Source organism: Notechis scutatus, chromosome 1, assembly GCF_049901735.1.
Source record: "Notechis scutatus isolate UNSWTSFEM ecotype Mainland chromosome 1, rNotScu1.2, whole genome shotgun sequence".
Classification (NCBI taxonomy): Eukaryota; Metazoa; Chordata; class Lepidosauria; order Squamata; family Elapidae; genus Notechis; species Notechis scutatus.
The window spans coordinates 34,510,918-34,583,006 of record NC_142009.1 but is presented as its reverse complement, the minus strand read 5'-3'; positions in this window follow the sequence as shown (position 1 = coordinate 34,583,006).

The following is a 72,089-nucleotide window of genomic DNA, read 5'->3' as shown; positions in this document are numbered from 1 at the left end:
GGTCTATCCATTGTGTTGTAAGGAATCCAACACAATCTGATACATGAGTTCTCAGAAGTAAAACTGAGCTAAATTGAGCTTATTCCAAGGAAAACTGTCGCAAGACTATTGCTGAAAAGACCAGCCTTATATTCATTGTAAAAAGGCAGCAAAGCTAGACCTGACTGACTTTGTTATAATGTCCTTTCAAGGCAATGCTTACTTTAAATGACACAGACAGCACTTCTCCAATTATCTGTCTTTCACATTCTCCCCTTCCCCCCCATCTGGACTTCACAAGAGAAATGATCTTCCCACAATATGTATTTTCACATCAACATTCAACAATGTCAATACTCTTTCTAGGTTTAATTTTTTCTTCCATAGAATGTTGCAGGGAAACCCATTCCATGAAATTTTTTTATCTTTATATATTCATTATAGAGTCTGAAAGTTCTTCCAAGGCCTTCATTGTTACCTAACAAGTGTTAGTTTGTGACCAGGGGTGGAATTCAGCCAGTTCGGTCCAGCTCAAGTGAACCGGATATTAAATTTATATCCTGTTTGCCGAACTGGTAGTTGAACTGATCGGCTGGTCCCACCCACCCCACCCAGCCCCTCCCAGGAGTCTCTACATGGCCCATTTTGGATGCAGGTAAATGCAGGGTCCATGCGGAGGCTCTGATAGGGTGAAAAATGGGCCAAACTGGAAATTCAGGAAGTCTGGAAACAGGCCAGTTTCCTGCTTCCAGAGGCCCTCTGGAGCCCAGGGGAGGCCATTTTCGCCCTTCCAGAGGCCAGAGGGAAACCTCTGGAAGGCAAAAAACGGGCCTCCCGGAAGTTCCAGTAGGCCACGCCCACCACAGCCACACCCACCCCATTTTGAATTCCACCCCTGTTTGTAATATATCTCTTGGCAACTGGTTCCTTTGTTGACAGCTGACCCAAGAGGCAGATGTTATTCATTACTTCCATGTCTTCTTTGTCAGTTTTAAGGCTGGTTATTTTACTCATTGTCATTAATTTGGTCTTTTATATATTTCGTTGTCATCCCATTTTTTTAACTGTGCTCCTTGATGTTCATTACTAGAACTAGCCAACCAAACCAAAAGATACAATGGACAAATTTATGCTTGCTAAAAGTTCTTCAGTTTCAAGTGAACCAAACTGGCAATATGTAGTGCTTTAATTATTAACACAAAAGTGCATGTATTTGGAACTGGCAATCTTAGGTTTCTCACTTCATTCTCTTTACTAGTATTTTCACTCCTGATTAATGAGTTTCTTGACACCTTCTCTTAATAAGTTCATGTTTAGTTTGCCCTTAGAGATCCAATGCTAATTTCAGGTTTTCAGAATTCAAAAAATTGCCATGACTCCTTCTTACAAGCAAACTGACCTGGCAATTACTGATAAAAAGCAATATAGGCCCACTGAATTCATTGTGTTAATTAATTTAATTGCTTCATTAAGAAGACTTGTGCCAGGATACTTGATGTGAAACCATGCTACTTGAGGCAAAATTTCTAAATTATAATACAGGAGTCATGTGATAATGACTTTCCAAATTAAAGAAAATAATTAGACAAATATAAATATTATTATGTTGAGAGCTTTCTGAGTTCTAAGGACATGTAGAAACTATGATAATTGGCTAATTATACTAACCAGAATTCAGTGCAAAAACATACTGTTCAAATGGAACAGTTAATTCGACTGATGTAACTTCTTAGGCTTCAAATAAACATCACCGATGTGGAAACCATAGCCAGAGTTACTTTTAGTGTTTAAAGAATCCTCGGCAAACAAAAAGTGACTTCCAATCTTCTTCTCAGCTTTTACAAATACATTTATATTTTATCCTTTCTCTATAAAGATATATCACAAGTTCCTTTCATAAGGTAACATTTCTAATTTTGAACCTGTACATCACCAGCTCATTTTTCTTTTTCCAGCAAAAAAAAAAAAAAAAAAATCCATAAGGGATTTCCAGTCACTGATAAATATAGTTGCTGATTTTTCTCTAATGAAACAAGTTAATTTTGCTATCTCTGCCAGCTCTGTCATCATCACCAACCTTTCCATTTTTGTGCATATAATAGTCTCACAAAAGCCATCTTGGTGTAATGGCTAGGTTAAAATTCAGGAGACCATAAGGTCTAGTCCTGCCTTAGGCACAAAGCTAGCTGGGTGACCTTGGGCCAGTGGCCCTCTCTAAACTTTTAGAAGGAAGCAATGGCAAACCACTTCTGAAAACTTTGCCAGGAAAATTGCAGAGACTTGTCCAGTCAGTCTCCAAGAATTGGACATGATTATTTTTAATTTTACTTTTTATTATATCGTAAGCCACCTAGAACCACTGTATCAGTGAAATGAGTGACATAGAAATTTAATCAACAAACAACAATCAAAGAAACAAATAGTTGAACAGAAGAAAAAAAAAGTCTTGCAGCAATAAATCATATATAAAAGTAAACTTCCCATTTCTCTCTTTTACTATATTAGCTTGTTCATCTAATTTTGTATCATCAAGAAATCTGAGAAGTGTTTCCTCACTTTCCAAATCATTTACAAAAATATTGAATAATACAGAATCCAGCTTAATCCTCGTGGCAGCCTTATTGATGCCTCTCATTTCAATAAGCAACCATTAATACTGTTATCTTTGAGTCTCATTTCAGCCTGTTACATATGCACTTAATTGTTGCCCATCTAGTCAATAATGAATATCTTGCTAATCATTATATCAAATTCTTTGCTGAAATCCTGAGACAAGTGGTAAAGTTGTATCTTGATATCAAGACCTAAAGTAATATAAGCATGCTCTGGGTTTATTGTACAAAGAAATCACAAGCTATAAAGGAAATAGCAACAATATTAATATTTCTTAAAATATATTACACATCACCAATCAGTAGGTGACATTTGACAGCCAAACTTATATTTTTTCTAAACTATACCCAAAAACATCCATGACACATTGCTGTTTAATAAAACATATGGACCAGATAAGAAATAAACTGTCAGTGTAATTTATACACTAAATTATATCTGCGACTGATCTATTCATCCAAATAGAGAAGAAGACAAGGATATATCCAGGAAATTGTTTTTGATGCCTTGGTGTAAGAGCTAGTTCCCATTAGAATCAAGATTGCAAATTACAAATATTCTTCCGTACTGTGGGAAGTTTTCCTGTAATCCAAACAAGGCTGTTTGATATTTTTTTTAAAAAAATCCACAACTATAGTCTACTATTTATTAATGTGCTTCTTTATTGCTTTATTTTTGCATCCTAAAATATGAATAGGGCTTCTATATTCTTGCCTTTACCATTCTCTGGCATTGTAAATTACAAGTCCTTTCATCATAAAATGATCTTCTCTTGTCATTGGAGATCTGCAATTATTGAAATGATGGCATGTTTCCAAAATGGAAAGGGTTTTTTTAAAAAAGAAATTGAACTTTATTAATGTCTCTGCCAATGAAGGGAAAAAAATCCTCTAGCTGGACTTTTGTGAAGCCATAAGACAAAAAATTATACTCTCCTATTATCCAAAGAATAATAATCAGAAGTATGCACTGTGGGCACTGAAAAGCTCAGGAAATCCATGTAAAATGTTTCAGGAAATTACTGATGAAAGATTTTCTCTAGCAGATCAGCATAATGTGACTTAATCTTAGTTCAGGCAAAATTAGTTCTCTGCCAAAAGCATTTCAAAGCATTTTTTTTTAAATTAATGTAATTTGTAGTTATTGAATATACAACACATTTTTCTGTTTGTGTAAACATCAAGTAACAACAATTAAAAACATGCAAGATATAAATCACGACCATAAAAATCAATACTGTTAAAATGAATTAAAATATTAAAATCATTTTAATAAAGTATGGTTAATATGTCCAAAGATAGATAGATGATAGATAGATAGCAAGAGAAAGAGAGACAGACAGATGGACAGAGAGATAAACTGAAAGACAAACTATTATCTAATACACAGGAAAGGCTCTTATATGGGTTAGGGTTGCAACCTTCTCTCTCTCTCTCTCCCTCCCCCTCTCTCATTTATTAATCATTTCTCGATTGCTACATAGCAGTCACTCAATTTTAAAAATGGAATTCTTGGGCATGAGCCAACGCAGCTGAAGTCCCTGTGAACAGCTCAGAATCTCTAAACCGCCATACCTCTCTAATTCTGAAATGCTGAGTTCTCAAGTGTTATAGCAGGCAGCTGCATAGCCAACCTTAGAAGATCTTGAAAAAACTGAATTATCTGAATTTCTGTAGCTTGGAAGTCAGACAAATCAGCTGTCAATAGACACACAGAAATCAACCACATTTACACACCATTCAAAAGAGATAATAAAAAGCAAAGCAGGAAACAAAAAGATTAGAACACGTTGACAGCAATCAACACCTAGATAAACCAACACTAGATAAACAAACAAGCAAAATACAATGTCCTAATCAATGAACTATCAAGGAGACAACAATATCCCTACACTAACAGGGCAAGGTACTACATGTAAACAGGAGGCCAATAACACACTCACTTGTATTGATGATATTACTTAGTTGGGTAATGAAATGTCTTCAAATAAGAACCTAGCTGAGAGAGCACAAGAACTCAACAGTTCAACCTGGTTTGCTGCTGTTGTTCATGTGCTAAGACATGTTTGACTCTTTGCAACACTATGGACCATAGTATTCTATAGGTCTCTGTCCTCCACTATCCCCCTGAATCTGCCTAAACTCATGTCCACTGTATCAAAGACACTAGTGGGCATATCTAACCAGTCGGCCTGGAGCTACAGATATTCCCTTCTGTTTATCTGATTGATTTGCAGATAGTACCATTCCATTCAGGCCAGTAAGATCATTACCTATCCCAGATGTTTCAGTTACCACTTTCTGGTGTCTTCTGATTTGGATTCATCATAATCCACTAAATAAAGCACAATGTAGATATATAAATATATAAATCAATACTTTTAGTATTCTGCAACAAATGTAAAGCAGCTTAAGGTTATTTCTCTCTCTCTCTGATTATCTGATAGCTTAACAGAGTTGGGAGGGATCTTGTAGGTCATCTAGTTCAACCCCCCACCCAAGCAGATATGATCCTCCTACAAAGGGCTTGTTGAGAAAGAAACAAGAGAACCCCAAAGGAAATATTCCAGGAAATTTAAAACTATCATTCACAAAATCAAATTCCTCTTTCTCCTGTTAACAATGAGTTCTGTGGAGATCTTGCAGGGAGAAATGCAGTAGTTCTTAATATTCAGTGCAACTAATTCTACATTGTACCAATCTCAGAGGTGAGTTGAATTAGATTGTTTTGATGAAGCTATCATCAAAATAAAACTTTAATCTCTAGAACCCTCTTTTGACTCTAGGTTCAGGGTTCATTGGTAGGAAATATACATTCCTTCCTATTTGACTGGTCTGGCATTTCAATCTTTTTTAAACATTAGCAGTAGAATACTAGAAAAGAGTCTGCCTTAAGGAATTGATGAAAGAGTGCCTGGCATAACATCTTTCTTCCAATATTTCATTCCTGCCTCCCATAATTAGTTTCTTGAGGCTGCTTCTTCACTCTGTCTAATAGATGGGGCTGGTGATACCCCTTGGAAAGTATAACTTAACCTTGGAATAGAACAGAAGCACATCAGAAACACTATTGACGGCTGGCAGATGAAGGTAATTTTGTTTTCCCACACCCATTAATCATACCGCTCATCATCACCATGAAATATTATTGACAACGGATGGAGATTAAATAGATGGAGATATCAATACAGATGTAGATATAGAGAATATCTATATCTAAAAATGAATCTATCTAGATATTCATCTCCTTTTTTTAAAAAAAACTTTTTGCTTGCTTAATTGCCTTCCAGCAATGTAACATTTGAAAACTATTTCTAAGGAATAAGATGCAAAATACTATAGAGACACTATGTAAATCTTGTCTGGATGGTGATAAGAAAATTCTCTGAAATTGCAAATTCTATCCATTCACTTGAGAGAAGTTATTTTAAAAACATCACTGTTGTTACTATACAATGCATTAACTAGTTGTATCTATTTCTTTAAAAGGTTTAAATGTTGGATCGTCCCTCTCAAAAAGTTCCTGACAAAAAGCAATATCAAGGCTTAGATTGAATTTAGGACTTTACATTATCATAAATATTGCATTTGTATGATTGAATTAGACAAAATTGAATTAAACAAATACAAATCATTCTTGTATTAAAGGGCAAAGGAGAGAACAAACACAATAAGGTTTTAAATAAGATTTGTTCTTACATATATTTACTTGGAAATAAGGGCACTTTGAGACAATGTTTTATACCATGCCAGAATTGTGTCTGTGCAAGATTGTTTTCACAATATCATCTATTTCAGGAGTGTTATGAGCTAAATGTTCTGAGCTGAAGCATTTTTAAAGTTGAAACTGCTATTTTTACTATTCTAAGCTCAAAACAAACATGCACAGGCCGCAGTTGGAACAAAACTTTCTATTTTGAACAGTTTAACTGTGAGTGTGTATGGCCTCCACTGTATGGTCTAGAAATAAAGTACTGGAGTTAAATAGGAGTTATTTAAGAATATGGTCCAGAGTTGAAAAGCTATTGTGGACTTTGATTTTCTGTTGAACAGGGCAGACAAGACTGTTGCAACTGATATCAGAACCATTTAATTGAAAAATTCTCACTAGTATTATGTTGGCTCGATTCTCCTCCTCTCTCTCTCTCTCTCTCGCTCTCTGCATGCTTCATAATCTACTGATATAGGAATTCACTGTGAATTTTAAACTATGAAGACTTCTATATTAGTTTGGATTGGTTTGTTGGGCTTTGATGTGCATGTTCTTGTATCATCTTGGCATCAAGTGTCAGTACAAAAATAGAATTGAAAAATAAATGATTTGGTTTATATTGGTTTATTGACCTGTGAGATGTACACAGTTGTGCATATTCTTATGCCCTGGTGAAAATAATGAAATATTGGTAAAAACATTTTACTTTTTTGTTTTTCATTCCAGAGCTGCATGAGTAGAATGGTGTGATATGCTCACTGCTACCTAAGCTGCAGAAAATTGGGCCAAATATTGATGCAGCATGAATGATGCAACTAGAAATTGATTTTTTTCCTCCTTTAGCCTATCCGTTTCAATGGTACAACTGAATACAGAATAATTTGTGCATTGCTATTTGTTGGCTTTGTTTATTTTGTGGATGCAAAACAAGTTTTGGCTAATTAATTCTTGCATTAAAATACCATTAAAATTATATATGAAAAAAAAGACCTCAGGCACTACAGATTAGCAAAATGTGCATTTTTAGTTAATAGAGAAGGGCTCAGTTGAAAAAGTTCATCACAAGTCCCTTGTCACATGTGGCACTTTAATATATATTTTTTGCATTAAATATGCTTTTATCAGTCTATCTCAGAAACACCTAGTTAATATTGCCATGATATGGAATATGCTTGTTCTTATACATGCATTGTGGAAGAAATTGAAAATAGCTTTCTTTCCCCTACCTTAAACTTTGATGGGATTCTCCAGTTCCTTGTGGAAAATTGATCTAGCAATTTCCTAGCTGTTGGGAAATATACAATATTGGGAAATTAATAGTTCACATGATTAACTAAGTTTTCCCTAATCAAGTTATAACTCTAATTTATGATATATATCATCACTATATTATCACAGATAATAATGGTTTATTAACACAATTTATTTTTAAACATTTTAAATGATTTTGAAGCAATATTTATAAGAAATATAAACAATAGAGTTGTGATGTCTATATGTACATCAACATGTCAATTGTTCATTTAAAAGAAAAAGAAAAGGCAGGCAAAAGACAGTAAAGATTCCTATTATCAACACTTATTATTTATGAATGTAATTTTGTAAGGCCTATTTCTGTTAAATATACAATACAATTTCAATTATTCTAGTGCTCAAAGAATGGCTTATGAATAGGCTAGATAGACAATATAGTGTATTTGATTTTATCAACAATCCCATTGATTTTATTCTATTCCTTTGTTTTTATCAACAATCAGTATACACTAGAGCTCATATCTTTTCAGTATGATTTAAATCAGTAGCTTCACAAGTCTGTATTTTAAATGCCTTTATTACATTTTGCCTGTCTTTTCGTATGATTCTAATTAAATAAGACATTTTTACCAAGAAACAAAAGTCAATATCTCTCTAATTGCTACACAGATTTGATTCAACACAATTAACCCCAAACTAGTGACCTTTAGACATTTAACAACTTTGTCAATAGAAATTATGGCATCAATACTATACTGTAAAACAGCTTCCTCCAGCCTGGTACTTTCTTGGTGAGTTGTGAATTCCACTTACTGAATTCTCAGCCAGTATAACCATTACACGTTTATTTCATTGCCCATATACTCTCACCCTTCTTTTGTCACTTTGAACTGTATTGGTATTTACTACAACTCATTTCCAACTGCTGCTGTGAATTCCTTAAGTTTATCTAGTGTATCACTGTTATACTTTCTGAACGATCTGCTTGTTTTTAGAGTATCTATTAATGAAAGTTAGAAAATAATTGTTCCTGGGGATGGCTGATGTCTTAATTGGTCCATCACTCATAGCTAAACATTTGCAAGAATTTTGGGTTCTTTATTACTGGTCTGAAGTTGCAGGATAAGAATTACTTTGGCCTTGAGATACATTTGCATTTTGGCATGGTGTTGCATGGTGATGGAGCACCCTATCAGGGGCATTTTTTGAGTTTGTCTGTTTTTCTGTCACTTTAGGTTCCCTGTGTCTTAGAAAATAGGTGTGTCACTTCATTGTGCTGGTGCCAATGATAAATACATTTATTTCATGGTGATTGTGTCATTGTTCTGACTTCCTCATCCTTAGTTGCAAACTACAATTCTCATGGTTAGCATATCCTTTCTATTCTAGATCATGCATTCATTTCTCTGCAACAGTACTGATAAGTCATTTCTGGTTACATTTTTTTCATTGAGCATAAGTCCTCTTTTAGACTGACTATGTGCAAGAGATTTTCAAATGCATTAAGTACTCCATGGTTGGCTAAGGAAAGAAACATAATTCTCATTTTAATGAGGCAGAATTTGCCTTGATGACTTTAGAATAGAATCAGAACTTAGCGGTTATAGTATTGTTAAGTCATCTGATCTAGTGTGTTTCCTGAATATCTTGGCGGTATTATTATTGTTATTATTTGGTTTCCATATAGGAAGAAGTTTAATATAAGTTTTGGAAGCCCTTAATGGGATGCAGAGAATATTTATGATTTAGGAAAAGCAAGTAAATAATTGCATCCAGGAAGGAGGATGTGCTCCTATTTGACTAGAGCAATTCCTTATTTAAATATAAGTTGTAGTATCATTATTCCCTAAGGCATTTTGGCCACATTTTAAAATGAAACAGCATTCTGAATACCCAAGAGGCTATTTGGGATAGGTAAGATTTATGGACAAGTTGGCCATAATGTAAATATACTTGTGATTGATCTCTGTAAGTCCTATGACTTTCATCAGTTTAAAGAGTTATGCAGTCTTTTGGAAGGTAATTTACTTGCCTCTCCAGAGCATGACAAAAGCCTTGCCTAACATTATATATTTTTTAACCCAGAAGAATGAAAGCAGGTAAACATTAAGTGCAATTTTTATTATAAATATGAATAATAAAAATAGTGGTAACTATGCCATTCTGCTTCTCAGGCAATGCTAGGACCACATTGACTCAAATAAGAAATCTATTATCTAGTGTTCAGTTTCCAGAATTGGCCTTTCCCCATTGGAATAAAAGTTTTATTTTATTCTCAAATTGGTTGAAAACTATAGCTGCATAAGGTTTGTTGTCCCAATGGCCAATCTAAAGGGAGGTGCAATGGCTCAACAATAAAAGATGATAAGCTTGTCAGCTGGAAAGCTGTCACCCCTGGTTCAAGACCTCAGTGCTATGCGATGGGATGAGTTGTCATTACTTGCTCCAGGACCTGCTAATTTGGCAGTTCAAAAGCATTCAAATGTGAGTAGATGAATAGGTACCACTTCAGTGGAAAGGAAACAGCATTCCATGTGCCTTAGCATATGGGTATGCTGGTCACATGACCATAGAAATATCTTTGGACAACTCTGGCTCTCTTGGTTAAGAAACAGATGAGCACTGCCCCTTAAAATTGGACATGACTTGCCAGTGAAAATCTTTATCTTTATTGTCAATCTACAGTAGATCTTTCTTCTAGTGCATCTCTTCTGATTCAGTACTGGGTAGCACTGGCCCAGTATTGTGTGTGCAGCAGTGCTGGTATTCTACCTGGCTGGTTAAGGCATACTGGTAGTAAAAAATGCTACATTCAGCCAAACCAGTAGTAAAAAAACAGCTACCGAACCGGTATTTTTTTCCTCCCGTTGTTCTGATGTGCTGGGATCCCCTCACTGTCTTACTGCTTCATTCAGGAGGCTTCCCTGAGGCCCAGGAGGCAAAAAGGAGCATGGGAGGGGTGCTGCACGGCCCCCTTGCTCCATTTTTTGCCTCCTGGGCCTCAGAGAAGCCTTCTGGGAGCAAAAATTCCTCCCAGGAGGCTTCCCTGAGGCCCAGGAGACCAAAAAAAAAAAAAAAAAAAAACAGAGCACGGGGAGGTGCTGTTGCTGCAAAAAAAGAAGTCATGCCCACCCAGTCACATGGCCACACCCACCTAGCCACTCCTACCTCATAAAAAATATTTGCATCCTACCCCTGGTGTGCAGCACAGAATAACCAAACCATTTGTTTTTATGATGACCCGGGGTGTGACACAAAAATAACCAAGTCACAGAAATAGAAGAAGTCCCTTTAATGCCTCCAACTTGGCCCCAATGTCCAATTATCCTCAGCTGGATATCAAACTCTTAAAGAAAACAGTTTACGGAGGAAGTAAATGAAGTCCGCACCCAAAGTTAATTCAAAATAAAAAACCCAACACACCACACTGAAGGAATTACTACGGCAGGCAAGGATGATTAATTGGAGACTTCTACCAGTTAACACAGCAACCACAGTTGGGAGGAAGCCAAAACACAGATAAGCTCTGACAAGAATGCACGCTTTGCTTCAAGCAACTTTGCCACACACAGTTTGTCCTTTTAACCAAGTCTCCCAGCTGCAGTCCATGAAGGGGATCAGGGCCCCTTCTTCCCCTGTAAACCATGCCACTCACGTTTCTCCCTTAACCACTCCTCCTTGTGTGCCCTAGGATGAAGAGGGGATGGGCCTGGGTCTTCCTCTGAATGCCCATCTAGCCTGTGCCCTTCCCCAGTTTCCTTCACAAACACTGAAGCCACACTCCCACTCCCTGTCAGCTGTTCCATCTCTCCCTTGGAGTCAGACTACAACAGGGGCATGACAGTTTTGTCCTCTCACTTTGCTACCCTCTGTCTACAGCGTACCACATGAGACACCTTCCCCCAAACTAAGAATGAAAGAATTGTAAAAAAAAAAAAAAAATCAGGCAAGTCATCTGTCTAGCATCTCTTGGCTCCTTTCTGTGCCTTTTTTCTTTTTTCTTTAATATAAATTTTATTTGGGTTTTCACAAAAAAATAATAATACAAATAAAACATCTGTTTTTGAGAATAGCATGATCATGGGTTGTCACTTCTTCATACAGACACAAACTCAATTTCATGTTCATCTTTGTGTTCTATTCCATGTCTTATTACTATTTAACATTTTCTACATAGTTTTTCCCCTCCTTTGATTTTCTCAACTTTATTTTTAATTATCTCATATCTCAATTCAAATCATTATATTTGTACTTATGTCTGTCCTGTTTCAATTTCATATTATCTTTTCTCATTAAACAAATTTTCCCTTGTAGTTACTAATTGGAGTATGACACCTTTATATCTTTTGATTTTATCCATTCAATTCTTATTTAAACTTCAATTTATACCTTTAAGATTATAGTATTCAATATAATACATAACTTCCAATCGAATTCTGCTTGTTGTGGCCCCGATTCCCGAGCCTATGCTGTCAGAGGAAGAAGACCTGGAAGATGAGGAGGAGGAACTGGGAATTCCTTCCTCCCCAGGACCTTTCTCTCTGGCAACGCCTTCCTCCCTGATAATGCCTCAGGTTTCATCAGACAACTGAGAGGAACAGCCTGAGATTAATCAGGAGGAAGGCATATCGGAGCAGCCCCTGACAGGGAGTAAAGAGGAAGAAAGTTGGCTTGATCCTAAGCAGCGTCGTAGGGAGAAACATGAGCAGCAACATAGGAGGCGTGGGAGGGTCAGAGAGTGAGCTGAGTCATTGAGCCACACCCTACAGAGGATAAAAGTGGGTGTGTTTTCAGCTGGAACTTTGTACGGGACAAAGTTTAATCCTACTTCAGATTTTCTTTGTGAATGATTTTTGTGGACTGCCTTGTAATTTTCTGTGAGTAGATTTTTATTTGTTATCAGTTCGGACTTGGCAGGCAGAGGGTGTTGGAATGCCAAGGAATTAAGTTCCAAAGAATTAACTCTGTGAAGTCCGAGCCAGCTTGCCTGCCTGTGTTTGTGTGAGTTTGTATTCTTTCATCTTATAAAAACATATAAAAGTCTTAACATCTTTTTCTTTTCAATACCATACATATAAATACTCGTGAAAACTTAAGAATATATATATATATATGTTGTGATTCCGGCATCTGCTACAGGTTTTTTGAATGACAGCTCCAGCAAGGAGGACTTATATGAATCAGCAAGTTCTAACGATGAGGAGGAGATGAATGCATTTGATTTGCAAGATCGGCTTGAACCTTCAAACTCCTCCACCCTTCAATTAGGTGGTCAGCCGGGAACGGGTGATAATGAGGAACCAATGATATCTTCAGGTGAAGAAGATGATAATTTGGATGATTGCTGGGTAGATGTCAGGACAAGACGTCTCCTGACAAGGAGGAACCAACGAGGATACAGTAGGAGAGCAGACCAGCAATTAGACTAATTAGTTACTCTATAAAGGGAGAGATATGACTTTGCACTTTGTCCGGAACAAAGTGTCTATTTGCAAGGAGAACTGAAGAGCACAGTTTGGAGGATTTTGATCTGAAATATCTTGTTGGGATTTGGATTTAATTCGTTGGAACTTCTACTTATTGGAATTATTTTGTGAAGGATTTTGATCTGAAGAATCTTGTTGAGTCTTGGATTTAGTTCGTTGGAACTTTTACTTATTGGAGCTATCTGTGAAAATTCCTGTTTGCTGCCTTTCTTTACAAGGACTGTTGCTTTCAGCCTTATCTGTTTACTTTAAAAGGTGGGACATAACATTTTTGTTCCGGACCAAACAGACCATCTTTGCAACGATGGATTCAACTCAAATGCAACAATTGGTGGAGCAGCAACAGATGCAAATAAATCAATTACTTCAGAGCAACGTATCCCTTCAAAATCAGGTAACACAATTATTATCGTTAGTTGCCAATTCTCAAACTGTTTCAGCTGCAGCTGGAGTTCCCCCTGCACCCCTGTGAGAAAAATTCCGATAGCTATGCCAGATAAATTTTCTGGGCAAACGGACATGTTTTCAACATTTTTGGGTCAGTGCCAATTGTATTTTTCTGTGAGGCCGGAGGATTTTCCAACCGATCGAGTTAAAATTGGCTTTATTATTAGTTTGTTAACCGGGCAGGCTGCCAAATGGGCTACTCCTTATTAGTACAAGATAGTCCATTACTGGACGATTTCAGGGTTTATTCAACAGATGAACGTTATGTTTGAGAATCCAATTAAATCTCAAACTGTGGACAGAAAATTGAGGGATATTATTCAAGGTAAACACTCATTGCAAGAATACGTTGCAGAATTTCGCTTGTTGTGTATGGACTCCACCTGGAATGAACCAGCTCACATGGCAGCATTCCAAGAGGGTTTGCCCGACATTATCAAGGATGAACTAATTCATGCAGAGCGTGCTTCAACTTTGGACACATTGATTACTCAATGCTTACGTATTGAAGCTCGCCTACAACATCGTGGGTGTAAACGGACCGTTGCAGAGCCACCTGTGTTTCCTCGTTCACGCACCCCGTCTATGAGGGTTTTCCAATCCAGAATTCCAGCAGAGGAGCCGATGGAGATAGGCGCACTCCGCCCTCGTTTAACAGTTCAGGAACGATCGAGAAGATTTCAGGAAGGTTTGTGCCTTTATTGCGGGGGTTCGGGACATTTTGCAAATTCCTGCACTCGGAAGGGGACTCGTGGACCTGTATCAAAACCCATTGCTGGTCCGTCGGGAAACGGGGTAGGCCCGACCTCAGGAAACCCTAGGTCGGGCACAGTATTCACTTTCATCTCAAATTGCTGAAGTTAATTCTGGCCCTCCTCGACATTTACTTTTGGACACTCGCATATTCTTGCAATCTCGGAAGGAGGGAATCCCTGCCGTGGCACTGGTGGATTCAGGGGCTACGACTAGCTTTATGGATTATGATTTTGTAAAACATTTCAAAGTTCCTTTAGTGCCTGTGAATCCCCCATGCAGGTGGAAACCGTAGATGGGCGCGAACTCAAGTCGGGACCTATTCGCTGCCACCCAACCACTGCGTATGCGTATTGGGGATCACGAGGAGGCGATAAGTTTTTATATCACTTGAACCTCCATCTTCCTTTGGTGCTCAGAGTATCCTGGCTGCGTCTACACGATCCGTTGGTGGCTTGGGCGCAGAACGCTGTTTCTTTTCCAAGCCTGCAATGTGTGGACCACCTGAGACATGTCTGCGCAGGCCAACATATTGTCGCTTCTGCTGCCTCGATTCCTTCAGAGCTGTCGGATTTCCCGATGTTTTCAGTGAACAGGAGGCAGATCAATTACCACCACATCGTGTTTACGACTGTCCCGTGGATTTGATACCGACGCTCCATTACCAAAGGGGAGGTTGTATTCTTTGTCTGAGCCTGAACTAGTTGCACTTCGAGAATTTTTGAATAAAAATCTAGCTCGGGGATTTATTCGACCTTCGTCATCCCCTCTTTCAGCACCCGTTCTCTTTGTCAAGAAGAAGTCGGGAGAACTTCGTCTTTGTTGTGACTATAGACGCTTAAATGCTATCACTGTGAGAAATAGCTATCCTTTACCACTCATCTCCGAATTGTTGGAGCGGTTACGGGAAGCTACAATTTTCACGAAACTTGACTTACGTGGAGCTTACAATTTGGTTCGGATGCGTAAGGGAGACGAGTGGAAGACGGCTTTTGGCACTCGTTATGGTCATTTCGAGTACACCGTTATGCCATTTGGTTTGACCAACGCTCCTGCTGTATTTCAACATTTAATGAACGATATCTTTCGAGACATGTTGGATAAGTTTGTTGTCATATATTTGGACGACATTTTGATTTATTCAATATCTAAAGAGCAACATCTTCAGCAGGTGCGTCAAGTGCTTCAGCGTCTTCGGGAACATAAACTTTATGCTAAATTAGAAAAATGTTTCTTTTTCAGTCGTCTATCGAATTCTTGGGACACATTATTTCTCCTGTGGGCATTGCTATGGACCCCAAAAAGGTTGAGGCGTTGTGTAGTTGGGAAGCTCCTCGTCGGGTTAAAGATGTGCAACGACTTTTAGGATTTGCCAACTATTATCGGACTTTCATTCCAGGTTTTGCGAAGATAATGGATCCCATAACCCAGCTTCTTTGTAAGAAGGTTCCATTTGTGTGGGGGCCTCCACAACAACAGGCTTTTGACACTTTGAAAAAGCATTTATAACTGAACCCATATTGAAGCATCCTGATCCGGATCGCCCATTTGTGGTTGAGACAGATGCTTCTAATGTCGCTATCGAGCAGTGCTGTTACAAGCTTCGGAGGATGGCGCTCTTTTTGTTTCCTTGCGCTTATTATTCTAGGAAGCTTACAGCTTCGGAACGCAACTATACCATTTGGGAAAAAGAGTTGTTAGCTATTAAGGTTGCTTTTGAGACTTGGAGACATCATTTGGAGGGAGCTCGACACAAGGTGGAGGTTCGGACAGATCATAGGAACCTGGAACATTTGACCACGGCTAGGAAATTGAATCAAAGGCAGATTCGTTGGTCGTTATTTTTGCCAGATTTAATTTCTCGGTTACTTACGTTCCAAGTGGTCAGAACCGGAGGGCGGATGCATTATCTCGAAACCGGAGTATACTTGTGCCGAAGATCCTCTTCCTTTACGGACAGTGTTACCACCGGAATCTCTAGCCGTACTGCAGGAACCGGTAGATTTACGGGCCCAACTACGAGAGGCGCAACGTTTGGATGCGTGGACGCAGCAGAGACGGGAGGACATTGGCCCAACTTCTCCATGGTCTTTTGAAGACGATCTGCTTCGATATCGGGGTTTATTATATGTGCCTACCAGACCGTTGAGGGCTCTTATCATGACACAATGTCATGATAACCCAGCCGCTGGTCATTTTGGATTACACAAGACCTTGCATTTGGTCACTCGGACTTTTTGGTGGCCTCGAGTTCGTCATGATGTGTCTTCTTACGTTGCTTCTTGCGTTCAATGTAGGCAAGCGAAAGCAGCATCCGGTGCACCTCCTGGACTTTTGCAACCCTTGCTGACTCCAAGTAGACCATGGGGAGCGATCTCTATGGACTTTCTGACACATTTACCGTCTTCATCGGGGTTCACAACAGTGCTTGTGGTAGTGGATATGTTGACTAAAATGGCCCATTTCATTCCCTGTCGGAAATTACCATTGACCCGCACTACGGCTCAGTTATTTTTGCAACATATCTTCCGTCTACATGGACTGCCTGATAGAGTGATTTCTGATCGTGGGGTCCAGTTTACGGCAGAATTTTGGAAACAGTTAATGGCGGCTTTGCAAGTGAAAGTATGTTTAAGCGTCAGCGCACCATCCGGAAACTGATGGCGGGACGGAGAAGGTGATTGGGATTCTTACTCAATATTTGAGATGTTTTGTTAATTTGCGACAAAACGATTGGGTGAAATACCTCCCGTTAGCAGAATTCGCGTTTAACAACTCGCAGCATACCTCCACCCGTGTCACGCCATTTTTTGCAAATATGGGTTATCATCCGCGTTTCTTCCCATTAACTATGATGGATTCCCCGGTTCCTGAGACCCGAGAGTTTTTGGAAGAACTACACGCAGTTCGCCGTCTACTGATACAACAATTGAACAAGGCAAAAGAAGATTATAAGCGGTTTGCAGATCGGTCCCGTCGAGATACACCTCCGTTAGTTGTGGGTGATAAAGTGTGGCTATCTACAAAACATCTGAAGGTCGATCGCCCTATTAGAAAACTTGATCATCGGTTTATTGGTCCGTTCCCGATTGAGGCAGTTATTAATCCCGTGGCATACCGCCTCACTTTGCCACGATCCATGCGTATTCACCCCGTCTTTCATCGATCTCTTTTGATTCCTGATTCTTCTGTTTGTCGATTACGTGATTCTGCTGAACCGGGTCCGTTATCATTGCCTTCTGAGGAGCCTGCTGTTGATATACGGTGGTCGACGCCCTTGATTCCCGTTGGCTCAAAGGTCGCTTCCAGTATTTGGTCAGGAGGAGGGTAGATGACTCGGAGGTTTGTTCCTGGACGGATGCGTCTACACTTCATGCTTCGGATCTGCTTCGAGACTTTCATGCACGCTTCCCTCGAAACCGCATCCGGATCGCCAGACCCGGGGAAGGGCCCTGCGGTGAGGGATAGTGTTGTGATTCCGCATCTGCTACAGGTTTTTGAATGACAGCTCCAGCGAGGAGGACTTATATGAATCAGCAAGTTCTAACGATGAGGAGGAGATGAATGCATTTGATTTGCAAGATCGGCTTGAACCTTCAAACTCCTCCACCCTTCAATTAGGTGGTCAGCCGGAACGGGTGATAATGAGGAACCAATGATATCTTCAGGTGAAGAAGATGATAATTTGGATGATTGCTGGGTAGATGTCAGGACAAGACGTCTCCTGACAAGGAGGAACCAACGAGGATACAGTAGGAGAGCAGACCAGCAATTAGACTAATTAGTTACTCTATAAAGGGAGAGATATGACTTTGCACTTTGTCCGAACAAAGTGTCTATTTGCAAGGAGAACTGAAGAGCACAGTTTGGAGGATTTTGATCTGAAATATCTTGTTGGGATTTGGATTTAATTCGTTGGAACTTCTACTTATTGGAATTATTTTGTGAAGGATTTTGATCTGAAGAATCTTGTTGAGTCTTGGATTTAGTTCGCTGGAACTTTTACTTATTGGAGCTATCTGTGAAAATTCCTGTTTGCTGCCTTTCTTTACAAGGACTGTTGCTTTCAGCCTTATCTGTTTACTTTAAAAGGTGGGACATAACATATATATATATATATACACACACACACACAAATATATATAACAATAGTAAATAAAACACTCATTCCATTCCAATTCAATTCTATCATTGATATTAGTTAGATGTTAGAAATGATTAGTTAGAGTTAGAAATGTTCTCTTTAACATTTCTTTTCATGCTTTTCATGCTTCCTTGTGAACTTATAAACTTTCCATAATTAATTCTTTTTTTTTCTTCCATATTTCTTCACTTATATTTTTATAAATCATCAATAATAATTAAAATGTTCCCATCCTTTCCTAATTTCATTCTCTCATTCACTTTCTTTCGTTTATTTATTGACAAACATTCCACTATATTACAATAAATATTTTATCCATCATTTTAGTCATCATATTTTCTAAAATTATTTCTATTACTAATATAACAATACTATCTTATGCATCTTTGCAGAATCCCCTTTTCAATTAAATTTTCACCCATTATCTCTGAACAGGCTTATACTTTCAATCCTTAGACTTTTTCCCTGTTTCTCTATATCTTGTATCTGTCTTTTATAACTTCTTTTCCTTTCCTTCTTCCCCCTCTTCTTCTCCTTCCCCTTTTTACCCCCTTGTCTCTCTACTTCTAATTCTCTCTTCTGTAATCCCCTCTTCTGTTGCTTTCTAATATTATAATTATTTTTCAAACTGTACCTTTTTTTTGGTTGTTTTTTCAAATCTTAAACTTTTCACTCTCTTTCCCCCCTTTCCTTCCCCCCACATAAAATTACTTGATCATTAAAGATGGCTCCTTCTTTGTCCAGATTTTCTTGTTCTACAAGCGTTTCTTGTTGTTTCTCATAGTTCCAGATCTCCATTTCTAGAAATTGAAATATGAAGGCAAAATAGCCTCTCCCTTCTTGTGCATCTTCTTTTTGTTTTTTGAGTTCCATTTTCACTTCTTCTAGAAGTGATGCTATTTTAAACACTTTTAAACAACCACCCAATTGATTTTAGTCATTTAAATGCAATAGCCAAAAATCCAAAAATCACCAAATAATCCAAAGCTTCTTGCTTCTTTTTTCACTTTCTCTTCCTGGGGTTCTATTATTTTGTTGCAAAGTTTCAGTTGAAATGTATCTTTTAGGAATCTTGTTAAAGTTTCACTGTAAATTCCTTTTTGTTCCAGGCAATCTCCTCCATTTTTCCAGATCCTGCCCTTTTATTCTTTTCTCTCCTTTCCTGCTTTTAAAAGTTTTTAAATATCCAAAAATCTTTATTATCCCTTTGACATTTTATTTTCAGCTTAAATGCCTATTAATGTCAAAGTGGATTTTTATCAATTTCTTACTTAAGTCTCTTAGCTGTCAATATAATGAAGGAAGGAAAAAACACCAAATCCTTTCCCTTTCCTCTCTCCTTCGCCGCTTCAAGATCTTCTTTGGGAGCAATGTTATTTTTATAGTTTAAATTCCAGGTACCTTATGTTGTTGCTTTTTTGATTTAACCCAGTCAACCAAAACTTTCTCTTTTTATCTTCCTCCTGCACTTTCTTTTCCGGTTGAGTTCTTCTTTGAGGTGGCCATTTCTGACCACCGCTGCAACTGCCTTTGGGAAAGGGAGTAATGGCCAGCTGGGGAGGAGAGATGTGGCTCTCCTCGACCCTGCTGGTGGTCTCCCCCCTCTTCACCACCTCTACAGGGTGGCTTAGCCCCAAAACCAGCTGGCTCGGGGTGCTCCGGCACTGAGCACGGATTGAAACCACGCACGATTATGGATTTCGGTCTGTCTCTGAAGGAGCTCAAACCGGAAGTCCCTTCTGTGCCTTTTTTCTTATACTGTATGCAGAGATGGGTAGTATTTAAAGAAATGGAATCATGCGTTATAAACAAACTTTTATTTAAGATTTCTCCATCTTTCTCCCACTGTTCCTTCTTTTCCTTTCTCAATAACAGCTAATGTTCACTGTGTTTTGTTTGGAAGACAATGTGTAAGGCTGTGGGGAGGGGTAGAATGGTGATCCCATCATTTTTAACATTGCAAAATACCATCCTGTTACTTCATTTCAGTAGTGCACTCTATTCTACTCTAATATAATGTCACTATTTTGTTATTTCTGTTCAGTCTGGTGTAATTGCATAATTTTGAAGGAACACTGGCTGTCAGGTCGAAAACCACAAATGTAGCAATTCTCAGTTATTTATTGTTTCACACTTATAGACCAAATCTTGCCAGATTGAGGACTCTACTATCTGTATCTACAATGTACTCTGTGGACTATTGGAGTGGGGCTGTCTTTACCTCTTTCTTTCACATATGATACCTGGGCTGACTTGCTTCTTAGTCCTCTGGAATGCACCTCTTCCCTCCTGGGTATCTACCTGCTCACTATCTTTCATCATACTGGTCGAGTGCTCTTGTGTTCTCTTCCAAGGAGACCTCAGCACATGCGCTTAAACCGAGACAGAAGAAGAGGAAGAAGGTCTGTCAATCAACTTAGCAATAAGAGCTGCTCAAATCTCATCTACTATTAATCACCTGAAGCATAATAAATATTATATACCTCAAGACAGTCATGGGGAGAGGAGGGACACAATTTTAACACTGTTACAGCTAAGGATGGCTTCAGTCTGCCTCACTTTTAGAATTAAATGAAGGCAATAGGAAGGCTGAAAAAATGATGCTGATAGCCACATAAATATGTGCATGTGGGGAAAGTCTTACAATCCACATAAAAATCAGTTTGAATGATACTGAAATTCAAAATAAAATTAATTTGAATGGAAAATGTTTCATTGCCACTTCATAGAGAAATAATTTAAGTTTAATTTTATTTGTTTATTAAATGTGTATGCTGCCGAGCTCCCTGATAAGGTGACTCTGGGTGGCTACTATAGATGCCAATTGTGAGATAAATATAGTTCTCAACCTACAACCACAATTGAGCCCAAAATTTCTGTTGCTAAGTGAGATATTTGTTAAGTGACTTTTGCCACATTTTATGACTTTTCTTGGCATAGTTCCTAAGTGAATCACAGCAGTTGCTAGGTTAGTAACAGTTGTTAAATGATTTCTGGCTTCCCAAATGATTTTGCTTGGGAGGTGATTACATGACTGTCATAAATATGTCAGTTGCCAAACGTTTGAATTTTGATCACATGACTCTGGGAATGTGCAATCGTTGTAAGTGTGAAAAATGATCATAAGTGACTCTTTTTCAGTGCCCTTGTAACTTCAAATATTCTCTAAATGCACTGTTGTAAGTCAAGGACTGTATATCCACAACTTTCAATAGGGTTAAATCAGGCTAAAATTACATACTTTACATTTGCAGAGCAGTTAGTCTGGGAGGGTTCCAGTCAACCTGTATAGTAAAATGTTTGTGTTTTCATTTCAATAATTGACTTATATAAAGGTATTAGTGTCCAGTAATATTTCAACTGTGAAGTCAATTCTGTGCTTAAAACAAGCATAAATGTTATTTCTGGGTGATATGGTTATTATATTGAGAGAAGAAGGCCTGTTAGCTAGCTAAGTTATCCTTGAAGGGAAATCTAATAAATCACATGTCTTCACAAAGACATAAAATTGAACTGAAAGATTGTTTCCCTCCTCAAAATGTAAAGTGTAGCAATACAAAAATGCCTTACTCTTTTTGGTGATTTTTTTTGAGAGATTGCAATGAAAGAGCCAAAATAACCATTAAGGTTGGCTTTATCCTTCTTTAAGATAACAATGCTTGCTTTTAAAGATAGCAGGAAATCACTAATCGTGGTGGTTCTATGTTGCTGTGCCATTTATGATTGCATCAATCACTATCCCTGTAATTGATACAGGGAATCTAATCCTCCTCCTTCTTTATTAGATAGACTTTACTTACTATTAGTGAGGCTATTACATTGTCAGGCATAATTAACATTATGTCATCATCCAATATACTACTAAGTACTGGATTGGATTGTTGTGGTAGGAAGAATAACAATGGCATGAAAACTCCACCCTGTTTGTGTTGTTTCTCTTTCCACTGCTGAAAAGCAGATTTTTTTTTTTTTTTTTTGGGGGGGCAGATTTAAAAAGAAATGAACATTGCCAAAGGTCTGATTCTGACCAAATGAAATGCAGTTTCTCAGCAAGCTGTTCTAACTGAGGTATCTGATGCATAAAATAGAGCTATTGTTTGGACTGCTATTCAGCAGAGATCAATGCCTCTAAGAATAAGAGAAAGGAAATTATAGGCTCATTTGGTCATTTTCTTTGCTACTTCCAAACCTGTTGCAGATTATAAAAGAAGATCGTGTACCTGGAGCAAAGCAACTTTATTAGCATCAGCCTATAGTAAAGCGTTGCTCAACATTGCCAACTAAAATATGTAGACTAACTCCTAGAATTCCCTAGCCAGCAGTCATGCAGACAAGAGAATTCTGGAAGCTGAAGTCCATACATCTTCATACATCTGGGCCTATTCATCTGCATCTCCCAGAATGAGAAACACTGGTATACTGGATCAGACATTTCAAATGTTCCTTCCCACTTCCCTTTTCTGGTCTAGCCATTAGATAAAATATGTTATGGGAAAGAGCTGAAGAAAACAAGTGTTTCATCTTGGAACAAAAATAGCCTTCTCATCTCCCTCCAATTATTCTTAAAACATATATTTAATAATTAAAAAACTTTTAAAAGAAACTTTGGAACATAGCTAAGATAGCATGCAATGTAAGGACATTTATAAAATGGATATTGGATGCTCTGAATATCAATTTCACAATCATAACCATAAAGAAGGAAGAAATCCTGGTGAAATGATTCCTGCTTTAGGAAGTTTCCATGGTACCAGTGATTCTCACTGAATCTGACAGACAACCCTGAATTTGGGTAATCAGTGAAGTTCTTTTCAACACACAGCAACTGCCAATATTGTAATGTCAAGAAATGCATAAAAACACAATCATTGCACTCAACCAGTTTCATCTATCTCCCTCCTTCTCACTCTTCAAAGTTGTCAACAACCATCTGTTAAGCAAGTGTGTTTATTCTTTCTGCTTGTCTTGTGAAGTTACTTCCATGGTCACTTGGATAAAAATTTTAATTCTGACCTTTGGGAAGCAGAACTCAGAGTTAAGAAAATGTTGTACACTTAGTTGAAGAAGCAGGATTATTGTTATAACCCAGGTTGACACTTATCCAGGTCTTTGACCAAAAGGTTGATATCACTGGAAGAAAGCAAAGACAACTCTGAAATCTAGGATCAGCAAGTCACGCAGCTACATACTATAAACCTCTTAGACCAATCAGCAGAAGATGACAAGTCTACCTGAAAAACATTGAAGAAAATCATATTGATATTCTGAATATGTGTCTATAAAATGCTCACTTGTAATTGTCCATATTTCTATATATGTTTCTGAGATGTTAAGCACCATTCTGTTGTTTTAAAAAACAGAAAGAAAACATACAGAGGTGGAATAAGACATTGAAACTCATATTTTGTAGAAAGAAAGGCTGCAATGAATAAGACAATGATATAATATGTCCCTATTTTGGGGGGGGGGGGAGTGATGAGTAGTATTTTCCTTTTTTATTTTTTTATTGAAGCCTATTTTACAATTTATACTGCAGTTTTCACATTATTACTCACTGTAAAATGGGGAAATCATACCATAACATTTGGGCAATTTTGATCTAAGGATCCAGAAATAGCTCAGAGGAGCTGGATGCAATCCTACATTCAGAAGTGGCCCATTCTTGCTTTATAGCATGAATGTACTAAATTGCAGCATGAAGCTGTATCACTAGATATTAATTGTGAGAGGCCCAAAAGGAGCCATTGTCAATAGCAACTTATTATACTTCAATACCCAACACAACAATGCAAACCATATAATAGGAGGCCTTTACAGCATATGGGAATACAAACAAAGCACATGTTTGAGTCCTGTATTATAGCTATCACTCATAATTGCTAGGACTAGGTACCTCCTCTGAGTTTAAATTCCAAACAGACAGAGATTATAGAGAGATATGTTAATAAAATAATGGTTCTAAGAAGTTCAGGAACCTAGCCTAAGGGATTTCTCCAATATTGAGAATCACTAGGGCAGGAATAGATATTATTGCCTGGAAAGTCAAACCATAGCAGTCTAAAGGTTACCTTCAATAGTGGGATTCAATTTGTTTTACTACTGGTTCTGTGGCCATGGCTTGGTGGGTGTTGCAGGAAAAGGATTTTATAAAATCTCCAGTCAGAAGTCGTATTTGCCAGTTTTCCGAACTACTCAAAATTTCTGCTACCAGTTCTCCAGAACTGGTCAGAACCTGCTGAATACCACCTCTGGTTATCTTGTTGTGAGAAGATACTAAAGAAGCTATTCTAAATGGTAATCTGAAAGAACTTTATTCATAACCTTATACAAGTTATATAAATTAAATAATAAAAGTCAACAAGACTTAAGATGGTTTATACCCTTACTCCATTTACATATAATGCCACTATATAAGAATTATTGACCTAATGGGCAATAATTTCTAAGGGCTAGCTGAATATGTTTTTTGCATTTATTATTTTTAATATTTGATACTTTTGCTGCAACTTAAAGGAAGCATCCATTATTTAGCTACTGTAAGATGCCAGGTTTTGAATCAAACTGATGCTTCTGTCATGCTTTGCTCTAGCTAGTATTTTAGCTGCATGAATCCAGTTTAGAGGAAGCCGAATTAAAATGATCACATGGTATATTCTTTTCATTAAGTCATTGTTTCTGGACGTTGTTCCAGAAAACATAAGTTTTATGTCATCTCATTTTTGGCATAATTGTCTAATTAAATGGAGAAAGCAAATATCTACATTTAGTGACACATAAAACAAAGGATTATTGTCACTAAAATTGTATGTTCTAGTTACAGTTTGGGAATTCAGCATTCAACAAAACACTTTATCTCAAAATGTCATTTTTCAGTTGGAGTTGGTTATTAGATTTAATAGTTTTATGTCTAGCTTGAACTAATTTTTGTCCTTTCTGGTCCTCTTCTCCTAATCCTATTAGAAGGCTTTCAAGAAATTGGGAGATGGTTTTTAAAAGAAAGACTTAAATCTTATGGATTCTTCTTTTCAGTACTCATGGAGTTAAAATTACTGTCAATCAGTGGTGGGATTCAATTTTTTTTATTACTGGTTCTGTGGGTGTGGCTTGGTGGGCGTGGCAGGGGAAGGATACTGTAAAATCTCCAGTCAGAGGTGGTATTTGCCGGTTTTCCAAACTACTCAAAATTTCCACTACCGGTTCTCCAGAACTGGTCAGAACCTGCTGAATACCACCTCTGTTATCAATGTTGTTCCTAATTACCTTAGTCTTGGAGAGATTAGATAAACTATGTGCCTGAAGACTATTTTTAATCTAGTCCTGAAACATCAGAAAGCTTTTACATTGATTCAACATTTACAGAAAAAAATTCAAGGAAGAAACCATAATATCACATTTGTTCAATGTATATTTCCAGGTGGATATATGCAACAAGTCCTGGACTGACAAATTTGTGCCATCATCAGTAGAACATGCCAAGTTAAAGAAGCAATTTAATTAGGCCAAAGCAAGTTGGATTTGTACTAAAGTAATATTAGCAAAGTAAAGATATGAAATAATAATTTAACCACTATAGGTTACATAAAGCTGAAAGCTGCAGGCCAAAGCCACCACTCAGTAATTTGCAAACAGTCTAAAAAAATGGCATAAACATAGGCAGAGAATTGGAGATTTAGAATTATCTGAATTAACACTTTAAATAGTAAATGATCCAACAAGTGATTCCCCACTCACTTTATCTTGCTATTCCCAGTTCTCCCAGAGATTTTCACACTTTGGTTCTGAATTCTTCAGAGCTGTTGTATGAAATTTATATGTTTCACAGCTAACTCTGAAAAGAAATAAGTTTGTAACATTATTTTCTCTGAATCCCATTTCTTTCTGTCCATTGGAAAGATAGTCATTTTCTAAAGAGAACTTAGGTAACCAGCTGGCCATCCAAAATTAAGGGTCCTCTTACTCCTCTTTTTAATATTTCATTCTTTTTTGCTACAGTTCAATAGCTTACCACATGGCACCACTTTGCCCAGAACTACTAGGAATTAGGCCTGTGTTTAACTAAAATTGTAAATGTGCAATTTGAAGAGGCATAATGCAATCTAAACCAGCACTTGAAGCTCCAAGGGCAAAGTGATTTGGTCTGAGATTAAAAAAGAAATAAGCCTATACACTATAATGTGGAAAAATTAAGCTATCTGCAGCTGCTTAATGTTTTTGCAAAACAGAATAAAAATAGCAAGGATGACAGAGTCTTTAGAGTACATTAAATCTTTCAAAATGAATGGATAAATGAATGAAAATATGTTTTAGTATGGTCACAGACCAGCATAAACAAATTCCAAATAGAAATACTATTTCAAATATAAACAGATTAACAAAAATCAGTAAAATGCATATAAACACAGTGAACAAATACAGAGAGTCACCTGAATAAACAAATACAGCTAAAATGGGTGATCAAGAAAATCGAATGAGAACTATCTAAGAGCTATTTAAAGTTTGTGCTGTTGAAATGGACAGATTCAGATCCTTTTGATAGTAATTGTTGGAAGTGAAGGCATCAGATTGACTAGGGTGCTTAATTAAAAAGGGAAATAATGACTCCTGCTGAGGATCAACATAAAACAAGCTATATAATATAATAAAGTCACTTTGGAAAGTGAGTTGGACAGCACATAAATTTAATAAATAATAAATAAATGAATCAATAAATATTGCTCCTCCAATCAAGGGACACAGACTTGTTGGGAAGGAATTGAATTTGGCCAGCTTCTGAATGTGGGGATGGTTATATGGTTAAGGTACATAGTGGGATGGAAGGGATGAGTAAACCATTAGTTGAGCAGCCATATAAATAATAATAACAACAATAATAATATATAAGTAAATCAAGCAAAACTAAAAGATCTGTCTGAAATTAAAAGTCCATAGCCCATTGCTTTAAAAGTGATTGAGGCACATCCATAGCTTGTTTGGGAAATTGTAGCCCGTGAAGAACCATTAAAAAGAAATCATGAAGTGCCTGCCTTCAGGAAGAATTAAAGATGTCAACTAAAATTAGGAGAGACGGACTAACTAGAAGAATAATTTATGCCAATAAGAAAAATCCAGGCAGTTGATTCACTTTCAGGCAAAGCAAGTTCTTGGTGCAACACTTCAGGTGAAACTTGAAAAATTAGAATATCGTGCAAAAGTTCATTTATTTCAGTAATGCAACTTAAAAGGTGAAACTAATATATGAGATAGACTCATTACATGCAAAGCAAGATAGTTCAAGCCGTGATTTATCATAATTGTGATGATTATGGCTTACAGCTCATGAAAACCCCAAATCCACAATCTCAGAAAATTAGAATATTGTGAAAAGGTTCAATATTCTAGGTTCAAAGTATCCCACTCTAATCAGCTAATTAAGCCATAACACCTGCAAAGGGTTCCTGAGCCTTCAAATGGTCTCTCAGTCTGGTTCAGTAGGAATCACAATCATGGGAAAGACTGCTGACTTGACAGTTGTGCAGAAAACCATCATTGACACCCTCCCTAAGGAGGGAAAGCCTTTAAAGGTAATTGCAAAAGAAGTTGGATGTTCCCAAAGTGCTGTATCAAAGCACATTAATAGAAAGTTATGTGGAAGGGAAAAGTGTGGAAGAAAAAGGTGCACAAGCAGCAGGGATGACCGCAGTCTGGAGAGGATTGTCATGAAAAGGCCATTCAAAAGTGTTGGGGACTTTCACAACAAGTGGACTGAGGCTGGAGTCAGTGCATCAAGAGCCACCACACAGACAGATCCTGGACATGGGCTTCAAATGTCGTATTCCTCTTGTCAAGCCGCTCCTGAACAACAAACAATTTCAGAAGTGTCTTACCTGGGCTAAAGAAAAACAGGACTGCTCTGTTGCTCAGTAGTCCAAAGTCCTCTTTTCTGATGAGAGCAACTTTTGCATCTCATTTGGAAACCAAGGACCCAGAGTCTGGAGGAAGAATGGTGAGGCACACACTGCAAGATGCTTGAAGTCCAGTGTGAAGTTTCCACAGTCTGTGTTGATTTGGGGAGCCATGTCATCCGCTGGTGTTGGTCCACTGTGCTTCATTAAGTCCAGGGTCAACGCAGCCATCTACCAAGATTTTGGAGCACTTCATGCTTCCTTCCACAGACGAGCTTTATGGGGATGCTCACTTCATTTTCCAGCAGAACTTGGCACCTTCCCACACTGCCAAAAGCACCAAAACCTGGTTCAATGACCATGGGATTACTGTGCTTGATTGGCCAGCAAACTCGCCTGACCTGAACCCCATAAAGCAGGGGTCCCCAACCACCGGTCCCCGGACCGGGACCGGTCCGTGGATCATTTTTTACCAGGCCGCAAAGCTTGGGTGCCGTGAGGGAGAGAGAGGGAGAAAAGAGCGCTATGGTATGCCCAGCACTAGTCTCACTTTTCCTCTCCTTCTCCTTCTCCCCCATCAACCACGCACACGCACGTGCGCAGATAAAGCTGTTGCTGTTGCTGCTGCTGCTGCACCACGACCCGGAGGAACAGATTGAGCACAGGCGCTGAAGGAGTGCCACGGCGTCTGTCGCCAGAGCGCAAGGAAGCAGCAGCGGCGGCGGCTGCGCCTCCGACTTTCCTGGGGAAGGTCATTCCCTGACCAGTCGTGCTTCCCGGCCCATGCTTGCACCCCTCACCCCCCCCGCCACCCACTTCCTAGCAGGCGGAGGCAGGAAGCTGCGAGGAATTCTGGCATGCTTTCTAGCCAGCTGTGCCAAGTCTTTTTTTTTTTTTGGCCAAGGCTGGAAAGAAGAAGGGCGACGGGTCACTGAGGAAGGTGAGAGAGACTGAGAAGGGAGAGAGAAGCCCGGCTAAAGCAGCTCCGCACTGCTTTAGGGACTAGTAGTAGAAGGCGGCAGTTGGCGGCACTTGCCACCAGGCGATGCTTCCGGGTTTTTGGTTGGAAAGCAGCGTTTGGGTGCTCGCGCCTTAGTTTCATCGAAGAGGGGGGGCGGCTTCGAACGAAGAGCCGTCCCGATGGCGGTGGAGTCTCGCGTTACTCAGGTACCGGTCCGTGGAAGAATAAATAATCGTGAAACAGGTCCCTGGTTCAAAAAAGGTTGGGGGCCACTGCCATAAAGAATCTATGGGGCATTGCCAGGAGAAAGATGAGAGACATGAGACTGACCAATGCAGAAGAGCTGAAGGCTGCTATTGAAGCATCCTGGTCTTCCATAATACGTCACCAGTACCACAGGCTGATAGCTTCCATGCCATGCCGCATTGAGGCAGTAATTGCTGCAAAAGGCCCCCAAACCAAGTACTGAGTACATATGCATGCTTATACTTTTCAGAGGTCCCATATTGCTCTATGTACAATCCTTGTTTTATTGATTGCATGTAATAATCTAATTTTCTGAGATTGTGGATTTGGGGTTTTCATGAGCTGTAAGCCATGATCATCACAATTATGACAAATCACAGCTTGAACTATCTTGCTTTGCATGTAATGAGTCTATCTCATATATTAGTTTCACCTTTTAAGTTGCATTACTGAAATAAATGAACTTTTGCACGATATTCTAATTTTTTGAGTTTCATCTGTTTGTTAGGAATAAAGAAAGGAGCTTGAAATGTAGATTGGCCTTAAAAACTGGGATTATATCTTTACAAGGGGAAGGAATGAGTTGTAAAGGCTTAACAGAACTCCAGACACAAACTGAACATGGACTTTAGATGCAAAAACACTTAAGTATTGCAAGTACAAGCTGAGATCATGATTGAACTAATGAATTTGTTATATATGCCAGATGTTAGGAGGTACAGTGTTACATTTGCAGAAAATATAGCTTGGTGCTCTGGTTATAAGGGGGTTTGGGAAGTGCTAAGAGATTTGGTTTAGTTAGTAGGTCACTTGTCTCCTCTTTAAAAAGATTCTTTTTAACAGGTATCAAAGGAATAGATTAGGCATCTTGGCCTCACATTAGGCCTAGCCTGTGTCAAAAAGCTGTGTTTTCTGGTAATACTCTCTTTATTGGTTAGCTGAAAGAGCAGGTGCATGATTTACAAAGCCACAAATCATAATAGAACAAGTGTTTGTAAATCCCCCCCACTGCGTTTTTTGAAATGCCTTCTTTTACCTGTGTTAGCCCAGCACACATTCATTGCATTCATGCAGAAATTAAAAGGTTTAAACCAAGAGTGTACAAAGAACTCATCAGCAATCACCTCATATTGACAATGAATAAAAGTGTAACTCTTTTTTAACATTTGAGAAAGCCAAGCTAAGGCTTGTGGTTGGCCATATTAAAAAATATATACACAAAACCTAAAATAACAGCCATGCCATAGACAGCCCAATTACTAATGTAATTCATTTGCCTTTTCTCATGTTAGATTTGAGATCTCACAGTTCAATACCTCTGTCTCCTTCATATATGAAAATGAAGTTCCAAGATTGTATACTGCCTGTAACAATTCCAGAAGCAGGAGGAGAAGGGGAATTTAAATCTGCAAAGCACATTGTATTCATCTGATTTGATTCGCAGCATGAAAGCAGGTCTCCACTTTGATTCATGAACTTGCTTTCATAGGGTGAATCAACTGAAGCTCTATCAAATTGATGCATCCCATGATCTGGTAGCTTTTGACACCTTCTTCTAGTTTATTTTTTCTTTTTCAGAAGAAGAACCTAACATTAAACCTGGATTGTAGCACAAACTCTCTTCAGTTACTCGATCAATTTATATAGTTGATCACTTTAAATATTACACTTATATTACATATTACAATCTGTTTCTCTCCTTGGTAGGGAGGTGTGTAGTGTTTGCATTTCATGCTATTTTTGTTCTGTGTTTACTTTGTTAGTTTATCCTAATTTTATCCTGTTTTACATGATACTTTATGTTTTTATAAGTATTATAAAGCACTTTATGATTCATTCATTAATACTGTTATTCTTATTTCCTTCTAATCCTACCTTTAAAAAAAATCTCTGAATTCTGTCTTCATAGTATATTCCCAGCTAATTCAAACTTGATGCAGGGTTAATGTCAGTGGTGGGATTCAAATTTTTTTTACTACCGGTTCTGTAGTATTTTCCTAATCACATTCCCATCTGTAAGTATCTCTTCACTCTTCCAGTTTTGTGCAAATACAATTCTGGTCACAGTCAATATATGAATAACTAATTATGCATTTTCCAGTTCTTTAACTGGCAGTGGTCTTCATATGGATCAATTTCTTCCCAAGAACCTAGGATGTACTGATGTATGATATGTGGGATCCAAGCAGTATGGCCTTCTATAAAGATAGGAATTATGTCAATATACATGTTTTCTAAGTGCCATCCAATATTTTTTGATATGCAACGCAGTGTGCCAGTTTGTTTGAAAATTCTACAGTATTTTAACTTGCTCATTTTCAACTGTTTTTTCAACTCTATGTTCCTCCAATTTTTCATTATTGCAACCTAATGATTTTTACAGATGTTCCAGTGAAACATTTTGGCAACTTTCTTACATTGTTGTTTGTAATCAATTCTTGTGATCTTCTTGTGTAATCTTATAGAGGTAGTTCTCAACTTGCAATGTTTTATTTAATTATTTTTTGAAGTTATAATGATACTAAAAAAAAGTGACTTAAGCTGCCCCAGAGTCAATGAAATAGGTGGTATATAAATTTAACAAATACATTAAAAAATCAGTTCACGGAAACATCTACTAGAAGATTGCCCATGAGGAGAGAATATAAAATAGACATGTTTGATCAGGGGTAAAAAAAACAAGTATTTTTAATTGAAATCCTTTATGGAATTTTTGCTGAAATTGGTTAAAAATGACCTGAATGATTTTTGATTTTGTTAAAGGGTTGAATATGGGGAGAGGGCAAACATGTACAAATTTTAAAAAGGAGATGACTGAATATATGCTGGTTTGTAACTTCTGCAAAGGAGATCAGAACGTGCTTCTTTTTTTCCTAATACCTTCTTTTTTCTTTTCTGCACTTTTTCTTTCAACTTTTTCTTCTTAATTTTGTTTTATATTATATTTCTTTTACTCATTAAAAACAAACAAGTATGTGTGTGCATGTAATGTGCACCTGTATTATGTTGACTTCTATCTTCCAATTATTAATGGGTGATGGACTATGTTTCCATCAATCTCACATTTTATAGCAATAGCACTTAGATTTATATCCCACTTTATAGTGCTTTAAGCATATTGTCAGAGTCAGAGTCAGCTTATTGCCCCAATGATCTGGCTTCTCATTTTACTGACCTCTGAAGAATGGAACGCTGAGTCAACCTTGAGCTGATCGGAATCAAACTCCTGCAGTGAGCAGTGAGTTAGCCTGCAATACTGCATTCTAACCATCATGCCACCACGTGGCATGACTTTTCATGACTATCCCTGACTTTTCATTGTGCTTTTCACAAAGGTCCTTCTTAAACTCTCTACCTTAATTCTCTGACATATCTTCAGTAAAGGAAATATATATTCACACATATCAAAATAAATTCTATGCTTTTTTCCACCTAAAAAAGAAAGACACAATAAAATGCCAGATGTCCTAACCGTGTCCATTTACATGGTGTCATTGACTCTTTGGCCTGCCTTTGGTGATGTTCGCCTCCCTCTTCTGAATATATAGAAAAAAGTGCAGCTTAATTGCTGATAAGTTGCCTGCCTCTGATTCTAACAGTCAAAGAGAATGTTTCAGTGACAATCTCTTCTCCAGACCTAAATGTAGGCAACACAGCCCCTTTTATGATACATCCTATCCTTTCAAACAGGCTCTTGCAAATACCTCATTAATTTTTAATTCTCAACAATGCAGCTTTGTGATAATATTAATAGACTAGTAATGTTTTGATGACCAGAGCGAATTTGATGATATGACCCAGATGTGAATCCTTTAGCTAAATTACCATCTGACAAGTGCATCACTTTTTTCTGTTTTTGCCTACAAGGTCCCCTATCCATCCCACATACATATGAGACCAAAATCAAGGAAAGGAATATGCTTGGCACTTTGCCTATCAAAATTGTAAAATTCAGTACTTTATCTCATGAATAGCAGTCCAGATTGCAAGGCTCAAATGTCCACTTGAACTGACCAAATGGTTTAATTTATAGATAGATTAGTGTAAATTAAACTGATTTCCAAAGTATTTCTCATGCATCATTGTGGCTGACTGTAAGATAAATCGTAATGAGTAACTACTGTTGAATTAATTTTCTTGTTTGGATGATAAAAATCAGGCTAACAGAAAGGAAAATATGGTAGGGACGGTAAATTCATCAATTTAACTAGTATTTCAGTCCAATAGAAAACTCATGCAGAACAAAACTCACACACTCTGTATCAAATAAAACATCACGTTATACATAAGCTGAACTGATGTTTGGGAAAACTGCCAAAAGACTGGGGAATTTTCCACTTGCAATAGCATGGCAGCCTCTTTAAAACCAACTATTAAGCATCAGAAACACATATGCACTTCATCGCCTTTTCTATTACAAGGAGCTGACACATTAAGCTCTTTGGAATAGTATTCATATTTTATCAGCTGTCCCAATACTAGTTTTTTATTTATAACCTACCCTGACTTTTTTTTACTCATTCATAGTGCCAAATTTAGGAAGGAGACAATGCAAAGCCCTTTTAAGAAGAAAAGTCAGCCCATAAATTTCATTGTACTTTTTAGCCTTTACCAGCAGCTTTATAGATCTTGTCACAATCATCAATTATTCTTAACTTTGCAGCAAGGCTCCACAACATGTAAGCCAGAAAGTGATATGCAACCTACTTTTTATTAAAATTTATTAGACAATTTTTTGCCTCAAAAAGAATTCAGAAAGGGGTAAACAAGATTTGAAAGAGCAATAGGAAGTTATACTCAAATGATTTCAACTACCCAATTGCAAAAAAGATTACAATATAGAAGATAAAATATGGGGGTAATGATTATTGGGCGATATGATAGGAGACATGGGGTGGGCTATTCTTGGAGAGTTCAGGAATGTTATATTGGCTTCACATTCTAGCTCCCTAGTCTCAGTCCCTGTTTAGTCCACAGCGACCCACTTTCCAGCTGGAGATTTTAAATGCCCAGTTGGTCTGCACTAAGGTTTTCCTCATCTGTGAGCTAATCATCAATAAGAGAGCCAACCTGGCACATGTTTTACTTGGCTGGGACTGAAAGAGGAATTTCAACCTTTCAGAGATATGCCCAGCTGAGCTTCAGGTATGGTATTGGCATCAGCATTGGACAAGAGGTAGGGATAGTGGTGTAGTGATTGTTACCCAGGAATACTTTATTGTAATGGAAGTGTGAATGACCTTGAGGAATGAGAGAAGAGAAGCTGCTTTGAAAATAATGCAATAAAAAAAGGCAGGAGCCACCAGTGGTTTAATGATCAAAGACTGAAATTTAGGAAGGGCCTGTCCTAATTGATTAAGTAGATAAAAGTGGTGGCAGAAAATTTGTAATTTCAGACTTGCAAGATGCTGTTAATGTAGCCTTACAATAAACTAAATTTAATTCATCTGGTCATGCTTCCTGGATTATCTGGAATCCAGGAAGCATGAGTAGATGAACTAGGACTGATGTTTATGGCTTTTAGGAGTGCTACTCCACAGGTCACTGGTGTGAGACCCTGTTTGCTAAGTTTTTTTGGGATCAATTGGGATTGTTGCTGTGGCATGGGATGGTGCTTCTAGAACAGCAGATATTACATCTCTACTGTGATATAACCAAGATGTATTGGTTTTCAGTCTGTTTTGAAGTCCAATTCAAGATGCTGGGGTGTTTAAAGCCTTTCATGGCTTGGAGTGAGGTCATCTGAGAGATCATCTCTCCCTGATCAGAACCAGCTGTCCTATCAGCTCCATCAAAAGAGGCATACTATGGGTCCGATGTCTCAGGAGCTATACTTGGCAGGCCCAAGTATATCTTCTTTGACATGGCACCTGCCTTATGAAATATTCTTTCTCCCAAAGTATGGTCAACTCAATCCCTAACTTTCCAGAAATTCTTCAAGCTTTGTCTGGCTTTGTCATCAGTCCTGAGGGTCTTGGGGGGCTGGTGAGATTTTGAGGTGACTTTTCCCCCTCTTCTGTGTTACATACTTTTCAATAATCATTAGTTATTTTTAATGATTATATCTGTTATACACTGCCCATTAGTCACTTCTTGTGAGTAATATACATTATATATATAAAGAAATAAACAATAAAATTATCAGTTCATAAGTCATGCAGAGCAGTACAGAAAATACAGATAGTCCTTGACTTATGACCACAATTGATCTCAAAATATCTGTTGCTCAGACATTTGTTAAGTGAGTTTTGGTCCATTTTTTAGCTTTTCTTTTTAACCACAGTTGTTAAGGGAATTGTGGCAATTGTTAAGTTAATTAAGTGTTGAGTGAATCTGGCTTCCCCATTGCTTATCAGAAGGTTGCCAAAGGTGATCACATAACCCCAGGACACTGCAACCATCATAAATATGAGTCTCAGTTGCCAAGTGCCTGAATTTTGATCACTTGACCATGGGGGATTGTGACAGTCATAACACACTTTTTTCAGTGCCATTGTAGCTCTGCATCATCACTAAATGAAATCTTGTAAGTTGAGGACTACCTGTAATACTTTTACCAATCATTAGTAAGGTGGATGACACTGAGCCTCTATCTCATAGATATGATGGTTCATCAGAGTACCCAATTAGGATCTATGCTTTTTGGCCCATGATGAAGGCAAAACAACACACTTTACATATAAATGGGCAAATTGTGCAGATCTAGTTTGGTATATGAGAAAGTAGGCTTGTGTAGCCCCGGCACTTTAGGAAACACAACACAAATATGAAAAGGCCTCTCCTCAATGAGTTACAAAACAAATGATGCACTGAAATTAGGTTATTACCCAAGTTGCTTTGCTTTTCTCAAATTAATTCATTCATCTACTCTCCCCCCTTCCATTTGATAGACTGTCTTTGATAAGAGACTTGGAGGAGACACAGATGTTTGAGGGAGGAAAGCTTCAAATTAATTAAAAATCCTAGGTGTGCCTTCGCTAATGTTAAATATTGTGTATCTCCTGAAAGGTCAAGTTGAATTACATCAGGTTTGTGCTGGTGCAACACAGACTAAGTCTTGGCATTTCTCCCTGGAATATATGAAATGTCAACAAACAGTATGAAAAATGATCAATGCTCTGAAAACATAGGTACTATACGGTAAGCTATTTTACTTGAAGACAAATTTGTTTAAAAAGAAGTTTATTCTAGAATCTGGAGGACTCAAAGATGTACCTCTTTTGAAAAGGAGGAGTGTTTGGAAACAACCTTCACTAATTTTATAATTCTAATTCTAATTTTATAATACTTAGTACAAGTAGTCCTCGAATTATAACAGTTCATTTAGTGACCATTCAAAGTTACAACAGTGCTGAAAAAAGCAATGTGTGACCATTTTTCGGAGTTACAACCTTTGCAGCATCCCCACAATAATGTGATCAAAAGTCAGATGCTTGGCAACTGGTTCATATTTATGACCATTGCCATGTCCCAGGGTCATGTGATCACTTTTTGTGAACTTCAGACAAGCAAAGTCAATGGATCAGCCAGACTCATTGAACAACTGGGTTAGTAACTTATCAACTGCAGTGATTCACTTAACAACTGTGGCAAGAAAGGTCATACAATGTGGCAAAACTCACATAACAAATCACTTAACAACATACCTTCTCACTGATTTCTAAAGAAGTTCTTTTAGTTCATTCATGTTTATCTCCACATCACAATGTATCTATGTGCACATGTATATTCATTATGCTGTTCCATTTTGTGATAAGAACATTCAAAGTGATGTGCAGTAAAAATAGCTAATAAATTAAAGCCATTAAATAAGAAGAAGAAGTATAGTTTAACTTTTTTTGTTTAATTCTAGCAACTGCCAGGACTGGTCTCTACAATTTTTTGGACAAAATATTTTGGAAATGGTTTGCCTTCTTGCCTTCATCCTATGGTTTATAAGAAAGAATGACTAGGCTTCATGCTTCATACCTAAGGTGGAACTTATAGTTTTCTAGTTTTTAGCCTGGTGCTTTAATCACTACACTTTAGTGTAGTGATTTAACTCTATAGTTAAAGCTAGTTTGGCCAAAAACATTCATTTATACCACTCCATACTATTTTTGAATTCAACAGCTTCTTATATTGCTTTTTGTTCTTTAAAGGGATGTCTCAGGTTTTTTCTTCCTGTCAATCCATGTATTCTTCCTTCATATACTTATTTTCTAATTAAATCTTTCTATGTGACCAAACCATGTCAGTCTAGTTGTTTTATATAAGTTAATCACTTTTGCCATCAGTCCAAAGTTATTTACCACTCATTTATCTTTTTTGTTCTCTTGTTTTACCATGCACGTTAAATTACCAATTCCTACCTCATTTCAATTAATTTTATATTTCTACCCAACTCTCATTTCTACCCAACTCTCACACAATTGCCTTTGGGACCAGTGCAGCTATCAGTTAGTCTTTAAGACTAACACCATGCAATCAAGTTGTGAAGTGATGAAGTGATCAGAGTGTGAGTGAATGTCTGCTTAAAGTACCTTCTGATACAAATATGCAACTTCTGTCTAGTGAAAAACCTGTGGGAAAGCCATAGCAACCACCTTCTCTTTGAGTAGGTGCTGTAAGTCCAAGATGATTCCCCAGTTGCATACCACTTATCTAGAATGGGAAATGCCAACACATTAAGAGTTAATGTTGAAATATCTTCAGAACCAGGGACCCAAATAGAGATCGCTATTTGGTTTTGTCAGGATTAAGTCTGGCTCTATTCTTCCATATCAGATCTTCACACCTTTCAGGCACTGGACCACGATACATGAGCATGTACTTCTATTGTTACAAACAACACCAAAATAGAAATGTAAATCATTAAACAAACATCAAAGAAGTGTGTCATAAATAAAAAGCAGTTACTATTAAAATAAATCTTAAAGGCACAAACCCCTTTGCAAGTTTTTATTTAAAAAAATCAATACCAAACAAAATTAGGAAGCACCCTTTTGGGTTCTTCATGATGCCATTCATTGTCACCACATTGCTTATCTTGAATCATTGCATGCTTTTTTCTGAAGAGAGACAGCTTAGTGTAATGATTAAGGCAAGAGGCTAGAAATCAGGAAATTATGAGTTCTAGTCCTTTCTCAGGTACAGCCCAACTGAATGGCCTTGGGCCAGTCATTCTCTCTTAGCCTAGGAAGGAGGAAACGGCAAGCCACTTCCAAAATCATGCCAAGAAAAATGCAGAGACTTTTCCAGGCACTCATTTGGAGTCAAAACTGATTTATTTATTTATTTATTATTTATTTATTTGATTTGTCAATCGCTTACAAGATAATAGGTATAAGTATATACATAGTTATGAATACATGAAATGGGTACATATAAGAAAAATAAAAGAAACAATAGGACAGGGACGGTAGGCACGTTGGTGCGCTTATGCAAGCCCCCTACAGACCTCTTAGGAAAGGGGTGCAGTCAATAGTAGACAGTCTAAGGTTAAAGTTTTTGGGGTTTGGGGAAGAAACTATTTTGGAGCTCCTCCTCACTCTGCTATTTTCCTGATCATTATTGAACTAGTTAATCTGACAATTGATTTAATTTAATGGAAAAGAACAGCATCTACTTCTGCTACAATTGCTGATGATCATAACTGCAACATTCAGGAAGGGACATTATTATTCCTTGTGAATGTTTCCTTTGTGTTGTCTACTTTAATGTTTGCCTATTGCTATCTTCCTAAAATGTGACACATATGTTGCTTAGAAAAGTGGTAATAATAACTGTATATTTCATAGCATTTGGTTCTAAAACAATTATGAAGATTATAAGAACTGTAAAATTATTTTTAAAAATTCAGAGATTAAGTTTAAGGGGCATCATTCAAAAACCTTTCTAGCAACTTCTGTAGAATTCAGCCTGCTTCTCTTGCTTTCCTGAAAATGGCATCCCATTTGGATGAAAAACATACAAAAAGATAAAGTAATTCATGTTTTTCATGTTCTAGTCAATAAGGATTAGTGCTTTTTATTTATGATTTTTCCTTTGAACAGACTGAACTGTTTCATAGCTCTTTATCGGGTGTTTCGGATAAAGCTGAGGCATACTGAGAAGCAACGTTTGTAATATTATTCATTCACTTTGAAGGATAGAATTTTTACTAATCTCTTTTGAAGAAAGTAAATTGGGTGATTGGGTTATGTGTCACATTACCTTACCCCCTGTCCAAATATTTATTCTGTATAGTGATCTCCTGATCTTACAACACTACAAAAATAGATATGAGTAGATATGGATTGGACAGATGCTTGCCTTCACCTAATATTATTTTATTTTATTTTATTTTAATTTTTAAGTTCGTAGAGTCTTAATCATCCTCCTTTTTCCTCTAAATGGGACAAATCTGAAGTGCAACAAAGCTTGTGTACAGCATTAGATCCTATAAACCCTTGGTTGTAAATACCAGTTGCTATGACTTTTGGATAACATACTCTACTCATTGTGAAAGAAAAATAAATTTTGGAAAACCTTTTGCAGAAATGGTCACATTTCACAAGTGTGAAGTTATAGGTAATACTTAGAAGAAAAGCTTAAGTTATATTTTTGTAGACTGCGAACATTTAAACTTTTAAAAGTAAGAGATATGTTTTATATAAGGAAAAATAACAGTTTTTGTAACTGTTCTAAAAGCAGAAATTAATTCCTCAGAAAAATAGTGATAATGAGGGCCTATTCAATTATACAATTACTACTAATAGCAATAATGCCATTAAGTAATACTGGGCTGTTATTTCAGAGATGCATTTCCATTTCTGGAAAAGCCTTTGATCTACTGGACACTTCTGTTAACAATTTGGGCCAATTCTCTTTTCCATTTCTATTCTCCCTTCCATTTTGCACAATATTTTACATCGTATTTTCCCCCTTTGCAACTTGCTGGAACTGTTCTAGGTTCAGGGAGTCTGCCTGGAAAGACCAATTAGTGAAAAATGCCTGCCTAGATCTTTCATTAACAGAAGAATCTACTAGTTCAAAAGTTTTCCTGTGAATGGAAGTGCATAATTTGGATTAAATTCATTTAGTATTCTTGATAGAGCTGTAATGAAATTTGCCAGCAAAATAAAACTATCCCTTTAAAAATACTGAAAGTTTATTGTATTATATTTTGATTTTACTATTGATTGGGGAAAGTGAGCAATGCGTTTTACATTAGAACTGTCAACAAGATAAAAAGGCAAATGGATTAGTTCCAGCTCATAAAAATTAATTTGCATATCAGAGGTTTGTTTGGTACATGCTACATTTCAAAGGTGGAGCTCAGAAAATGTCACTCTTTCCCTTCAGTTAGAGGATAGTATTTCAATCAGCATCAGCAGTTTGCTTCCTACAGGACCTGATTCTGACAATTGACTGCTGCCATACACCCACATGTATGCACATTGATGGAAAAAATTGTAAAGACTGAAAGGAAATGGCTTTAAAATGTATAAATATGATGAACAGAGATTAGATTAACAATGTTGGGAGGAACCTTGTAGGCCATCTAGTCCAATCTCCTCCAAGCAAACCCTATACTATATTTGACAGATGGCAGTTCAGTCTCTTCTTGAAAGCTTCCAGTGATGAAGTTACCACAATCTGAAGGAAAGCTGTTCCATTGGTTGATTGCTCTCACTCTCAGAAAATTTCTTCTTATTTCCAGGTTTAATCTCTCCTTATTCAGTTTCCATCCATTATTCCTTGTCTGGCCTTTAGGTGCTTTGGAAAATAGCTTGACCATTTCCGCTCTGTGGCAGGCCCTCAAATATTGGAACAATGCTATCATGTCTCCCCTGGTCCTTCTCTTCACTAGATTAGCCATGCCCAGTTCCTACAACCATTCATTGTATGTTTTAGCCTCCAGTTGCCTAATAATCTTGGTTGCTCTTCTCTGCTCTGCAAATTCAATTTTTTTTATTCACCTGAGCATTTGCAATCCTCATTCTTAAACAGGAAACCACAGCCAGTGCCCTGTATTACAGCACCACAAAGCTACCCAAAACACACGTAAAAAGCTACTTTGAAAGCATAATGAGAATAACAATTGAATTCTTTATTGTCATTGTACGTATATACACAATATACATACAACAAAATTCACAATAGTGAATAGTGAGGTAAGGGACACTGAAATCTCATTTGAAAAACAACAAGAATCATAGCTTTAAAAAAGTTAAATGATAAAAGGAGAAGAAAAAAACATGAAAACATGAAAAATGTCAAGATAGCATGTGCAATTGTCTAATTGAAGCCCACCAACTTTAATTTGAATAAAAAATCAAGTTGAAATTAAGCAACCATGGCCCTCAACTAGTTTTTTTTGATCCCCCATTGCAGGTGCCCCAGAGTATGTGCTACATTTCAAAGGTGGGGCTTGGGAAACATGGAATCATAAAAATAAGACAGCAAAAATGGAATGTAACCAATCTGGCCTTCTGGTCCCTTAATAAGGATGTTTAATGATCATAACCAAAACATAGAATGGGGTTCAATTATTATATATTGGTCTCTTCAGTTAAAATATGCAAATTTTTTTCAAATATTTACAATACAGAGTTCAAGAAATTCCAAATAAGAAAGAGAGATAGGAAGGCAGGCAACAAAGAACACAGCAGTGTGTTTGCTTTGGTTTCCCGTGGTTAGCATTAATTTCTAAAGGACACAAAGACTTTGGGGCTAAAAGTTAAACAGAAAAAGTACAAAGGGTGGGTAAAAATTATTTTCTTTCCAGACTGGAAACCAAAACCATTTTGGGTATTAATTCTACTTTCATGATGAGGATACAGCAATAGAATCTTGCATGCCAGAAAGTATTTCCCCCCTCACTTGCTTTACTTTCCAGAGAAGTAAGGGGGATCCTATTTGAGAAGCTTTCTCTATCCCAGCCCTCCTTTGGACTCAGGTTTCTCTTGTCAGAGCATTGCCTAGGCTGTGACTGTTTCTCATGTCTCTCAAGGCTATTCTCACAGCCATGATTCATCCAAAAGATAAACAAATAGTCTACTAACAATGTCCGTTGTCATTTTAAAATTCAAATTTAGAAAATTAAACATATCCTATACTACCACCTCTTACAATACTAAACAACACAGTATCAATGGTAGAGACCTCTAAGTTTCTAGGTTCTATCATATCTCAAGACTTAAAATGGACACCTAACAACAAAAACATAATCAAAAAAGCACAACAAAGAACGTTCTTTCTGCGCCAACTCAGAAAGCTCAAATTGGCCAAAGAGCTGCTGATACAGTTCTACAGAAGAATTATTGAGTCTATCATCTGCACCTTTATAACTGTCTGGTTTGGCTCTGCAACCAAATAAGACAGACACAGACTTCAACGCAGGGGTGAGATGCAAAATTTTTTAACTACAAGTTCTGTGGGTGTGGCTAGGTGGGTGTGGCCATGTGGTCATGCGACTGGGTGGGTGTTGGTTTTTTTGCCTATTGGTCCTCAGGGAAGCCTCTGGGACAAAAATGGGGTGGGGGGGTGCTGTGCCCCCCGTGCCCCCCCGTTTTGATCCCAGGGGGCTTCCCTGAGGCCCAGTAGGCAAAAAAAGTTTTTTTTTTTTAATTTAATCTAATTTAATTTAATCTTTGGAAAGCAGCTGATCGGTGGGGGGAAAAAGGAAATACCTTGATCTTTGGAGTAAACCAGTTTGCTCCTAGCTGATCTTTGGAGCTACCTGTTTACCCGAACTGAGCCAAACTGGTAGAATCCCACCCCTGCTTCAATGGATAATTAGAACTGCAGAAAAAACAATTGCTACCAACCTACCTTCCACTGAGGAAGTATACTACATGAGTAAAAAAAAAAAAAAAAAAAGAGGGCTGTGAAAATATCTACAGACCCCTCACATCCTGGACATAAGTTGTTTCAACTTCTACCCTCAAAATGACATTATAGAGCATTGCACACCAGAACAATTAGACCCAAGGACAGTTTTTTGAGTTGCTTATTTAGCATCCTATGACTAAGTGTTGTATCTTATGATTCTTGATGAATGTATTTTTTATGTACAGAGAGCTTATGCACCAAGGACAAATTCCTTGTGTGTCCAATCACACTTGGCCGATAAAGAATTCTATTCTATTCTATTCTATTGTATTCTATTGCATTGTTTTGCATTGTATTGCATTGCATTGCATTGCATTCTATTCTATTCTATTCTATTCTATTCTATTCTATTCTATTCTATTCTATTCTATTCTATTCTATTCTATTCTATTCTATTCTAAGTTAATGAACTGATCTATATACAATATGTTGGGCGGTGGCACTCTGGGAAATGTACATTTTGTCTCCTCCATCATCCTCAGAACTAAAGAAAATCTTGAATCAATTCAGCTATCTTTCCCTACTGGGGAAACTTCTCTTTAGAGTACTTGTATTCAGCAATCATATAAGAAATTAAATAGGTTCTATGGTATAAAGGAACTAAAACACAGGGGTATTTTAGAAGACATTATATATGGGAGTCTCTGTGGTTAAGCTGGGAGAAGATTAAAAGACAATGTTATTTGAAAATTCCAATTTGGTTATGGACTATTGAAGCATTTTCTTATCCTATAATATACAAAAAAGGAACAAACAGTTAGATATGGTGAAATATTGAATGAAAAGGGTGAACTCAAATCTATACAAAAACTAGAGGAACAAGGTATAAAGATGAATTGGTTTTCATATGCGCAAATACATTCAAGGTATGATAAAGATTCTAAAATGGAAGGTTTCTATGATAAATTGACTGATTTAGATAAGATTTTGACAGGTACTGATGAAAAGGTGATTAAAAAACTGTATGGATATTTATTAGAAATTAAATTAGAAGAACAAGAAGTTAAAGAAACAATGATTGCTTGGGGGAAGAATTTTGGATATGGGATCGATTTAGAGAAATGGCAAAAATTGTGGTCTCAAAATTATAAAATGACAATGTCAACAGCATATAAAGAAAATTTGTATAAGATGTTTTACAGGTGGCATTTTCCCCTGACAAGAATAGCAAGAATGTTCAAGAACAAATCTGAAAAATGTTGGAAATGTCATCAGATACCTGGCTCATATTACCATACGTGGTGGACTTGTGCAGATGCTAAAAAATACTGGACTAAAATCCACATGTGGTTGGAAAAAATGACAAAAAAACATATAGATTTGAAACCAGAGATATTTTTATTGGGAATTTTACCTGAAATATACAGTAAAGACTTGAAATACCTGATTGTAAATGTATTAACAGCGGCTAGGATTGTATTTGCTAAAAACTGGAAAAATGAGAAAATACCATCACAGGAGGAAATCATTAAGAAAATATTGGAATGTGCTGAAATGAGTAGATTGACATTTGAAATTAAAGAACAAGAGGATAAACAATTTTATAAAATTTGGGATCTTTCCTATCAATGGTTGGACAATAAAATACAGTAATGAAATATGTAGACTTTTAGAAAATAATAAATATATAAAGATGTACTTCTTTCTTATTATATCTACAAAATGATTTTAGGATAGATTTGGGATGATAATATGAACTGTTATAACATAACTAAGTAAATTATGGTTATCTTGTAAAACATGAATGAATAAAAGTATAGTCAAATGATTGATTAATAATGATACTAAGGTATTTAATTTTTGATTGAAAATATGAGATTATATGCAATGTAATTGTAATTGAAGACTACGAAATGGAAGCACAAAACAATTTGTAAACCAACCGGCACACTGTATGTACACATATGGAAGATAGCTTGGTGTTTTTATGTTTTGTTTGTTTATGTTTGTTTTTAAAAACCAATAAAAAAAAAGAAATTAAATAGGTTCTCAATTCAGGGATAACAAAAAGGGGAAAAAAACAGGAAGGAGCTCTTGCTAGGTCATTCTTTTCTTTCGTATTGGTCTCTGCTGAATTTAATTGGCTTCATTAACACTGCAAAATGGTTTTCTCACAACAGGGAACAAATAAAATGGTCAGAAAGTTCCAGTTAAAGTTTTAACTTGCACATAAAATAATTACACAAATATGTATGTGTGGATTCTAATTTCTCTACCTGCATATGCATCTTTTGTTATCTAAAATGTTGCCTTTTAAGATAATAAAACCAACCATTTCGTAGACAGAATAATCTTTTTGCATTCAGCTAGGTTCATATCAACTCATTACTATACATAAATATTTTTTCGTAATGCATACAATTTGTGCCAAATGATAGGAAAAGGATATTGGAAATATTTTGGATATTAAAAGGTGATGTTATTTTATTAAATTTTGACTGAAAATTTGGAAGATTTGTATACCTACAATAGTGTAGACAAGTCTTTTCTAATGAAAAAACCCAGGCTTTGATTGCAATTTCCATTAGTAACAGCAGCTCAATATAGTCCATTAACTTTCCCCAAATCACACATTCCATATATTCTGAATGATAACAAACCTTTCTGAACAGGGGCTAATAGAAGTCAAAATTTCCCGAAGGATCAAAGGTTAGGGAAAACTGCTGTGACTAAAAGGCTGCTTACATTAGAGCAGGGCTGTCAAACTCCTGCCCCATGGGCTGGATGCATCACACGCTGGCTATGCCCACACCTGGTTTAGGGAAGGGGGAAAAAGTCCCAATACGTCACATGACACTGCCCTGATGACGTGAGTTTGACACCCCTGTTTAGAAATTACCTATCTTTTATTCTGGTAGTCCTTGACTTTCAACCATTAATTCAATAATTACAGAGATGCTGAACAAAGAGACTTATGACCTGTGCCTAAATTTACAGTTGCATGATGAAAATTTGGATTGCCTTCTGGAATGAGATTCCTCTCCGGGACCATCTGGATGGCTCCCTATTCTGTTGATATTTCAAAGGGGTTGAAGACCTACTCTTTTCCCAGATCTTTAGTGAGTTTGAGTGAGAATGAAGTCTCCTTGGATTGTCTGGATGTGCTTCTTTAAATTATTCCATTTCCAGTTTCTGCAACCTTGTTGTTTTTATTCCTTTTTAAAAAATATTTTTACTTGTGAGCTGCCCAGAATTTATAAACAAATAAGATTTGCTCCACTTTTGTTATTCACTTCAGTTTTTTTCCAGACAATTTGATTACAGATCAAACATCTAACCATTTGCCTTCTCCCATCATCTGGCAATATGCCAGTTCTCCAGGATTTTCTAACATTATATAAAAATTGTGGCAAAGTCACTTGCAAATTCTTTCAGTATCCCAGAATTCAGTTAATCTGGATTTGGATACTTAAATCACCAAAGTAAATAGGATTCTCTGACCTTTATGTGAAACAATCCTAAGCTTCAAATTTAAAATGATTTATTTCCAAGAAAAGCTGCTTGGAAGTGGGATAAAATATTTTCATGAACCATAAAGCACTTTTCTGAGCAGTACTAAGTCGTTCTGATCCCAGTCTATCTTGTCTATCTCTTGCTAAATCATTAAGATCAGTGAAACTGCCATAATATATTATTATTTCTCCTCTTCTTTAAGTCTGTATTTTTCTCTCTGCACTCCGTAACCTTTTGATTTTACTTGTTAATCCTTTGTCTACTTCATTTCCTAATTTCTACAAAGAAAAAAAGGTTTACTTCTAAAAATAACCTTGATATTTGCTTCATTTTGCTTTTCAGAAAGAAGGTTCAATCTAGAGGGAAGCTGGAAAATTTCCATTTTGTGAACCTTGAGCCAAATTAAACGTATGGTATCCTTTCTTATAACAACCCCTACCCACCCATCATCTCTGCCTAATCATAGTGATGAAATATTCCTTAGGAGAATGAGCAAAGTGTGCCAAGAGTATAAAATCCAAGCAAGGTCCTCCCAGCTAAAGCAAGATAACAGCAGCAATACAGAAAAATGCTGCATGTGAATGATCACTTTAGTGAAATGGCAAAGACATTATTCCATACTGCATGAGAAAAGGCAGTTGTAAATCATCCCTGCATTTTACCAAGGAAATCACATGGACAGACAAGATAAAGTGACTGATGATGTAGTGCTAGATGATGGATCCGCAAGTCAAATGCACTCAACGTGCCACTGAGAAAGAGCTGAGGACATTTTGGCATACTAATAGTGTTTTTGATACAGTTAGATTAAAGCTCGTGAAATGTCTAGTTGTTCTGTTGCTATACAGAAAAAGAAAACCCAAAGATGCAAGGACAGAATCAGAGTGGGAATATGAATCATAAAAACCACAAACAGGAGAAAGATCAACACAATGAAAGATGAATTAACTACACATTGATATCTTAGGCCAATTTTTGTAAGGGTTAGGGTTAAATTTGGCGACTTTGTCCTGAAGTGCAAATAAATGAATGAATAAGTAAAAAAAAAAAATCAAAGGAATCTACAAATTGAAATTTATTTGGTCACTTTTAGTCATTTGATCATACTGTTTACTAATTTGAAAATGAAAAATAAAATGGGACTGCATTGCTTTCATAGTCAGGAAAGAAATAGCAAGGATAGTACTTGAATACAATGCAATCAATAAACAAATAATATCAAATAGACTTTGCAAACAACCCTTTCATATAATGATTATTCAAGTTTATATTCCAACCATTGATGCAGAAGGAAAGAAAACTGACAAGTTTTATGGTCACATTCATTCTGAAATTGACAATGCATACAAACAAAATGAACTGCTTGTTGGAGACTAAAATGACAATGTTTGAAATATTAAGGAAGAAAATGTATGGTCTAGGAAACAAAAGTATAGCATGAGAACAACTTATCAGTTTCTACCGGTGCCAATTTTTCCATTGTTAACACAGTCCTCTAGCACATAAAATGATGCCTGTATATGTGGACATTGCCAGATGGAGCATACAGAAATCAAACTGACTATAATATTGGTACAGAGTCTATTATAACAGAAAACATGTAGAAAAGATCATGAATTTCTCATTTGCAAGTTGGTCAAACTAAATTGGAAGAACAAAGCCAGGTAGATTTTATAATACAATATTATATGGGAGCCAGTTTAATACAGTAGTTAAAATATCAGGGTAGAAACTTGGAGATTGTGAGTTCTAGTCCACCTGAGGCTCAAAGTCTAACTAGTCACTTCCTTAGATGGGTGGCTGTAGAACTCAATCAATCAATCAAATAAAGCCACATGACTGACTTTGAGCTAGTCATCTTCTCTAAGCCAGAAGACAATGGCAAACCACTTCTGAAAAACCACTTCTGAAAAACTTTGCCAGGAAAAATGAAGGAACTTGTCCAGAAAATCTCTGAGAACTGCAGACTAGACAAAGTCCTGAAGCTCAATGATAGAGAACTAGAGCAACTGTGTGATAAAATCAAAGAAATTCTTAATAATAAATATGAAAAGTAATTGTCATAGGTTAAGAACCAGAAGAAAGCCAACTGAATAACAAAATAAATGGGACAAGAGAAGAGTAGCTAAAGCCAAGAAGGACAAAAAAACCCAGAAAGGATCTTTATCAACAATTTCTGGTAGCTTTTAAAAGAGTTAAGAAGAAATATTATGGCATCTGCAAAGACATTGAAGATAGAAATGGATATAAAATAAAGCAAGTCTTCTATAGGATCTTGAAACTCAGAAAGAACCTCCGATCACCTGATTTTAACTTTTTATATTGTAACTGTATATATAACTGTAAGCCTCCCAGAGTTACTCTATGGTAAGATGAGTGGCTAATACATTTTATAAATAAATAAATACTGCAAAATGCTAAAGGACTGCAATGCACAGATAGTAACTGATTTAAAGAAAATACAACACAGATGAAAGGATTATACTGAAATATTGTATAACAGAGAAGTTAACATGCAAGATACCTTAGAAACTGTTTCTATTTACCGGTACAAGAACTTCTAATATAGAAGATAGATCATCATCCTGGTCTATCATTATTTCAACCATTTTCTGGTTGGAAAACTACCGAAATCATGGCATAGCTACAAAAATAAGGCAAGCAACAGAAGAAGAATCAATAAAGGTTCTAATTAAACTATTACATGTAGCCAAATTTAGTAAACCTAGCATGAGGATAAACTTCCTATATAAGTAATATTTTCGATGTTTCCCCAAAAATAATTGTTTATACATTAGTTAAGAAATGGCAAGTACAGAGTATTTGTTGTATTTTAAGAGATGGTGATAAATTACCAAATTTTTTATTCTTATGAAGTTACTTCTTTATATTTTTCTTTTTCTTTTACTATTTTTCTTTCTTTTTCTTTTTTTCTTTTCTTTTTATATTTTTTTGTTGTTTGTATTAATTTGTAGTTTTTCTAATTATAATCTTTGATAAAAAATTTTTTTTAAAAAATATGGGGTAGATAAATCTCAAAAGGTATACAATTTATAAGCTTAACCTTGTGTTAAATAAATATATCTTCCATTCTTTTGTTCTCTCTCTCTCTCTCTCTCCTTCTCTCTTTCTCTCTCTCTCTCTTTCTCTCTCTCTCTCTCTGTATATATATGTGTGTATATGTGTGTGTGTGTGTGTGTGTGTCTATATGGAAATTATATATATATATATATATATTCATAGATTTTCATGGGTACAGGTATGTAGGTCTAGGTGTGTTCAGGTCTTTTCCCATGTAAGATTAAGAGTATCTTGGTGACGTTTCGGTGAGGTCCCACTCACAATCCTCAGGCTGGTGCTTTCGGCTTCATGACAGTGCAAGCAGTGTGTGATCGGAGCTGCCGTCTCTCTATAAATACTGGTGGTGGGGGGCTGGTGTGCTGGGCTGGTTGCCTCTTGATTGGTTGATGGAGTTGATGTTGGTATAATGGGCTGTGTGATGGCCTTGTGAGTTTTGTTGTGGAGATATCCTGGATCTTGTGCTGTAATCTCCTGGGTCATTTATTTTGTAGTGATCTTTTTTCCATTAGCCTCTTGTGTTTTAATGGCTTGGGTAATGGGTTGTGTGATGGGTTTGCGAGTTCTTTCATTGTGGTATCCTGGGTCCTGTGTTGTAATCTCCTGGGTCATTTGTGTTTTGATCTCTTTTCCATTAGCCTCCTGTGTAGTAACAGCTTGGGTAATGGGTTGTGTGATGACCTTGTGAGACTTATTGCTGTGGTATCCTTGGTCTTGTGCTGTGATATCCTGGGTCATTTGCTGTGCTGCAACTTTTTGAGTTCTTGTGGTGTAATTTCCTGAGTTTTCTGATGTGATATCCTAAGCGGGTGGCTGTGATGGAGCATTCTGGGTTTTAGTCTGGCTTCGAGTTTGGGGTCTGGGTCTGTGTTCTTGGCATGTATCAGCTTGTTTGGTTTTGGGGTTGGCAGGTGTGACAGCTGGCGAAGCAGCCGTGGTCTGTTTTCTGGTTGTCCTTTGTTTATAGGATGGGCTTGGCCCTGGGTCTGATGAGGGGGATTGGCGGTGGTGTCCCATGTTGTTTTGGGTCTGGTGTTGGTTTTCATGGCTGGGACTTGTTTGTTGGTGAGGGCTAGCTTCCAGATGTCTGGTAGGCGGGAGGTATCATCCCGTTTATTCATGTTATGGGGGTGTTTTTCTATCTCGATGGCTTTCCTGATTATTCTCTTGCTGTAGTGTTCAGTGTTGGATATTAATTTGGTTCCTTCGAAATTAATTTCATGTCCTGTGGCTTTAAGGTGCTGGAAGAGGGAGGAAGTATTTTCTTCTCTTCTGACTGCATTTTTGTGTTCTGCGATGCGTGCATTTTTTTCTCCTGTTGGTTTGTCCAATGTATGTGGCTGGGCAATTGTTGCATGGTATTTCATAAACTCCTTGGTTTTCTACCTGGATCTTGTCTTTGGGGTTTCTTAGGATGTTGGCTATTTTTTGGTCAGTGCCGAAGGCTGTCCTGATATTGTGTTTGTGGAGAATTTTGCTGATTTTGTCTGTGGTGGCTTTGATGTAGGGGAGGAGTGCAATACCGTTGTCTTGTTCTGTGTCTTGTTTTTTTTTGGGTATCTCTTTTTGGATTGGATTGGTGATAGTGTTTCTTTGGAATCTTTGGAATATATATATATATATATATATATATATATATATATATATATATATATATATATATATATATATATATATATATATATTAGTTTTTGTGATTACTTAGCAACATACACAAAGATCATCAGAATTAATTTGTATCTGTGTACAGGTATCCATTTCAATCCTTTAAATTCATTTCCCGAAGATGCCATCTTTACTCCTATATACACTAGCATATTATTAACAGACCTCTTTTCCTGAAGAAAAGAGTTTGGCATCAAATACCATCTTTGCAAAAAAAAAAAAAAAAGTGTCTAGCTTTGTTTCTATTTGGAAACCAGTATTGAACTTCTTATTTGAAAAAGAAAGAAACGAAATTCTGATTTTGGGGTTTGATTACTGGAACTATAATCTAGTAATTAAATTAAATTTTAAAAAAGGGAAGCACAAAGAACGAAAGAAATGACCAAAACATGAGATGGAAATGAAATATCCATCTAAGTTTGTGCCTTCAGTCTTGACAGCCTTGACCAGAATTGGATAAGCAGCACAAATCTCATTTGAATAAGATTAAGAGCATGCTAGTGTCCATACTCCTTTCTGAATGGCACATTGGACATATTATACTGCATTCCAGCAGGATGGCTTTTAAAAACAGCTTGATTATGCTCTGTTCAGACAGAGCCATGGCGAAAGGCAAAATCCTGGCTGAGATGACTCACTAAAATTATATGATATGGCAATTCCTGTGTTTTCTATGCTTATAGTGAAGCTAAATTTTTAACCATGCATAGAGGTTTCACAGCTGGATGGAAGACATCCATTTTTTGTTATGCAAAAAAGTGGGAAATATGCATTTTTAATCAGACTTGGCTGGCATTAATCAATGCGTTGACTATATGTGTGGTGCAATCCTAGCTGGAAAATATTTTGGAAGCCAGTGTCAAAAAACAGTGTTTGAATGTATTAAATCATTAGAGTAGCTCAGCAGGTTTAACTTAAATACTAAACTGGCACAACATGATCTACAATCTAAAATCTAATTTGATTTTTAAAGGGTAGATGGCACAAGAGAAAAAAAAATATATGAATGAATTACAGGAGCATTTACATCAATGATTCCTGCTTTCAAAATAACAGATATGATCAGGTGATTCCAACTTCACCTTTTTTGTGTAATTTCTTACAGTTAATCTCCTTTATCTGTTCAATGAACCTACAAATTAAACTTGCAAGCAGCAGCTAATACAGTTTTGTAGGAATTTGGTAGTTCATCAACTTCCAAATTTTGTGATACGAAAATTGCAGCTTTATATGAAAAATCCAGTATTTTGCTTTTTCAGAGCTCCCCCAAACAGCTCACACAGTTTTCACTGAATTATCCAACTGTATTATCAAAACCCTTTTCCTCATCAATAATGGCCACTTCACATCCCTTCAGTGTGTAGGCCCAATGTGCATCAGTTTATGTTTGCTTATCCTGAATGGAATCAGTCACTGAAATTCACATGGTAATTTGAAATGGTAGCATTAGGGTGTCCTTAAGAAAAAAATGAAGCTTAGATCCAAGTCAAAGATATGAAACAATCTTCAACAGGGGCATTTCCAACTTTTCCTAAATTAAGAAGATAAATAGTTTTACTGCATTCCATACATAGACAAATTTAACCAAAACAACATGTTCAAATGTGGCACAATGAACATTTGTAATTATCCGTCTTAAACACTCTATTGTGCATTTTTTAAAAACTTTCTGCATATTCACATATGTATCAATATTTAATTTTAATTGAAAATAATACCTGTTTTTTTTCTGTTATGGCATACATTTTGAATTATTTAGAAATATTTAATGCAGGATGGAGCTATTATTCAAATTAGCTCCCATGTATCTTCATTCCTTTTTAATTAAAAGTAATGAGGCTTTTGACTCAAAGTGCATAACCCAGACTTTTTCTTTAAACAAACCTATACATGATAAATACGTTTGTCAAGGGCAAGACCATAAAGCAAAACTCTCTAATGTAAATGATTGTTGTTGCAATAAAAACAGTGCTTGTTAGGCATTTATACCATGTACTCAAACTATGGCTGATGTTCAATGTGGCTTTCTTATAGATCAAATTCTAAGTGCTCATTTCATTTTGATACTACCGTATTTGCCAGCGTATAAGACGACTTTTTTGCCATGAAAAAGATGCCTCCAATTGGGGGGGTCGTCTTATATGCCGGGTCGTCTTATACGCCGGCAAATAGTAATTGGGAAGCACTGCGGCTGCCCGCGGCTGAGGCACTTTAGCACCGTGGAAACAAATCCCGTGAAGCCAAAAGGAGCAGCCAGCCTTCTCCCAGCTCCCAAGGAAGCGAGGCTCGCACCGCCGAGCTCCGCTGAGGTATCCGGCTGGGGCTGTCAGGAGTTGTTACCACTGGCACGGCTCCTGCGGCTCCAGTCCCGCGTTGCCTCGGGAAGGAAAGGCAAAACCAGGAGCCGCTGCTGCCATTGCAAAGCACCGCCGCGGCTCTTCCTTTTTGCCTTTCCCTTCCCGAGGCAACGGACTGGAGCCGCAGCGAGCCGCGCCAGCGGTAACAACTCCTGACAGCCCCAGCCGGATACCTCAGCGGAGCCCGGGCGGTGCGAGCCTCGTTCCTTGGGAGCTGGGAGAAGGCTGGCTGCTCCTTTCAGCTTCACGGGATTCGCTTTCCACGGTAGACAAAAGTGCCTCAAAAAAAAAAAAAAAGTGCAAAAGTGGAAGGCGTGCGGAAGAGGGGGCGAGTATATATAACAAACTATATTTTGAGTGGAAATGTTGGGGGGTCATCTTATATGCCGGGTTGTCTTATACGCCAGCATATACGGTAAATTATTCAGTCATTCCTGTTTTTATCCATAAACATAAATTTATTTTTCCTGGGATCATTGCTCTATAAAAAGAAAACCTAAAATTTCTTTATATAAAAATAAAGTAAGCTGAAGATTTTGGAAGGACTGGGGAATTGGAGGAAATTCACCATGAGGGATTTTTGTATGCATTTATGGAATGGATTCTTTCTGTTAGCTTCTTTAACTATCCAAAAAAAGGTATAACTTTATTCCATTGGTACGAAGAAGAATGTAGAATTAGAATGCTGCTACCTGAGTTGCAGTTCCACCCTTACATGACGCATAATAAATAGATATTGAAAGTGAGGACCATTCTTGAAATAATTCCAGAGACCATCATTTAATGGAGCTCTTGCGTTTCATACAGAAAGCCCAAACTTTCAAGGAAGCATGCTGCAGAAGTGCAAAGAAGAGCAGAATAAAAGGAATAAATAAGATTCCAGGTAGGTCAGAGACAATTTTATGGGAGACAAAAAAATTGCACAAGAGAAATCTTAATGAGGCATATGGTGAATCAAAACAGAACATAAGAGACAAAAGTCAGAATTTTAGAAAAAAATAAAGTACTTACAAGAGATTCATAAACCCAATCCAGGTCAACAAGCATTGAAAAAGTTAAATAACAATTAAACTTATTGGAAAATTGCAGCACTTCAAAAGAAGATAAAATATGTAAAATCTTTTGAAAATGCACACAACTAGAGAAGCTTATGGCATATCAAATTAGAAAAGAGAAATAAGTAGGATTAGAACAATAGAGAAAGAGAGGAAACAATTATATACAAAATCAGAAATAATGGAGGAACTTGCAAAATTTGTAAAGAAATTATATCCGAGACACGAAATTGGCAAGGAAATTTTGAAAACATAAATTAAAAATTAAGTACCTAAAGAATTTATTGAACATTGACAAGTATTAAGGAAATTTATAATAACTCAAAAATTAAAATTGGTAAAGTGCCAGGCCCAACAAGTTGATGGCTCTATATTACAATAAACTAGAAGAGGGTCTAATGGAACCCCTTAGAATATGAATGAAATTAAAATAACAAAAACAATATGAAATGCATAGGAAGAGGCATATATAATATTCATAAACAAAGAAGGGAGTGAACTAAAGAATCCCCAGTCATATAGATCAACTTGTCTAGTGTATATCAATATATTTACTGCTGTATTAGCTGTTCATATAAGGAAGTCTATTCTCAAAATTACACTCACATTAACAGACAGGGTACAATAGATTTGTCGTGCAGTATGTTCTATCGCCAGAACAAGATAGACTCGAGACCGGAGTTGAGTTCAGCTCTTTATTTAACTATCAGTAACTTCAACTAAACTCGAGCCGCGGCAGCCTCTTTTATAGCGGCTGCTCGTGGCTCGCAACCAATGGCATCATTTTAAACCTCCCGCCGTTTAGGTGGCCAATCATAATATGTTGTTAACCACCAATTGCTAGGCGGTAGTGATTGTCCAATCGGAACGTAGTATTACGAGTATGCAAATGTCTATATACAACACAGTAGAATTCATCAATATTAAGAAAAAGAAGGGATCGGTAATATTTCTAGAAATGGAAAAAGCCTTTAACAATTTAGGATAGACTTTTTTTTATACAAGAGTTCTGAAATAAAGGAAATCCCAGAGAAGAATTCAAAATCTGGTAGAGGCTGTATATCATGGGCAAACATAAGCTGTGGTGGAGCAGTGGAATGCAGGCTAATTCTGTTCACTTGCCAGCAGTTTGATTCTGACCAGCTCAAGGTTGGCTCAGCTTTCCATCTTTCCAGGTTCAGTAAAATGAGGATCCAGATTAACATTTAGAGCCAGGGGTGGGATTCAATTTTTTTTAACAACCAGTTCTGTGGGTGTGGCTTAGGTGGTAGGCATGGCTTGGTGGTCATGTGACTGGGTGGACATGGCTTGGTGGTCATGTTATTGGCTGGGTGTGGCCAACTCAGTATCACTCACATCGAGGCACGCATCTCCTCGCCTGGCCTCTCCTGACTATGGGGATGCTGCAACAGTCATAAGTGTGAAAAATGGTCATAAGTCACTTTTTTAGTGCCATTGTAACTTTGAATGGTCACTCCACACAAGCAAAGTACCAGCAAAGAAGAGGAAAAATACTCCAGAGACGTTCCTGAGACAGGAAGTCTAGTCCTGCCAAGAATGTAATAAGGGTTAATGGAGAGGCAGTTTCTGTAAGCAACACCAAAATGTTTCCTTCCTGCCTTCCTTACAGGATTAGGCCAGTAATTTCTTCTAACAACCGGTTCTCTGAAATGCTTAACAACCAATTCTAGAGAATAGGTGCGAACTGGTAGAATCCCACCTCTGTTTAGGGCTATAAAATCATATGAAGCAGTGTATAAGTCTAAGTGCTATTGCTGTTGCAACCAGCAAAGGTTACAGTGAATGGAGCACTCAGTACAAGCTTTTCAGTTAGCAAAAGGTCAGGCGAAGATATTTACTGTATTCTTTACAATTTGTAATTGCTCTGCTTTTGGCCAACAAGATCTGAAAAGTTAACCAGATAATTGGGATCAAAATTCAAGGAAAAGAACACAAGATGAAATGTATATAAAAACCACAAAGCTCTATACAGCAGGTAATAAAAATAACCAGAGTTTTTGGTTGTTTTTCTGGATACAAAACAAAGATAATAATGAGGAACTTAACTTCTGAGGAAGAAATTTTTGTCAAAAAAGAAATTACCTGTGAAATAACAAGGGAGCAAGTGAAATGCATTTAGATAGTTACTTGACAGAATGCAATGAAGACACATTTCAAAACAATTGCAACAAAACATTGAAAAAAATAACATAAGTTCTTGAAAGGCAGATAAAGTTAAAACTTTATTAGCTAGAATTTAGGATGACTACAAAAATAATCCAAAAAAAAAAAAAACTTTGTTGGTCTAATTCAAATGCCAGATTAAATAATTGCAGAATTAAAAAGAACAAATCATAAATTTACATAAATTGAGAAAAAATTAAGATTCAGATTAAAAAATTGAAAGACTTAAAAAGAGAGTTGGACAAGCTTTTCTTAAATTCAGATTATATTACAGAGAAAAGCAGTTTATCACAGATAACAGAATGGATGAATTTTCCCATAACAATCAACTATAGAAGAAACAGCCTTAGCCAATGGCCTTCACAGATACTCAGAGCAAACAAAATAAAGAAAACCTTTTTATAACTATATTTGCATTTCAACTCTCACTTTAAACTTTATTTTATGTATATATTTCTTTTTGTTTCTTTTATCTAATTAATACAAATAAAACTGAGGAAAGAAAACAGAGAATGCCTAAACTGTTTGGTTCCAATCTAGTAGCTTTATCTATTTTTTAAAAATGTTCATTTAATTCCTTGTTCACTTTCTGTCTTCTGCATTCTTGCATACAAACACTGTCATGATTAAAAAAAATAGTAATGCCAGATAATCTTGTTGTCTTCTTTATGTGTCTTTTTTATGTTTTTGCTTCCTAATCATGCATTTCAGATTTTTTGTGATGCTTCCTTTTACAAAGAAACTTGCAAAGAGAAACACAAAGATTTGGGGTAGGGCATTTACGCTGAGAAATTGCTATAATTTTGCACATGCAGGAAGTGGTCAGTGAAATGCCAAGTTATTATAAAGAAAATACAATAATATCGCTCAGTCTCTAAAAGTTCTGAAGGGTCATTGGTAAAATAACAAGAAATCTCTTTTTTATAAATAGTGGAAAAGTTTATATGGGTAAGAAAAGGAAAGATAATGGATGGCCATCTTTGTACTGTTTAGAGAAACTTATGGTTGCAGTTTACATACCGAGATGACAAAGTTATAAAATAGTAAAATATGCCAGTGCAATGTTTTCTCTATCACCTCATTATTACAACCAAGTAAGGATTTTACCTACTGGTCACAAAATCTCACACAAACTTATAGAAAGGGCAGCAATGCTACAATATGTAGCTTCTATAGTTTAAGTCTATCTGAAGGCTTCATTACAAGAGGCAGGGGATGAATTGTGCTTTACTGAGGCTGGGTGACTTTGTTCTAAACATTGCTTCTGCAGACCCAAACTGCACTTAAAAGCTGGATGGGGGAAAAAAAAAACCTAAGGAATTTTGTCCTAAGGCCTGATTTTTCCAATTTTGCATTCCATCGCTTTAAAAAACAAATTCTCTGCGAAGGATCCTACACTGAGCAGGGGGATTGGACTAGATTACCTGTAAGATTCCTTCCAACAGCCAAGTCTTGGGAGGGGCTTTCTCCATTGAACTTGGGAGTGGGATTTGCAAGCAACATGTTTTCTAAGGTTGATAGCTGTCATAAGAATATGTGATTCAGTCTAAAATTGGTGTGGTTTTATGTCCTATTTCTTGACATCATTATATCTGTTATCAAAGCATGTCATTCACCATTTCTCTTAGTAGAATTTTTTTTTAAACATAATTATATTTGCACCCCCAAATACCTATTCCTGTCATATACTGGTACATACCTTTTGTAAACTTTTTTTCTCCCCATACCTAGTCTCCAATTTAATGTTCGAAATGTTTTCCATATTCTTCCTCCCATCATTCTACACATTTTAAAAAAAGAATGCTAGATACTAGAGGGCTTCTAGTATGACCATGATATTCCATTTTGGCAGATTGCACATTTTTACCCCTTGAAATCCCTGGCAGATTACTTTATGCATCCCTAGATTACAGTTTTGTTTCCTTTCTCAAAATGATCACAACACCAACTACTGATGAGAGATTCATTCCCTGGCATTAGTCAGTTATGCTCATAAAATGACATTTCTCAGCATTTCCTATTCCAGCAGAGTAAAATCCAACAGAGGGAAGGAAAGAAAGAAAATTTCTGTCTGTTTCTCTGTCTTGTTAAGAAGTAAAGATGGGAGACAGGAGGAATCATTTTGATATTTCCAGGGCAGCAGGGAGAAAAATGAAGGCTGATTCCTTTTAAACTGGAGAATATAATATTGACTTCAAGTTTATGTGAATAATTAAACATTAAGGAGATTTAGCTGGCACAGTAGTTAGAGTGGAATACTTCAGGCTACTTCTGCTGACTGCTGGCTGCCTGTAATTTGGCAGTGCAAATCTCACCAGGCTCAAGGTTCACTCAGCCTTACATCCTTCCAAGGTGGCTAAAATGAGGACCCAAATAGTTGGGGGCCATATGCTGACTCTGTAGACTGCTTAGAGCAGGCTGTAAAGTGCTGCAAAGCAGGATATAAGTCTAAGTGCTATTGCTATTGGTGCTTGTGAATAAATGCTAATTTTAAAAAAATCATATAAAAAGTTAGCTGTAGAGAGAACAACTTTGCAATCCCAATACCTTCCTTTGAAATGCATTTCCTTATTACAAGTACACTATAAAGGAAAAGATGAGGAAAACCTGGATTCAGAACACCTAATTTACAGTATTTTGTTCCAGGTGTTTTCTTTATTTCTTTGTTGCCATCTAGCAGGTAATTGGATTGGTATCTAGATGCACCGGCTATGGTAACTCTAATACAGGGGTTCCCAAACTTGGCAACTTTAAGACTTATGGATTTTAACTCTTAGAATTCTCCAGTTAGCATAGCTGGCTGGAGAATTCTGGGAGTTGAAGTCCACAAGTCTTAAAGTTGCCAAGTTTGGAGACCTCTGCTCTAATATAATAGGTACAATAAACAATAAAAAATATCTCATTTTTTTTACAGGCCAAGTCCTCATCCTTATCTAATTATTTAATTTGAAGCTATATTGACATTCTCTTATTAAATAACGTACTAGAATATGCCCTAAGAGTTCAATGTTATATTTAAAATGTAAAAGTAAATCAATACCATAGGGCTTTTTAAAAAAAAGTCAGCTATATACAGGTGAAACTCGAAAAATTAGAATATTGTGCAAAAGTTCATTTATTTCAATAATGCAACTTAAAAGGTGAAACTAATATATGAGATAGACTCATTACATGCAAAGCAAGATAGTTCAAGCTGTGATTTGTCATAATTGAGATGATTATGGCTTACAGCTCATTAAAAACCCCAAATCCACAATCTCAGAAAATTAGAATATTACATGCAATCAATAAAACAAGGATTGTACATAGAACAATATCAGACCTCTGAAAAGTATAAGCGTGCATATGTACTCAGTACCTGGTTTGGGCCCCTTTTGCAGCAATTACTGCCTCAATGCAACGTGGCATGGAAACTATCAGCCCATGGCACTGCTGAGGTGTTATGGAAGACCAGGATGCTTCAATAGTGGCCTTCAGCTCTTCTGTGTTGTTCGGTCTCATGTCTCTCATCTTTCTCTTGGCAATGCCTCATAGATTCTCTGTGGGGTTCAAGTCAGGTGAGTTTGCTGGCCAATCAAGCACAGTAATCCCACAGTCATTGAACCAGGTTTTGGTGCTTTTGGGAGTTTAGGCAGGTGCCAAGTCCTGCTGGAAAATGAAGTTAGCATCCCCATAAAACTCATCTGTGGAAGGAAGCATGAAGTGCTCCAAAATTTCCTGGTATTGACCCTGGACTTGATGAAGCACAGTGGACCAACACCAGCGGATGACATGGCTCCCCAAATCAACAGACTGTGGAAACTTCACACTGGACTTCAAGCATCTTGCAGTGTGTGCCTCTCCATTCTTCCTCCAGACTCTGGGTCCTTGGTTTCCAAATGAGATGCAAAAGTTGCTCTCATCAGAAAAGAGGACTTTGGACCACTGAACAACAGACCAGTTCTTTTTTTATTAGCCCAGGTAAGACACTTCTGACGTTGTTTGTTGTTCAGGAGCGCCTTGACAAGAGGAATACAACATTTGAAGCCCATTTCCAGGATCCGTCTGTGTGTGATGGCTCTTGATGCACTGACACCAGCCTCAGTCCACTCCTTGTGAAAATCCCCAACACTTTTGAATGGCCTTTTCCTGACAATCCTCTCCAGGCTGCAGTCATCCCTGCTGCTTGTGCACCTTTTTCTTCTACACTTTCACCTTCCACAAAGTGCTTTGATACAGCACTTTGGGAACATCCAACTTCTTTTGCAACTACCTTTTGAGGTTTTCCCTCCTTATGGAGGGTGTCAATGATGGTTTTCTGCACAACTGTCAGGTCAGCAGTCTTTCCCATGATTGTGCTTCCTACTGAACCAGACTGAGAGACCATTTAAAGCAGGGGTGGGCAACTATGGCCCTTTTATGAATTATGGACTTCAACTCCCAGAATTCCTGAGCAAGCCATGCTAGCTCAGGAATTTTGGGAGTTGAAGTCCACAAGTCATAAAGGGGCCATAGTTGCCCACCTCTGATTTAAAGGCTCAGGAACCCTTTGCAGGTGTTATGGCTTAATTAGCTGATTAGAATGGGACCCTTTGAGCCTAGAATATTGAACCTTTTCATAATATTCTAATTTTCTGAGATTGTGGATTTGCGGTTTTCATGAGCTGTAAGCCATAATCATCTCAATTATTACACATCACAGCTTGAACTATCTTGCTTTGCATGTAATGAGTCTATCTCATATATTAGTTTCACCTTTTAAGTTGCATTACTGAAATAAATGAACTTTTGCACAATATTCTAATTTTTTGAGTGTTACCTGTATATTGTTGAAAAATGAACTCTCTCCTCTCACTGGTAAGTCTGTATGTTTTGAAAGGTCTTCTTTTACTGCTGCTAGAGCTTGCCACTATAGAAGAGACAGTGGTAGTGATCATGCTGTTTCCTGTAATGAAAGTGCAATATCAATGCCCTCCAGGAGCCAATATTCATGACAGACTTTCAAGAAAGAGGATCTGACAGCCAGTGTGATCATCACAAGCTTTATTAAAGGTAAATACATAAAGGAGAAGACATACAATGCTCCCTGGGACAGACACCAGGCATGTGTGCAATATTCTGCCATGGTGTGTCAGTGCCATGTGGAAGGTCTATGTAGTTTGTAAAACTTTTATACCCAACATGCTGTGCATTCATTCATCATAGATGCAAAGGAACTGTCAATTAAACTAACTTATCAACCTATGAAATTCCTTCCTTGTTTAGTGTCTCTGCACCTGGAATTACCCTCACCTACATTCCCAGGCCATGGTGTGCATCTACTATATGTTATACTAAAAACATTAGCTTGGTCCAGGGTATACATATGAGGAGGGTCTTTTTTATTGGCATCCCAGTTGTGGAATATTCTTCCTAAGAATGTTATCATTTTAATGTCATATGAAATATTTTAAAACTTTTCAGACTTTAATGGATAAAGGATTTTTATTATTATTATTATTATTTGCTATAAGAATTAAGTGTGAGGGCCAGTTTTGTGGTTCAGGCATCAGGCTAGAAATGGGGAGGTTGTGAATTCTAATCCCAAATTTGGCATAAGGCCAACTTGGTAACCCTGGGTCAGTCATGTTCTCTCAGTTCTAAGACGAAGGAATAGCAAACAGCAACTAAAATCTTGTCAAGAAAAAATGCATGAATCTGCTCAGGCAGTTGCCAAGAGTTAACAATGAATGGAAAGAACCAACCCTTCCCTGAAAAAAAAAACCCAAACCCTACTCACTCACCTTCTTGTGCTACATTTACTTGGATTTTCATTGCTATTTCAAATGGAGTCAACAAAACCAATCCCAGGAGTAAACCTTATACCACCATCTTTTCATTCTTAATAATTTGCCCAACCATCTGCATTCCAGATCCCAGAGGGTAAGAACAAAAAATGTAGTGAATGGATACATAGGTTGGTTGTTGGTATCATCACCTATAGAAGCTGCCATCTTCTGGATGCATTTTCTACCAAGCTGCTTTTTTTAATCGCTGCCTAGATTTCTTTACTACCTAATTACTCATCCTTGTCACATCTTACCCCCACCAAATTTCACCCTAGTGATTTGAGGGAGTCCCTTTATTTTTCATTTATCATGTCCCATTATCTTGTCTTGTTTCTCTTCTTGTATCTTCCATCTCTCTCTAACATTGTTAAAGTAATGGTCAATATAAGAGTCTAACTCTTTGTAATCTGTATGTTTAATCACTATTTTATTGCTGTAAACATGGTTATCAACAGATAAATAGTCCCAGAGGGACATGAGCAAGAAGCTGCAAGTATTTAAACTGCCTCATTAACATTTTCCAGTTTCAGTTAAGATGTTAAATAACTTTTGAGTCCCACAATCTTGTACTCATATACAAATTTAAATATAGTTGTGCATTTTGCTGGAATTATGTAGTCAAGTCATGCATTATATGCTCCTTTCCTTCCATGAATAGATATATCATAAAGCAAAAAATATTTGTGTCTGAAGTGAAATAAAATAAAGTATCACCAAACAGGTACACATATTTTCTTAAATTATGTTATTGTTCCAAATTAATAGGGGAAAAGAGGAACATGTAGGGATTATTTTAGTCAGCATAAACTAGTGGAAGAGCCCAAGACAACCACTGAATGTTTGAGATGAGCAAGAAATGTTAATCTTCCTCAGTCACCTATCTAGAAATTTAAATTTTCAAACTTGATTCTCTTATACACAGCCCAATATATATTTAATGAGTTCTAAGTGTGCCATTCAAAATCCCTTATATAGTATTATATAAAGATAGGAGCTCTGGTGGTACAATGGTTAAAATGCAATATTACAGGCAAACTCTGCCTGCAGCCTGGAATTTGATCCTGATGGGGCTCGAGATTGATTCAGCTTTCAATCCTTCCAAGGTCAATAAAATGAGGACTCAGATTTTGGGGGGCAATACAGTTGGTCCTTGACTTACAACAGTTCACTTAGTAATGGTTCAAAGTTACGGAGGTACTGAAAAAAGTGACTTATGACTGTTTTTCATACTTAAGACTGTTGCAGCATCCCCATGGTCATATGATCGAAATTCAAAGGCTTAGCAACGGACTCATATTGATCACACATGCAGAGTCCGGAGGTCATGTGATCCCCTTTTATGACCTGCTAACAAGCAAAATCAAGGGGGAAGCCAGATTCACTTAACAGTCACATGACTAACTGAACAATTGCAGTGATTCACTTAACAACTGTGGCAAGAAAAAAATGTAAAATGGAGCAAAATGCACTTAACAAATGCCTCAGTTAACAACAGAAATTTTGAGCTCAATTGTGGTCGTAACTTGAGGACTACCTGTATGCAAATAATGTTTCTATATTGTAAACTGCCCAGAGACTGATAGAAAATGCTATGGGGAGGTATATAAGACTAAAATGCTATTCTTATTTATGGAATCAAACAGAATTTGAAATCCTAGATAGGATTATATTTGCCATGCTAATTTTCCAATATATCTATATACAGTTTTATACTAATGGTTACTGCATTTATGCACAATGATGTTTCATAACTGCCAATAAATAAAAGGCTGATTTCCATTTGCTTGCCTTGACTGTAGGGCTTATGAGACACATAGGAGATATTTGAAGGCAGTTCAGGGCCATAGAAATATCTATGAATTTAATTTTCTCCAACTTAGGGGTTGGCTTTCAACTGAGACATGTTTAACCTCTAGTATCTTCACTCTAGTAGAAAGTTTCCAGAAAGACTAGAATTCTATAGCCTTCCATCCATTGCCTATTCTAAACATCAGGCCCAATTATAAATATAAGACTTTTGTAGGGAAGGATCTGTTTCTCTGGAATATTTGGCTGTGAAGGTGCTATTGCTCAAGTCAAGGAGTTGATGGTTCTAGAAGCTCCTAGCTGACAAAAATACAACTCAATATTCCTGAGATGAGAGTATTGCAATTGGAGCCCTTTGTTACTCTAGCTGTGTCAGGCTTCTCTTGGCCAATACAACTAAAAAATTGCAAGCAATGAAATGTGACAACTGCCAACTGTCAGATACAAGTCCTATTTATAGTAAAAGCAAGGTTATATTGCTCCTGCCCTTGTGGTATAATGGGCTGAGAATATCACACTTCTAGTTGGAGGAGCTGATGACATATGTGCATTGTTATCATAACAAAAGAGTCTGGTCTCAATCGGTGTGCTTCTGACCTTGCCAGAATTAGACCTCACGATCTTGATGTCCAAAATGCCTGAAAATTGTTGGTTGATTTATAAGATTCCTCATTTCATTTGAGAGTTATCAACAAAATTAATTCTGACTTTTACTTTAGAGTAGCAATTCTTTCCTTCTCCCTTACCCCCTCCACAACTCCATCAGTGATTTTTATTTCTAAACTGTCACATCATATCATATCACTTTCTCCCTGAAAAACCTTTTATTACATTATTGTTCCTTTCTTTTTTGGAAAGCTAGTTTAAACAATTCTCTGCCTAGTTAAATACTTGTGTTTAACAATGTGAACTACTTGACAAGTTTCAAGTCTAAAAAGACGAATTACATCTAAATGAATCTGTCAATCTGCCAAAATGCCAGCAGGAATGAAATAAGTGACCTACCAGAAAACCACATGAATGTGCACACATATGAATATATCTTTTCTTTTATGTATACTGAGAGTATTTGCACCAAGATAAATTCCTTGTGTGTCCAATCACACTTGGCCAATAAAGAATTCTATTCTATACATTCACATAGTCCACCATGCTGGAAAATATTCATCATATAGATTCTATTTGAATCATCCCTATTTTTTAAAAAAAATCATAGCATTTTATTTTTCCAGTCATTTCCTCTGTTAGGCTGTACTGTCTCTAGAATTCTTGTCAATGCTATGTAAGACATGAGGAAAACAATTTGTTTTAAAAACTTGACATATCACATTAGTAATATTTTAGCCACTGCTTCCTATTTTTGATTGTTAGTATATTGCAACTTTCTCTGAGCAAATTTTATGTTTCAATGAATCCATAAGTGAAAAGAAGCTGACACAAATTCTGTATGAAACAAAGTTAAACATTACATCTTTCTGCATATTTGAATGCAGTCTTTGTTATGTTTGGAGAATAATGGAGACCAGACATCTGACCAGTGACTTCAACTCTTTAATAACAGTAAATAGAACAGAACAGAGCAAGGCTATGGGCAGCAGTAGCCCCTTTTATAGGGTTGGCTGTTACCCTATTAACCAATACTAAGTGCATCAAGTTCAAACTAATAACCAATAAGAAGTGTCCTAAGCTTGGCCAATCAGAGGCTTGTTATGAACCAATCAAATGTGCAGGCTTCCAAAACCTGCTTTGCATTTAGGTTTATTACTTTTTATTCATTCACAACACCCCTCCCCCTTGGGTTCCGTTTGAGGGGAGCTGTAACAAAATCTTCAAGGTAGACAGGCCGTTTGGTCTGTCTGGATGATTTCCGTGGCTCCACCGGGTTTGTTCTTAAGTCCGGTTCCGGTGGAGTGTTTGGATGATCTTTATTAAGTTCCGTTTCGCTGCACGGTGATTCCATGCTGCTTCCGTTGTTGTTGTCTCCGCCAATCAATGTTTCTTCGGGGTTTCGCAGTTCGGTTTCCCCCGTGTTCAAGTCCCATGGAAAAGTCAACTCCCTCCCCGTTTCAATCCCCGGTACTTCGCTGGGCTGTAGGGTTTCCGTTGGCCTGCTATCCGTTATATCAAAGTCAATTTCCTCGATATTTCCTCCCCCCTCAGTTGGTGAACCCGGGGAGCCCTTGGCGCTGGGTAGTAATCTCGAACGGAGTTGGTCTATGTGGCGTTTCCGCACCCTGCCATCGTCTGTTAGCAGGCGGTAAGATTTAGGCCCAGTGAGGTGGGTAACGGTAGCGGGTATCCATAAAGGGTCGCCGGAGAAGTTTTTGGCAAAGATTAAATCGCCTACCTTAAATTCCCGGCATTTGCTGCTGGAGCTGAAAGGCTTTTCGGGTGCGTATGTGGGGTGGAGCCGGTCGAGGTGCGATCGTAGTTTCCGCCCCATAAGAAGTTCGGCGGGCGTTTTGTTAGTAACGCTGTGGGGCGTGATGTGCTGCAATAATAAAATTTGATTGATTTTCTCGTCGATGTTTCCAAATTCCATTTTGTGGAGGGTCTTTTTTACGAACTGTACCATGCGTTCTGCACGCCCGTTCGCCGCAGGGTGCGCGGGCGAGGTTAACGCATGGCGGATGCCCCGGTCAGCAAGATATTGTTCGAATGGTAATGCTGTGAACTGTGGGCCGTTATCCGAGACGAGGACGTCCGGAAAACCATGTGTGGCAAATAACCTGTTTAATTTGTTGATAACTGAGTCCGTTGTAGTGGTGCTCATTCAATGGATCTCGAGCCAATTTGAATAGGCATCGACTGTAATAAGGAAAGTGTGCCCTTTCGTAGGCCCCGCAAAGTCAATATGGATACGGGACCAAGGTCCTCTAGGAGTTTCCCATTCGGTTGGGCTTGCTTTAGGTGGGGCGTTGCTGACGTCTTGGCAACGTTGACAAGTGGCGACCCAGGCCTCGATTCTTTTGTCGATTCCCGGCCACCAAGCGTAGCTTCGTGCGAGTGCTTTCATCTGCACGATGCCCGGATGTCCGTCGTGCAATACCGCTAAAACAGTTCGTTGCAGTTTGCCCGGGATTACGACTCTATCGCCCCACAAGATGCAACCCTTTTGAGAAAACAGCTCGGTTTGGCGTGCTTTAAAGGGCGCCCATTCAGGTGATAGCTGTTCTGTTGACCAACCACGCTCAACCTAGCGTAAGATGTGTTGCAGGACCGGATCTCGTTTTGTCTCGAGGGCAATGTCTCTTGCCGTCAATGGCGGTGCGTGTAGAGTCTCAATTTGCAACGTTGTGATGGTTGGGGCTGGATCTTCAACCGATTCTGGAAGCGGTGTTCTGCTCAATGCATCAGCGTGGAGAATTGATTTTCCTGGGCGGTGTTGCAAGGTGTAGTTGTACGCCGCCAAGAATTCAGACCAGCGGGTCATTCTGGGGGACAATATATACGGGGTTGGTTTATTACCCGCAATAATCCCCAGTAGTGGTTTATGATCAGTAATTATTGTAAACGCATGCCCATACACATATTCATGAAACCTTTTAACTGCTGCCACAATAGCTAAAGCTTCTTTATCCAGCTGACTATAATTTCTTTCAGCTTTAGCTAAAGTTCGTGAAAAAAATGCGACGGGAGCTTCTGCTCCGTTCGGTAAGACGTGGGCCAAGATTGCTCCAACGCCAAAAGGTGAGGCGTCACAAGTAATAGTTAACGGCAGAGTCTCATTGTACTGCATAAGTACAGAATCAGAAGTTAGCAATTTCTTTACTTGCTGGAAAGCGTTTTGTTCACGTTGTCCCCAAACCCACGTTGCTTTTTTGTCTAAGAGTCTATGTAATGGTTCAGCTACGGTTGCTTTATTGGGTAAAAAGACGTTATAAAAATTGATAAGTCCAAGGAACGCCTGTAGATCTGCCTTGTTCCTTGGAGTGGGGGCCTTCTTAATTGCCTTTAGTTTGTCCTCAGTGGGATGGATTCCTTGACTGTCCAGGAGGTATCCCAAAAACTCCACCCTTTCAGTACATAGCTGGCATTTATTTTTTTTAACTTTGAGGCCTGCGTTTTGGAACCTTTGTAAAACTAGGCGGAGTCATTTTTCTAGAATGTCCCTGTTCGGGGCGGCTATGAGCACATCATCGAAATACGGTACGACCCCTCTTATCCCTTGTAACAGCCTTTCCATTAAGCTCTGAAAGATTCCTGGGGCGACGCTCACCCCGAACTGGAGCCGGTTGCATTTAAATGCGCCCCTATGTGTGATGATAGTTTGCGCCTCCGCGGTGGCTGAATCTACAGGCAATTGTTGATAAGCCTGCGCTAGGTCTAGTTTAGCGAAAACTTTCCCGCCACCCAGGGAATGGAGCAGGTGTTGCACTACCGGCACTGGATATGCACTTTGCTGGAGTGCGTGGTTTAGGGTGGCCCGGTAGTCTCCACAAATTCTCAGTGACCCATCAGGCTTGATAGGCGTCACTATTGGGGTTTCCCATCGGGCGTGGTCGGTGGGTTCCAACACGCCCTGTTCTATCAGTTTATCGAGTTGTTCATCGATTTTAGGTTTCAGGGCGAACGGCACCCGCTGCGGCTTAAGGCGGATGGGTGCTACCTCGGGGTTCAAGCTAAATGAGATTGGGGTCCCCTTGTACTTGCCTAGTCCATTCACGAAAACGTCTTGGAATTCTTGCACGAGGGCTTCCTCCCAATCGTTGCTCTCGGCACGGTGGACTCCCGCTACAGTGATTCCAAGTGGTCTGAACCATTGAAGGCCTAAAAGACTAGGCCGGTCACGGTCCATGACAGTCAGTGGCAGTGCGACGGTGCGGTCCTTGAAAGAGACCTGGAATCGGCGGGACCCGACAATGGGAATTCGGTTACCCTGGTAATCTTTGAGGATAACCCTTTGAGGGTTTAGGTCTTGGCGGCGAATCGTCGGGATGAGCTGTTGAAGCGTCTTCCAGGACACCATCGAGAGGGATGATCCTGAGTCCACCTCCATGATGCAAGGTTTGTTTTCGATTGCAACCTCTACTCGGATTTTCCCGGCATCAAGGGATGTAGTGTGGCCTATGGTAATTGTTTGGTGGGTCTCTTCCCGCCTGGTTTCTTCACGCCTGGTGGAAGTGGTGGACGGTTTGTTTCTGTAGGGGTGGCTTCCCCATTGGTGATTCAGTTTGTTTCGGGGTGTGTCGAAGAATTCTGAAGACTGGCATTCGGCCTGTCGGGGTTTGGAGTTTTGTTTGCTTCTGCAAACCTTTGCGATGTGACCTCTTTTCCTGCAAATGCGGCAGAGTGCGTTGAGGAATTTGCAGCTGGATCGTGGGTGATTCGCCCCACATCCTGCACACAGTCGGGATGAGGGTTGTGTGAACTGGTCTCGTTCCGTTCGGAGTCGGTTGACCTCTTCCTCATCGCTTTCTGATGGGGATTCTAGGTCTTCGTGGTGAGTCGATACCGGGTGTCTCTCTGAGCGAGGCGAGGTATCTTTGGTGAGTTGACGTAGCGGTGCGTTGGTGCGGCGCATTCGGGCTGCCGACTTCTTGGTCGCCTCCGCTGCAGTGGCTTCTTTAAGGGCATCGGTGAGGCTGATGTCCCCCTTAGCCATAATTTTGCTCTGGATCGTGCCGTCTTCTAGGCCCAGAACCAGGCGGTCCCGGAGGGCTTCTTCTAAGTCGGAGAATCCACAGAGGCCTCCAAGGTTGCGGAGGTCCGCGATGTAATTGGCAAGGCTTTCGCCCTTCCGTTGGTCCCTCTGGTAATATTCGTGTCTTCTGACTAAGGTTGGCACGGTGGGCACGTAGTGAGCCCGTAGCAAAGGCTCGAGGACGTCCCAGTCCATCGCTTTTACTTCGGCTGGCTTGGCAAGCGATTTTGCCATTTTAAACATGGTAGGCCCGCAATGAGTTAGGAATATAGCTCTTTTTTTGCTGGTTGTAGCGTCTTTCAAATTGTTGGTCTCCAGAAACATCTGGAACCGATCCATGTATGACTCCCACTCTTCGGTTTCTGGGTCGAATGGAGCGGGTGGTACGGCACCGCTGGTCATGTTGCCGTTGATGGTGCATGTTCGACCACGTGCTCTGTTGGTTGCTCTGTAGCTCAGTCAGCTCTTCGGTCTCCAGATCCCACCCTCGTCGCCAGTGTTATGTTTGGAGAATAATGGAGACCAGACATCTGACCAGTGACTTCAACTCTTTAATAACAGTAAATAGAACAGAACAGAGCAAGGCTATGGGCAGCAGTAGCCCCTTTTATAGGGTTGGCTGTTACCCTATTAACCAATACTAAGTGCATCAAGTTCAAACTAATAACCAATAAGAAGTGTCCTAAGCTTGGCCAATCAGAGGCTTGTTATGAACCAATCAAATGTGCAGGCTTCCAAAACCTGCTTTGCATTTAGGTTTATTCTTTTTATTCATTCACAACAGTCTTATTATTTATGTGCAGTTGTTTACAGATACAGAGAAAGAATACAGTGACTATGACAAATGAAAAGTCCAGATATGCCACTAGTTGATTCAATGCTATTTTTTAAACAAACAAAAACTCTAAAGTCATAACATGGGCCCAAAAGGTTTTTGACATGTTAGACCTACAATTAGTGAATAAATATTCTGATCCTTCTAATTTCTCTGGATAGTTATATGATTTCAATGAATATGGGCTCCTCTAAGAAACTGTCCAAACATTTAAAAATGAAGCTATTCACTTTTTAGGAAGCAGGGGAACTTTATATGAAAAATCTAAATGCTTCTAGCTTACAATTTCAATTGTGAGAAACAAGAAATTATACAATACTGTTGATGTCAAGGCCCAATCTGGAAGACAAAAAAAAAAAAATCTCTGCTGGAAAATTTTGCAAAAACATTTAGCAGACACTGGAGTAATGACCCACACTGTTGATTATTGCCAGTTCCGCTAGGTAGATTAGGCCAGGAAATCAATTCCAGAGAAAGACTGGGAACTATCTTTACTGAAACTGGCTATAATACAGAATCTTGCAAGTCTGAATATGCTGTACCATGCCCCCACCTTTTCCTTTTATCCTGGTGAATCAGGGAGGTATCTGATTGAGCTTCTTCTAAATATTATCTTGTTTCCTAGAGCCTAAGAAGTGTCTCAGCCTGCTTTGTCTATATAACAATTTTTTCATATTTCTATCAAAGTCATCTTTCTTACTCTCTACATGTATCCAACAAAGATCTGCATGGGAGAGTTTTCATGAGGAAACCTTTTTGTCTAATCTCATCACAAATATTATTGTATAAAGTATGTAAAACTGATATACCTGGAAAATTTTGAGGCACAGGGTTTTGGAGTGATGAAACACACACTGTAGTGTTCTGCCAGAA